Source organism: Stegostoma tigrinum, chromosome 11 (genome assembly GCF_030684315.1).
Source record: "Stegostoma tigrinum isolate sSteTig4 chromosome 11, sSteTig4.hap1, whole genome shotgun sequence".
Classification (NCBI taxonomy): Eukaryota; Metazoa; Chordata; class Chondrichthyes; order Orectolobiformes; family Stegostomatidae; genus Stegostoma; species Stegostoma tigrinum.
The window spans coordinates 79,411,478-79,483,566 of NC_081364.1; positions in this window are offsets into that span (position 1 = coordinate 79,411,478).

The following is a 72,089-nucleotide window of genomic DNA, read 5'->3' on the forward strand; positions in this document are numbered from 1 at the left end:
AATGGGATAATCAACTTCCAGTAACAAATATCCTGTATGTAACTAGTCGTCAGAAATTCACCAAATCATTGAGTCATAAAGTTGTGAAGAATGGAAACAGACCCTTCAGTTCACCTCGTCCATGCCAACTGCATATCTCAAATAAATCTTGCACCATTTGCCAGTATTTGACTCATATCCCTCTACACCCTTCGTAAACACAGACCCATCCTTTCATATATTGTAATTGTACCAAACTCTATCACTTACCCATGCAGCTCATTCCACACACACACCACCATCTGGGTGAAAAGGCTACCCCGGCGTCCCTTCTAAATCTTTTGCAGCTCACCTTAAACCCACACCATCTAATTTTGGGGTCCCCCACCCTGATGAAAACACCTTTTCTAGTTACTCCATCTATTTCCCTCCTGGCTTTATAACCCTCGGTAAGGTGATCCCTCAGCCTCCAAATCTCCAGGCAAAAGCCGAATCAGTTTCTCCCTAAAGCTCAAACCTTCCAACCCTGGCAGCATTCTTATAAATCTTTTCTGAAGCCTCTCAATAGCAGAGAGATGAGAATTGCCTACAATATTCCTAAAGTGGCTTAACCTGTGTACAGCCACAACAGGACCTCCCAACTATTATATACAATGCACTGACCAATAAAAACAAGTGTACCAAACGCTTTCTTTACTGTCCTATCTGTCTGTGACTCCACTTTCAAGGAACTATACAACTGCATGCTAGGACTCATTGTTCAGCAATAATCCCCAGAGCCTTACCATTTAGAGTATAAGACCTGCCCTAATTTGATTTCCAAAATGCAGCACACCACATTTATTCAAATTAAACTCTGTCTACCATTCCTTGGCCCACTGGCCCATCTGATCAAGATCCCATTGTACTCTGAAGTACTGTCCACTACATTTCCAATTTGGTGAACTTCTAGCTGGACGTTTCCAAGGTCAATTAATGCTGGTCTAGCAACATTAAAATCCCATATGAATTAAAATGTATGTCTGATTTTCTATTGATCTATTAACCTAATCACTGCCTTTGATATTGTGGGATATATTTGCAAACCTGTTCATACATAGATTGAAAGAAAAAGCCAAATCACAATGCAGGTCATAGATAATAAAAGATAATGCAACATTTAAGAAGCAACTGGAGGAGCACTCAAAATTGCCAGGGCCTATTGGCTGTAGACTTCAAGGTAACTGTGATTAATGTAGTTTTGTTTTTTGACTGGAATACACACGTTGAGCTGAAGGTCCTGTTTTCATGCTGAATGACTCGCTGACCTTAATTTTTGAAAACAGAAAATGCAGTCTCACAATTTTCACTGAATGTGAGCATTAAGTGTTGAGGATTACAATCTCCAAGACCACACAACATCCTGACTTGGATATACATCATTTTCCATTGGCTATCAATTGCTCAGAATCCTGAACCACCCCACAAAACGTATCTGTTAGTGTCCCTGGGTTTCACCATCATATTCTGAATGGAAATTAGACAGGGGCAATAAATGCTGGTCTTGCCAACGAAACTCATGGCACTAGAACAAATAAAAGTAATCGGTCCGATTAAAGACATATATTCAGCCCAATCTGTTTACTTAAATTTTTTGAATGAGATTTTAACTTTGTTCTATATCTCTGTCCTTTCTGCAAAATAATGAATCTTTCCTGAGTATTTTCATAGTCCCGTTTAAAAATTGTATTTGGAAGTTGTACCCATCATTATGAAAGAGAGAGCCTTCATGGCCATGTGAATTTTCTCACCATTTTCCAGTATCTAAAGACAAGAGAAATGTAGAAACTTCGAGCAGGAGGAAGTGATTAATAAAGTCAAACCAAATCCTCCGTGTGATGTGCTCTTGAATGATCTGGTTATGGCCTCAAATAAACATTCCTCTCCACCCCTTATAACATTAGTGTGCCATTCTTAGTCAAGAATCTGTGTGCCTCTCCCTTAAGAATATTCAAAGTTTTCCATCTCCCTCTGGAAAGACTTCTGTAAACACACAATCCTTTGAAACAGTCAAGAAAATAAATCACCAATGTCTGAGATATTCTCCAGTTTTACAGTCCATCCACTGGTAGTAATCTCTTGCACAAATTGAAATATTGTTTCAGCATTTAACTTGAAAAGACTGCTCGGAATATTTTGGGATTAAACAACACCATATGTCATTTGTCTAAAGTCCAACAAATCCAGAGCCAGTCTGGTCATGATTTCCTCCGAAGACAAATACTTCTCACAGGAATCAGTTCAATCAATCATCTCTGTGTGGCTTCTGATTTCATCATACCCACAACTGTCTCAATGCAGTCTCACCATTACTCCGGAAAACTTTCCAAAAACTGCCCTATTTCTGAAAGCATTCTGTTTTGGAATGTTTCAGCATTTGCATTGCCTCCCTAAAAACCCGATGTACACGCAAAGTTTTATTTTCTAACAGAGGTTTCTTGTTCCTCGCTACCTCATGTTTGCAACCTCTCATTTGAAATAATACACAGATTTTCCATTCAAACCTTCAACATGCTCGAACACAGACACATTTTCCCTACTGTGCTTCATACACCATTTTTTTGTTCACTTGACACAGCAACATCATTTTTTCGACTCATGTGTTCTTGTTATTTCCCCCTTCTAAGATTTTCAATGTTTACCTTCTTCCATAATACAATCAGAATATATAAATTGCCTGCTTTCGGGGGTGACAATGGCCTCTTGGTATTATCACTGGATTGTTAGTGCAGGGACCTAGGTAATGTTCTGGAGATCTGTTTAAGAATCCCACTATGGCAGGTGGTTGCATTTGAATACAACAAATATCTGCAATTAAGAGTCTAATGATGACCACAAATCCATTACCGATTGCTGGGAAAGCCCATTTTTTCACTCATCCACTTTTGGGTAAGAAACTGCCCTTCTTACTTGTTCTGGCTGACATGTGACTCCAGACCGACTCTCAACCGCCCCCTGGGCAATTAGGAATGCACAATAAATCATGGCCTAACAAGTAACACTGTCATCCTTTGAATGAACAAAAATAAAACAAAATTCCATTGGAATTGACAATATACTACTTTTACTCCATATCCAAACTGCCAATTAGTGACAATGTTGATGTGTTGTGCAGTCCCATCACCCAATTCCCTCTCTGCGGCGCAGAAAATAATTCTTAAACTCAAAACAATGGTCCCCTCTCTTTACTTCTGATGTAAATGGTCATTTGCCTTTTTGTTATGAAATTGACATATTAATTAAGGACTGTCTGTCTGACTGTGACATTTCGATTTTGTTTGCTCAAGGCAGTTTAACATCAGGAATTAGGAACGAGAATAGGCCGCCTCATTCACAGAGCTGCTCTGGCAATCAGCAAGACCTGATTCGTTCTTGTATCCACATTACTGTCTTGCTCCACACACACCAACAAGCCTGCATTAACTGAACCCCTCGACTCCCGCCACCCCAACCTTCACTGAAGTCTGAATGCCAAAGAACTTCAGATGGAACAACATTGGAACACAGGAGTTAAGAGCAGAAGGAACAATTCAACTCTTCGAATCCATTGTGATTCTGAACATGATCATAGCTAATCTTATCCTGCCTCAATTCAACTTTCCCGCCTGTTCCCCACAGCCCTTTGTCCAACTTTTCATTAGAAGCCCGTTTCTTTATTTGTTGAAACTGTTGATTGACTTTGCCTCCACTACACTCTGGGACAGTAAGTTCCACATTCACAACATGCTGAGAGAAGTAGTTTCATCTTATGTCAATTTTGAACCTGCCTCTTCTCATTCTGTATCTCTGACAACTTGTTCAAGACAAGTTGGTCCCAGAAAAGGACATGTTGCCAATCTCCATATTATCAGCATCCTTCAGCATTTCATATACCTGAATCAGATCCTCCCTTATTCTTTTGTACTCCAGCGATGTATAAGCCCAAGCTATTCAACCTCTCCTCATTTGACAATCCTTTCATCCCTGGAATCAAACCGCTTAACCTCTTCTGAACAGACCCCAGTGCCAACCACATCCTTCATAAGGAAGGAGACCAAAACAGGACACAATAGTCCAGGCGTGGCCTCAACAAAGCCTGATTGTAACAACCATTTTTTGTTTTATAATGCAGTTCTTTTGCAATAAATGCAAGGGATTCATTTGCCTTTCTTATTGTATACTGCATCTGCACACCTCCTTTGACAGCCGTACACAGAGACACCTAAATTCTTCATCATTCACACACTTTGAATCTGCTTCCACTTTAAGAAGAATTTATCCTTTAATTTTCTGTCCGAAATAGAACACCTTACACTTATCCACATTAAACCCCATCTGCCAAATTCTGGCCCATTCTCCTAAACTCTCAACATCCAACTGTAACAAAAACAAAGCTGCTGGAAAAGCTCAGCAGGTCTGGCAGCATCAGTAGAGGAGAAAACACAGTTAACATTTCATGTCTGCTGACACTTCCTCCGAACCATTCTGAGGAAGAGTCACCAGAACCGAAACGTTAACTCTGTTTTCTCCTCCATAGGTGCTGCCAGGCCTGCTGAGTTTTTCCAGCAACTTTGTTGTCTTCTGATTTACAGCATCCACAGTTCTTTTGTTTCTTTTCACTTAATATTCATCTGTAATCTCTTTATCTCCCCATCACAGCCTGCATTACCAACTTTTTAAGTGTCATTTGGGAATTTTGCTATCTTACATTCTGTTTCTGTGTCCCAAGAACTGAAAATTGCCGCATCTTGCTCGCTTCATTACACCACGCAGAGAAGATCCCATTTATCCTGGTGCTCTGGAACATAGATCATACAACACTACAGTGCAGCACAGGCCCTTTGGCCCTCGATGTTGCGCCGACCTGTAAAACCACACTGAGGCCCATCTAACCTATACTATTGCATTATCATCCATATGTTTATCCAATTATCATTTTAATGCCCTTAAACTTGGCAAGTCTACATATGTCACAGGCAGGACGTTCCACACCCTTACTACTCCTGAGTAAAGAACCTACCTCTGACATCTGTCCTATATCTATCACCCCTCATCTTAAAACTATGTCTCCTCGTGCTAACCATCTCCATGCGAGGAAAAAGGATCTCACTGTCCACCCTATCTAATCCCCTGATTATCTTGTATATCTCTATTAGGTCACCTCTTAACCTTCTTCTCTCCAATGCAAACAGCCTCAAGTCCCTCAGCCTTTCGTTGTAAGGCCTTCCCTCCATACCAGGCAACACCCCGGTAAATCTCCTCTGCACACTTTCCAATGCTTCCACATCCTTCCTATAATGTGGCGACCAGAATTGTGTGCAATACTCCAAGTGCGGCCGCACCAGAGTTTTGTACAGTTGCAGCATGTCCTCATGGCTCCAAAACTCAATCTACTACCAATGAAACGTATCACCCTGTTCTTCACAACCCTAACAACCTGGGTGGCAACTTCCTGAGATCTATTCATTTGGACACCGAGATCTCTCAGCTCATTAACACTACCAAGAGGCATAGATAGAGTTGATAGCCAGAGACTATTTCCCAGGGCAGAAATGGCTAGCATGAGGGGTCATAGTTTTAAGCTGGTTGGTGGAAAGTATAGAGGGGATGTCAGAGGCGGGTTCTTTACACAGAGAGTTGTGAGAGCATGGAATGCTATGCCAGCAGCAGTTGTGGAAGCAAGGTCATTGGGGTCATTTAAGAGACTGCTGGACATGCATATGGTCACAGAAATTTGAGGGTGCATACATGGATCAATGGTCGGCACAACATTGTGGGCTGAAGGGCCTGTTCTGTTCTGTACTGTTCTATGTTCTATGTTATACCAAGAATCTTACCATTAGCCCAGTACTCTGTATTCCTGTTACTCCTTCCAAAGTGAATCATGTCACACTTATCTGCATTAAACTCGATTTGCCACCTCTCAGCCCATCTCTACAGCTGATCTATGTCCCTCTGTAACCTGCAACATCCTTCTGCACTATCCACAACTCCACCAACTTTAGTGTTAACTGCAAATTTACCCCATCTTCTATGCCCTCATGCAGCTCATTTATAAAAATGACAAACAGCATTGGCCCTAAAACAGCTGCTCGCAGCACACCACTCGTAGCTGAACTCCAGGATGTACATTTCCCATCAACCACCACTGTCTTCTTAAAGCTATCCAATTTTTGATCCAAAACGGTAAATCACCCTCAATCCCGTGTCTCAGTATTTTCTGCAATAGCCTACCATGGGGAACCTTGTCAAATGCTTCACTCAAATTCATATATGCCATATCAACTGCTTTATCCTGATCCACCTGTCTGGTCACCTTCTCAAGGAACTCAATAAGGTTTTGAGGCACGACCTACCTTTCACACAACCGTGTTGACTACCCCAATCAAATTATTCCTTTCAGGATGATTATAAATCCTATCTCTTATTATCCTTTCCAACACTTTGCCCACAACCAAAGTAAGGCTCACTGGTCTATAATTACCAGGGTTGTCTCTACTTCCCTTCTTGAACAACATTTGCTATCCTCCAGTCTTCTGGCACTGTTTCTGAAGATAATTACGACATTAAAATCAAAGTCAAAGGCTCTGCAATCTCCTCCCTAGCTTCCCAGAGAATCCTAGGATACACCCCAAATGGCCCAGGGGAATTATCTATTTTCACACTTTCCAGGGTTGCTAACATCTCCTCCTTGTGAACCTCAATGCTGTCTCGTCTCTTAGCCTGTATCTCAGTATTCTCCCGACAAAATTGTCCTTTTCCTGTGTGAATACTGATGAAAAATATTTATTTAGCCCCTCTCCTTTCTCTTTGCACTCCACGCACAACTTCCCACTGCTGTCCTTGACTGCCCCTAATCTTACGCCAGTCATCCTTTTATTCCTGACATACCGATAGAAAGCTTTAGGGTTGTCCTTGATCCTACCTGCCAAAGACTTCACATGTCGCCTCCTGGCTCTTCTTAGCTCTCTCTTCAGGCCGTTCCTGGATAACTTGTAATTCTCAAGCACCCTAACTGAGCCTTCATGCCTCACCTTTACATAAACCTCCCTCTTCCACTTGACAAGAGATTCAACTTCCTTAGTAAACCACGGTTCCCTTGCTAGACAACTTCCTCCCTGCCTGAAAGGTACATGCTGATCAAGGACACGCAGTAGCTGTTTCTTGAACAAGCTCCACATTTCAATTGTGCCCAATCTCTGTGGTTTCCTTCTCCATCCTGTGCATACTAAATCTTGCCTCATCACCTCATAATTCCCTTTCCCCAGCTATAACTCTTGCCCTGCGGTATATACCTATTCCTTTCCATCGCTAAAGTAAACGTAACCAAACTGTGGTCACCATCACCGAAGTGCTCAACTATCTCCAAATCTACCACCTGGCCTTTTTCATTAACCCAGAAGCAAATCCAAAGTGGCCTCACCTCTTGTTGGCGTATCCGTCCTGCACACATTGGGCAAAAACGGACTCATCTAATGTATTTGACCTGTTTTGTTTCCAGGAAATATTTGGAAAGTTAAAGTCCCCTTATCAACTAACATGTCACCTTCGGTCCTATCCAGACTTATCTTGGCAATCCTTTCCTCTCCATCTCAAGAACTTCTGAAGCCTCTCTAAAACTCCCAACAGGGTGACCGCTCCTTCCCTGTTTCTAACCTCAGCCCATACAACATCAGTAGACGAGTCCTCACAAACGTCCTTCCTGCCACCGTAATACTGCCCTTGACTAACAATGCCACACCTCCCCCTCATTTCCCAACTTGCCTGATCTGACTGAAACATCTAAACACCGGACCTGCAACAACCATTCCCGTCCTTGCTCGATCCAAGTCTCCGAAATGGCCACAATATCAAAGTCCCAGGTACCAACCCATGTTGCACGATCACCCACCTTATTCCGGGTGCTCCTGGTGTTGAAGTAGACACACTTCAAGCCACCTTTCTGCCTGCCAGCACACTCCAGTGACCTTGAAACCTTATTTATGACTTTGCTACTCCCAACCTCCTGTACACTGGGGCTATAATTCAGGTTCCCACTCCCCTGTTGGATTAGTTTAAACCCTCCTGAAGAGCAATAGTAAATTTTCTCCCCAGGATATTGGTACCCCTCTGGTTCAGGTGTAGACCATCCTGTTTGTAGCAGGCCTGCCTACCCCAGAATGAGCCCCAATTATCCTGGCATCTTAATCCCTCCCTCCTGCACCATTCCTGCAGCCACGGGTTCAACTGCTTTTGCTCCTTATTCCTCACCTCGCTAGCATGTGGCATGGATATCAACTCAGAGATAACTGCTCTGTTTGTTCTAGCTCTAAGTTTCCACTCTAACTCCCTGAATTTCTGCCTCACATCCCCATCCCTTTTCCTACCCATGTCATAGGTACTTCTGTGGACCACGACTTGGGGATTCTTCCCCCCTGCCCCTTACGGATCCCGAAAATAGAATCCGAGACATCATGGACCCTGGCGCCTGGGAGGCAACACACCAAACGCGAGTCCGTCTCGTCCCCACAGCATCTCCTGTCTTCTCCCCTAACTATGGAGTACCCAATGACTATTGCTCTCCTCTTCTCCCTCCTTCCATTCTGAGCACCGGGGCAGACTCTGCACCAGAGACCTGTACCCTATGGCTTACTCCAAGTCAGTCATCCCCCGAATAGTATCCAAAACGGTATACTTGTTATTGAGACGGATGGCCACGGGGGATCCCTGCACTGTCTGCCTGTTCTCTTTCTGTCCCCTTACTGTAACCCATCTACCTTTGTCCTGTACCTGCGGTGTAACTACCTCCCTGTAACTCTCATTTACCCCTTCAGCCTCCCAAACGCTTCGAAGTTCATCCAGCTCCAGCTCCAGTTCCCTAAAGCAGTTCCTGAGGACGGGAGTTGGATGCACTGCCTGCAGATGAAGTCAGTGGGGTCACTAGTACTGACTCTTACCTCTCCCATCTTACAGGAGGAGCATGCAACTGCCCTGGCACCCGTTCCTCTGTTCCAAATTCAGACACAGATGATTGAAAAAGAAAAAAAAAACAATCCTACCAGATCAGTGCTCAGGTTCTTTTGTTTGATGTGAGGCGGAGGATGGGTGGGAGACACTACTGAAGTAGTGTTTTGGGTAAAGCAACCACCCAAATATATTACCTCACTTACCTTCCAGTTGGCGCTCTGGCTCGTGCTGCTGCTGCTGAAAACAAGAGGGTTGCTGCTGCATGAGGTGAGTTTTTTAGAGCGCACCCCCCCCCCCCACCGGCCACCAAAAAATGACCTTACCTTCCCGTCGGTGCCCTGGCTCACGTTGCTGCCGCTGAAACCAAGGTTTGCTTCCTGATTAGCTTATCCCCGCCAGCTGACAATATTTTCCCAAAATCTCTTACACCATGTTCAGAGATGAGGAATTCCCGTTTGGGGGACAGAATCCCAAGGCCGAGAATGTTCTCTTTGGAGCAAAACAGGAGATTTCCTGGAGCTGTATGTAATGAGGTGGTTGGGTGGGTGTGGGGATGGGCCGTTTGATCATCGGGAGAAACTGTGCCAATGACAAGATTTAGTTGCCAGACGAGTGGGATTGAAGCTATTTCATGAAAATAGCAGTTATTCAGAATAATCGCACAGAATACTGCAGAAACTCAACAAGCCCAGCTGTATCGGTGGGAAGAGAAACAGAGCTAAGGTTTTGAGTACAGTAAGATTCTTGTTCAGAATACGTCTTTCCTGAATGTCAACACACTGGCAGACCTGAGAAAACGTGAGTTTGTTGGCATCAAGAAGTCATTTAAAATGAGTTGCAGAAATGCACTTGGCAGGATTCAAAACTACACGGGGAAACCCCAATGAATTTCGAATCTATTGCTTTAACAAATCAACCACAACTGCAGGCAACACCCCAAGCTTTAACATGCCTTATGGAATGTTCTGACAGGAAAGGCGAGTACTCGATTTGAGATGTCTGTGCTACTGCCCGAATATTTAACATCACGCTGCACTTGATCAGAACAGAACGGGCTGTTGGGGGATTGAATTGAACTAAACACATTGTAAGAGAGTGTGAATGGAAATTACTAACTTCCATGAGCAGAAAGTTTAATTATCAGAGCGGCAGGTTGAGAAAGAATTATGTACTTGTATTTTTCTCGCGCCTTTCACCACCTAAATCTAAGCCAATGCCGTATACTTGGATAAGATTCCTCTTTGGCAAATCTAACGTGCAAACCAGGACAGTCGGTTCAACTAGAGGTCTCAAAACAAAATGTTTTCAGCACTTACAGCTGACACTGGAGACGTCGGTGAGTTCGCACCAAACTTTGGAGGCTTGTTGTGCTCTGATTTATACCAGGTGTATTATCTCAGGGAAACGAGTTGCCCATTTAAATTAGAGATAAAGTGGATGTTCTCACGTTCAGGGAGAAGCAAATCTGTGGAGTTCATGAAAACAGAGGCAGTCAATGCCAGGTATATTCAAGGCTGAGTCAGACAGGCATTTAGTCATTTCAGGAGTCAAGTCGATTGTGGGGAAAAACCTGCCTGGTTCACTCATATTTTTGAGAGAAGGAAACAGCCATCCATAGCTTATATGTGACTCCAGACCCACAGCAATGTGTTTGACTCTTTACTGCCCTCTCTGGCAATTTGCAATGGGTGAAAATTGCTGTTCTCGCCAAACATTGCCCTCATCCTGTGTACGAATAAAGGATCTGCAGTTCATGCTATCTCCTGTTAACAGCAACTTTTCTGCAATACATCTCCTGAACAACATCAGATTATCATAGCCCCGCATTCTCCACTTTGAAACCCAGGGCGATAATATGAATCATTTTGAAACTTGGAGAGAGACACTTCACTGGTGAAGGTGCTACTGGTGTAAGATCAGGTGTCGGAGTGTGTACAAGTCAGGTCGCACGGATTAGTGTCAGCAAACTGGTTGGCTTTCAGGGTTTGCATCACTCAGGCGTGGGTACAATTCCCAGTCGGGAAATGAAGATTTATATCTCTTCCTGTTAACTCTAGGAATAAAAATGAATTCCTGGCTATGCAGAGAACACACACCCTGAATCTACCAGAGTCAATCCAATGAGAATTTGCCCTCATGTTGAAGGATAATGGCAGCAGATGCACGGAAATACGGCCACCACAAACTCCCCTCCAAGTTTCTCACCATTCTGAGTTTGAAATATGCTGCTGTTCCTTCAGTGTCGCTGCTTCTAAATCCTGGAACTCCCTTCCTAATAGCATCAAAGCTGTACCTGCGTGCCAATGAGTTCGAGTGTTCAAGAAAGTAACTCGTCACCTCCATCTGTGGGGAAATTAGAGATGGGCAATTAATCCAATCCCATTGAATGAAGTCCTATCCCAGGCACCCGTGTTCCAATTGCAGTTTCTAACTGAGCACCTATAATCAGTCTGGAAAGCCGTTCAGAAGCAAAGTGTGGGAGTGAAGCAAAAGTGAAAGGCAGTGATGGCTGGGGGTGCGGGGGCATGAGGCAGGAAGTGAGTGTGGAGCTATTGGTACAAGGCTCAATGTTGGCTCCAATGGGTCAGGCTTGACAGCTGCTCAATTAACCAAAATGTACCTCTTCCTCTTGTTAGGTTCCCTCAGTGTGTGTTACTGTTGTTAATGAGCCCCGAGAGGATGAGCCCATGCTCTTTATCCAGTCAGCTTAAACAGGTCAAATTGTCAGTTTTAAACCAAAGCAGGAGGAGATTGTTTCTTTCCGTGTATTTTCACAGGAGAATATTCAGCTGTGAACCATCCATGTTTGAAAAGTGGGTTAGATTGAAATTCTCACTGAGTAACACTGATACAGGAAAGTTCCCCAAGTTATTGTGATTGCCTGGTTAAGGAAATGCCGTAATCGATGGGTAAAAACAAGTGTGTAGAAAACAGGCGAACTTGAGTTAAATTCCCAGTGGTGCCTGAGCTTTACACTGAAGATTTCTCGTTTCAACTTCTCTGAAATGCCATACTGTTCATCTAAACCGTAAAGTTATTTTTGCCCCTTTATTCGTTCATGGAATAAAGGTGGCACTGGCGCAGGCATTTAGCCAATCAACCATTGCTAATTACCCACCATGACTTCTGTGGGTCTGGAGTCAGATGTAGGCACGATCAGGTAAGGATAAAAGATGCCAAAAGGACATAAGGGAACCAAATGGGTTTTGGTTCCCCTGACGATGGATTTATGATCATCATTATATTCTTAATTCCAGATATTTGTTGAAATCAAATGCCAACCTCTTCTCGGGGTGATATTTATACCTAGGTCTCCAGACACTACCTGGCTTTCTGAATAAACAGTCCAGCGATAATACTGGGCCGTTAGTTGCCATGTTGGAGGAGAGAACTGAGCATGGTTCCTCTGCATGAATGCAGACAGTTGGCATTCGGTGCTGGTATTCCTGTCGCCTATTTTCTCCCCACCAGGGAATGGTTTCCTGCTAACAAATAATTCATCCTGAGGTTTGGTAGGAATAACAAGGTAAGGCAGAATAATCTAGAGACTTACTGTGGAATATTTTGGTAGTGAGACAGACACCAGGAACTGATCACCCTCATTCTCTGCTGTCACCATTCATTCATTTTACACCAACAGTAAAAACATCACTGTCATCGTATAATTGTGGCATTTTGTTTCTTTATGGTGGATTAGGAATTCTGTTTCAAAGTCGAAACACTCATCATGTTTTGGGGGAATAAATGTCTCGTTGCCTCAGTCCCTAAGTAACAGAAACACTATTTGGAGAATGTGAGCCCAGTTCCAGGCTTTACACTCGGCGTGGGAGTGGTGCTTGTGGTGAGGAAGCCTCTCAGCAGCTCCACTCTCAAACACTCCCCAATTTTCAGACTTTTCAAAGAGCAGAAATGGGAAATGAGGGATATAGACGGACAGAGAGTAGGAGAAAATAAAAGGGGGTGAGGTGAATACCCAGACACAAAGAGAGACAAATAGAGACACGTATTGAGGTAGAGCCTAAAAGGGCCAATTCTCCATTCGACACCGCTGCGAACTAACTGAAAGGAAAAGGCAAAAAGAACCACTTAAGCAGAGCCTTTTACCACCTGAGGGTGAAGGAAGCAGCATTACAGCCGGTTAAAGTCTGTTAAAGTTGTAAAGTTGACGGCAGGAAACGAATGCGAAATTTTGATAAATATGCTGATTCGACAAATAAAAGTGGTAATTGCCCTGCATTATAATGTGGAAGGGCATAACTGACTTGGTTCTGACGTACATTCAATGGATCTGAAACGTTAACCCTGTGTCTCTCCACAGATGCTGCCAGGCCTGCTGGGTTTCTCTGGCAATTCCTGTTTTTGTCAATTCCCAGCATCTGCAGTTCCTTGTTTCACGTTAGCTTGAATATCGTTTGGGACACAGTTAGTTACCTCACAGCCCCTTTCCTTCTCCTCATAGGGGAGGTGATACAATCCATGCAATCGATTTTCGGAAGAACCCATCTGGTTAATTAATGTCCTTTTGGGAAGAAAGCTACCACCCTTACCTGGTCTGGCTGACATGTGACTCCAGACCCACAGCAATGTGGCTGATTGAATTAATGCTGTTGAGCCAGTGGTGCCAGTTAATGAATAAAATTACAATTAGTCAGCAAAGGTGTCATCAATAAAAGCTAGGAGGGAGGATCTTCCACTCAACAGTTCAAACCAGGGCCGTGGTTCCAAAAGCACTTTATCCGAACCACGAGACAACCAGAGAATACATTGGAGGTGCTTGCATCATTTCTCAACGACAGTTTTTGCCTTTCCATTTTTGATCCTTTTGGTGACAGGTCAGTTTCTCCCTGTTTTCGAGTTTTTATCACGTGGAAAGAGACTATCTGGGCCATTGTATTGGTGCGTGTCATCAGGCATCTATCTATTCTAATCTCAGTTTCCAACACTTGGCCCATGTACCTCTGACGGATCAGGGACAAATATCAATGAGATTAATGCTGTGATCTACAAATGGGACTGAGGCTTTGTGACAGTAAAACTGTCTTACAGCCGACTTATGGAACTCATATTCGTGATTAGCCACAGAGGGAGATACACAGACACATCACTCAGGATGACACTGACTCCAAGTGCTTCACGGTCACTCTCTGACCCCACACATGTTTCGACGACAACAGGCAGATTTACATGGAACAGAAGCAAGTTCTCCAGGCAATGAAGCCTGTTGTTGTGAGCTTGGAATTGAAACTAACAGACAGCTGAACAATTTTGCCAACTCTGCTCATGCTCAACTTTCAATTTCATACTTTAGCTTCTGGGAATCTGACTGCAAAATCACCTCCTGTATGTTCCAACTTCAGGTGAAGGTGTCACCTTGCTAGTGTTGAAAATGTACCAACTGTTCTCGAGCCAGGCAGGAGTCAAACCTACAACCTGATCCGAAGTCAGATGCGTTATCCAAAATGCCACTGGCCCACAGTGGGCACCTGGCTTCTTGTTGAGTTGAGATGTTTACAGGGATAAAGGTGGAAATGTGATACACAAGTTGAGCACCAGCAAAGGGAATCTCTGCCACTGCTTCACTTCAATGGCCCCCACTTTGGGAAACGGTAAATCTCACTTGCAAAAGAAACAAATTTATCCTCAGATGCCTGCTTCACTGTCACCTCTTTCTCCACTGAGACTTGCTATCATTTTATTCAGTTACTGTGCTAGTTTACAAATCAATCCAATGAAGTGTAATTTACGACCATTATTAACCCTAAACCTTCATCAGTGAAGTGGATGCATATGATATATTTGCAGGAAACACATTTTGGGAACATAGACTGAAATTGATTTCATAAAGAACCACCCCCTGGCTCTCCCGAACATTAAAAAAAAATCAGAGGCAACAATGGCTGATGTAGGATTCAAGCCAGCAGCTTCTCACATTTCTAACAGCCAGCCGATGTCAGAAGCAGACCAGAAGACCAATGATGCTGTCTGCTGCCGGGCAACTTAATAAATGAGGTGTCAATCATGCAGTGACAGTGTCACTACCTCGGATGTAGGAGATAGAGTTCAGGTTTTATCTGCTCCAGAGGTATGTAATAACATGTCTGAACAAGTTGCTGAAAAAAATCTATTCCCCATTGCTTCAATGAACATCTTCTCATTCTGTCACCATTCTGCTGGGATAGAGCTCTCTCCATTGGCAAATGCATTCAACCATTTGGCCACAGGCAGGCATTGCTGGGGTGGGTGGTATACACTTTGTCGCTGTCTCTCCAACACTGGAAGAAGGAAGGAGCAGAAGGGGTGGAATCAGACTTGTCCAGCAAATTGGAAAGGTGATTTGGAACTTTCATCAAATGACATTTATCAGAGGCAGACAGAAAGAAGGAGAGCTGCTGGGAAAGATAGAAGTCAAAACTCGAGATTAATCTCTACAGCAACTTAAAATGCGATCTTTCTGTGCAACCTGTCTGATGTTCAGAATTTGTCTGCACACGGGGCGTCTGTTCATTTGAGACCTCCACAGCAGGAGTTAATGACTGACACCAACAGTCCCACGTTAAGTGAATCTGAGTGAAACACTCACTCGTTGAGAGACACCTCCAACGGCCCTGAGTTGCGGGGCTGCAGACAGTACAAAGTGGAAGGGAGGGTTAATAATGAGCCATTGTTTCTCCCCCACCCGCTCCCTCACAGAGACAGGGAGAGTTATGTCATAAACCCATGGTGTCATTCCCGTGCGCGAAGAAGCTGTTCAGCCCATCGAGTACACAGCGACTCTCTGCCTCTTGTATTTCCCTGTCGTTATTCACAATCGGTGATGTCTGTCCCTAATAATGGTGAACTCTGTCTGTGTCATGATGCAGTCTCTGACATCCTCATTCTTTTGTCATTCATGTCTGAAACAGCATTGGGAATTACGGCCAGGCATGACAAAAATATTGCAAGCGATGTGTTTCTACTTCATCGGTTTATTCCCATCTCAGAGAGGAAGCTTTACATTCCGTACGGAGCAGACCGACTGAGAACAGGAGAAGAACATTCAGACCTTCACATGTGTATCAGCTCTCCTGTGTGGCCTTGGCCAGTGCACCAACGTGAGGTATTTATTTCAGATACATGAAGCTGAGGGAAGTAGACAGCTGATGAAAATGCACAGTGCAGTTCACCTCAAGCCACAGCACTGACCAATAGAAAATAGCAGAGGATGGTTTTGATCCATCAACTGCTGGGTTATGGGCCTAGCACACTTCCGCTAAGCCACTCTGCTACCATGAACTACCTGCGTCTCAGGCAAGTATTCAGCTTTCCATCTGGAATGCAGCATTTCCATTCGATGACGATGTTCAAAGCTTTTCACTGTCGTGCACAGACGTGTCACAGCTGTGTAAGTATAACCTTTGTCTAATTTCCCATATTCTGTTGGTCGATTTATGATTTCACTCAGAATCACAAAACTTGTCACAGCTCAGATGGAGGCTATACACCCTGCCTTAGTTATGCCACATCTCCCCAATAAGCAACTAATTATCACTTTCAGTATCAATCTTTTGCCTTCTAATTGTAACATCTGCACAGGTACTTTTAACATAGCTGTCCAATTGCATTTTTGTTGATTGAATCTGCCTCTGTCACGATCAGATCGTGATTTACCGACCCTAACCACTCCTTGTGTGGGAATGTTCTTCCTCAAGTGACTTTCACTTCGTTTTCCTCATGCCGTCAAATATCTGCCTAATCATTCTCAATCCCTTCAGGCTTGGTGTGGTAGAACTTTCACGCGTTTATTTCCACTGTCTCGACCCCTCGTGACTTGGAAAGCTTCGTTCGGATCACTTTACAGCCTTCTATTCCCCAAGGAGAACTGTCTCAACTTTCCAACCCATCTTCATTTCTGACATACAGATACATTTCAAACCTTCAATATTTGGACCTATCTTCAATGCTCCTTACTCACAACACCTTTAATGCCTCCAGAAACAATTCTTTTGATGTGGCCTGGCCTGTTTTGTTCTTCCAGTCTCGTCTTTGTCTACGATTCACATGAGCCTGTTCAGCACTATCCACAATCACTTCATTTTCCCACTTTCTGAGGTTTCATGTTCATGATTGAGCAATGCTTCAGCCTAAGAATTCATTCACGGTCGGATTGCCTGTGTTAACATTCTAAAATTCTTGTTCTTCCTTTGAACAAGTGTATCCCTTGGCCATGTTCGCTGCAATGGAACATCTACACCATCCCAAAGTAAGGCAGTGCAACTTCATTTCACGAAGTTGCTTTTTGAGATAATTAATTGGGTACTTTGGCAAAACACGTGTGGTTGTTTAGATGTAAAACTGGAACTTCTGGCGTTTATAAATGCTGTAAGACCCAAAACAAGAATCATACCCCTGGACCAACGAGCCATCTGTAGACCACAGGGGCCAATCCTCAACCAGCTGGGACTCGCTTTGTGTGACGTACATCCCACAATGCTTCATGAATTCCAAGGATCAAACAGTTTCCCGAACATCATCCCTTGACCTTGATTATTCTTGGAACAAAACCAAAATTGCTGGAAAAGTTCAATACGTCTGGCAGTAATTGTGAAGGAAAATCAGGGATACTGTTTTGGGTTGGGTGAATCTTTCTCAGAACTGACTGTTTCGACTTATTTCGCAGGACATGGCTCACAGCCTCACCTGTTGGCCAGGCAAGTGGATATCTGAAAGCTCTTTAACTTTTATGAAGGTTTGTGTTGGTTCTGCCATGACAGGCAGTGAGTTACCTTTTGCCACTGTTGGTAGCCTGAATGAAATGTTTTTTTCCTGCTGTTTTGATTCCTGTCACAAGCAAAATGGAGGAAGCAAACAGACCTCGCATTCATTCCCAGCTTTTGCCCACATTCAGCACGATATGAATCCGTGCAAAAACATCACAATGGATTTGAAATCCATTGCCTTAAGCATTAACCAAGAGATGCTTGTTAATATTAACAGCAGAGTTCATAAAGGGAGCACGTAGATAAAGTCTGCTTGAATTTTCCACAGCACTCAAAAAGGGGTCAAAAATGTCATAGCACAAGGTCAGAGTTCATGGTGTTGTCTAATAATTGAGCATGGACTTCCTATTGTTTAATTAACAGAACACACAGAATCAGGATTAAAGGTTATATTTCATGTTGAAATACCCACACCCCACAACTCACCCACCGTACTCTCATGTACACTATTTGATGGGCACTGTTCTCTCAGAAATCTTTTAACTTGATGTAATTCATTCAACCTGCCACATTGCACATTACCAGATCTAAATTAGCCACATCCCACATTCCACCCCAAATGCATCTTCTGCATCTTTGAAGAGTTATGGAAACATTTTTCTCTGAAATTTATCACCTTCATAAAAAAGGGGCTTGAGAGTGAAGCAAAAATCAGAAGCCATTCTTTTCTTGGCACAGATTATTTGCAGAGTTCAGCATTATGGGTGTGTAGTTCCTTACTCCACTCTGTGTCTGTAAGCGTCTTGTTATTAGTTCTGCAGTCACCAAAGAATGTGTACACAATATTTGATAAAAATGAACAACTACAGTCAAGGCCACTAAAACATTTGTCATCTGTGTGGCGACCAAGGTGTCTCAGTAAGTGGGATGACTGATTGAATCCTTTCCCACTCTCAGAACAAATGCATGGTTTCTCTCCCGTGTGAATTCGCTGGTGTGAGACCTGATGGAAAGACTGGCTAGATCTCTTCCAACACTTGGAGCATTTATTGACATCTGCTAAGTGCAATCTCATTGGTGTGTAGCAGGTAGGATGTTTGAGTGAACCGTTTTAACCTTAAAGCAATTATCGAGTCCGAGAGATATTCAGCACAGAAACAGAGTCTTTGGTCCTTCTCGTCCATGCCGACCAGATTTCCAAAATTTTTCTCATCCTGTTTGCCAACATTTGGCCCATATCCCGCTAAACCTTTCCTGTACATGTATCCATGCCGATGCCTTTTATATGTTGTGATTATACCAGCCTACACCATTTCCTGTGTGAGTTCATTCCTTACACACAGCATCCTGCGTGTCAAAACATTACACCCTATGTCCCTTTAAACACTTTACCCTCAAACCTTAAACCTATAACCTCAAGTTTGGACTCCACTACCCTGGGAAAAAGACCTGATCACTACCCCTCATGGTTTTATTAACTTCGATAAAGTCACCCCTCAGCCTCCATTCCCAGTGTAAAGAGCCCAATTTTATTCAGCCTCTCCTTCCGGATCATCTGCTCCAACACTGGCAACTTCACTGTAAACCCTTTCATCTTTCCTTGAGCAGGGAGAAGAGGATTGAATGCAGTTTGCGAGGTTTCGTCTGTGTGTATTAACGTGATTAATGGGTACAGAGAGGATGAACACATCCCCTTTATCCCACCAGTTTAAATTGTGAAAATATCGGTTTTAAAGCAGTGTAAGAGGAGATTGTATCTTTCTGTGCATGTTTACTGGAAATGTTCAGCTGTGAACTGTCTGTCCTTAAAAAAAAAGGTGTTTGAGTTAAATGTTCACTGATTAACATTGAGGTAGAAAAAAAAAGTTTCTGTGTTTGTGAGTTGAAATTCATGAACATATGGATTGGAGCTGAATCAGCTTGTGTGGTGCTGAAGCAGCTTGTGTGGTGCCGTGGCTTATTTGGCTAATGTGCCTTTCTAACAATCAGCATAGCTGTGTTTTGAGTCCTACAGGTGCCTATGGCTTAGATTGACAGTATCTCGTCCAAACCTCTTGTAAATAGTGCCAGTTGCTTGGTTCCTGAAAGCTGAAATGACTGGCTTCTTGTAATTAAACTCAATGCATTATTATTCCTCTGCTCCCACTCCAGTTACCTGAGCCTAACCCAACTGGCTGTTTTGTTTATTGCTGTTTTGTGAACTGTAACAATTAACAATTGTCAGCCACTCAGAGAGAGAAATTTTGATAAATATCCCGATTTGACAGATAAACCTGATCACTTTGCCGAAGATGACATGATTGAAATGCACAACTAATCTAGTTCCAACTAACGATCTGTCGACCTGAAACGTTACCTCTCTTCTGCTCCACAGATGCTGCCAGGCCTGCTGAGTTTCTCGGTCAATTCCTGTTTCTCTTTCAGACTTTCAGCATCTGCAGTTCTTTGACTTCTGTTAACTTGAATAATTTCTGGGACAAAACAGTCCATCTATCAGCTCCAGAGCTTCTTTCCTGCTCCTGAAAATCAGTCATCACAATAAACGAGCCGAATAGAACTCCCATTCCCTGACCGAAACCGTAACCCAGCCTGCAGCAGTGAAAACGCCAAATCCTAACTGCTGCACCACCAGGAAGGGCACTTCAGACTCTTGTATCTTTTCTCACCGACACTGCTTCTGACTTTTTATTTTGTACCACTTTGGCTGCAGATCAGTTTCTCCCTTTCACCAAAATTCCCTTTGCCTTTTTAATTACCTGCTGCACCTGCAATCCCACTTTTAGCGATTCATGCACAAGGGCACCAAAGTCCCTCTGCACAGCAGCATGTGCAATTTTTTTACCATTTAAAACATAGTCCATTTTGCATTATTCCTCCCAAAATAAATGTCCTTACTCTCATCAACATTGTACTCCATCTGCCAGGCCTTTGCTCACTCACCTAGACTATCTACATGCCTCTGCAGACGTTTAGTGTCTTCTGCACACTTTGCTCTATACACGTCTTAGTGTCTGCACATTTTGATACACCGCACTTAGTCCTCAATTCCAAATCATCCGTGTTAATTGTAAACAATTGTGGTCCTAACACTGATCCCTGAGGCACACCACTAGCCACTGAACGCCAATGAGATTAAAAAAAAAACACCCATTTTACCCTACTCTTTGTTTTCTAGTGGTCAACCAATCCTCTATCCATGCCAATACATTGTCTGTAATATGGTGCAACTTTATCTGATGTAGCAGCCTTTGTTGTGTCACTTGCCTTCTGGAAATCCAGATACACCACATCCACAGGTACCCCATTGTCCACATTGCAAGTAATGTCCTCAAAGAATTCCACCAAATTAGTTAAACAAGACCTACCCTTCATGAACTCATGAACCCCAGTGGGACAATTTATATCCAGATGTCTTGCTATTTCCTCCTTTAATATAGATTCAAGCATTTTCCCCACTGCCGAAGTTAAGCTAACTGGACCAAAGTTACCGGCTTTTTGCCTAATTCCTTTTTTAAACAGTGATGTCACATTGGCTGATTTTCAAGCTGGGGATCCACCCCAGAGTCCAGTGAATTTTGGTAAATAGTTGCTCGTGCATTTGCTCTGTCCCCAGTCACCTCTTTTAGTATCCTGGGATACAGTTCATCAGGGCCAAGAGACCCCCATGTCTACTGTTTGCCACATTACCTTGCCCAGAACAGCCTCCTTAGTGATAATGATAATCTCTATCACAATCAGTGAGAGTTTCACATCAGAGGTGAATTAAATGGAAGACCCATTGAAATACATTTCTTTCATTAGCTCAGAAACAGTACTACAGAAATGCTCTTTATTGAAACATACAAGTGTTATTGGCGACGTAACCGATTGAATGCAGAAAGGTCCGTTCCCTTCTGGGGCCGCCTGGGAACGGAGTGTCTAATATCAGAATGGAGGGCGCACATTTAACGCAGAGTCGAGGTGAAGTTTATTCTCTGAGATGGTTGTGAATCAGTGGATTCCTTTACAGAAGAAGATTGTGGAAGCTGGGCCACAAAGTAGATTTAAGGCTGAGTTTGAAAGATTTTTAGCAGCAAGGGTACCAGAGGATTAAGAGAAATCTAAGAAAATGCAGTCCAGGATCATCAGGTCAGGATTGTTGGCCGAAGAGCCTGTTTCCACAAAGTAGGAATTCCCTGATTATCTGCTCATTTAATAGCAGAGCAGACTTGATGGGCTGAGTTGTCTCCTTCTCCTCCAAAACTGCCTCATGTTAATATAAAGCTGCAAAACTGACTGGAGCAAATTTTGCTTAAAAACAGGTAGATCCCATCGGGACACTGAACCTCAGTGATATTTGCAAAGAACAACAAACAAAAGGGCAGTCATTGTCAGAAGTGGGATTCAAACGCACAACACCAGTCATTGACCAGAACACCCAGCTTTACAGTGGAAGGAGTCTATTTCTTGAGGCTGGCGCCTTTGGCCACTCGGCCATCCCAACACACCCTGGCTGCTCCAGAGTGATCTGTATGCCAGGGTAAACAGGAAAAGCCAGAACAGCACCCACACTGAGCCTGGTTCCATTAGGCCCACAGTCACCTCTCACAAACCACCGTTGCCCTTCACTTTTCCCAACCTCCCTCTTGTTCTTGTCTTAAACAATTGCACGTCAGGAAATTGTAGCTGACATTGCTGATGCAGATCTGTAATATAGATTGAACTGATGCCGCCTGGTCTATGGCATAATTCTACATCTAAAGAACAGTCAATATTTCATAGTTACTATTGCAAATAATAACCATGAACACGGCGCGGCAGTGAAGGCACTGAATCCTTATCAGCAGACTGTGAGGGAAGACGTATACCTCTACCACCCTGGTCACTGCCTGATTCAGCATCCCATCTCTCATCCTTCTGCACATGATCCTTTCAGCTCCATCTTGTTGTTGTTGCATTGTCTTGGTTAATAATGCACAGACTATCCTGCCATCTCTTACATTGCAGTTTCTAATGCATGAAACCCTACCTTACAGGGCACAGCCTTCGCTCTGCAGCGCAGTATTGAAAGCAATGGCCTTGTAAAGCACCAGTCATGAGTTTACTTCTAACTGGAGGAGATGAGAATGTTTGTACAACTGCCGCATCCGATACCCGAAGGAGGGTTTTCAATCTTGCGTGAAATTATGCCAATGTCATTTCACCCACAGGCCAGCAGTGTGGTGAGGTGAGGTATTATAAACTGTAGGTTGACAAGGAAACAATGGGGGACCAACACGGAGAGGGGAGCGGCCGAATGCTTTATTTCTTTGCTGTAGTCAGATTCTGGTTTTGAAGTGTGAAATGGGACTATAGAACCCAAATGGATGAAATCCTACTTTCTCGGGGTTGGTCTCTGCTGAGGCCTCTGTCACCTTCTGGGAAATGTGTCTGTGTGTGACCTTCTGAGGGTGAAATGGTGGCCCAGTTCCCCAAGGGAACGTGAACGTCTCAAACAGCCAGTCCATCACCCTGTCGCACACAAGGCTATGGGCCAAGGCTGGAAACTGGGATGTTGAGCCTCTTTCTCTGCTGTAAAAACACAATGATTCAATCATTTTGGAGGAGAAACAACTGTCGCAGAATGTCAAAAAAGCCAGGAGTTGTGCCATTAAGAAACGATGCACGCCAGTTTTTCGCTAGCCGTGGTGGTCTAGTGGTTAAGATTCGGCGCTTTCACTGCCCCAGCCCGGGTTCGATTCCTGGTCTGGGAATCAAGTTTTGTTTTTCCTTCTGGTGACAACGCAAAGGCAGTGCAGCTCTGTCTGCAATCCTTTCTTTGTCAGTTCCTGTCCCCGAGAACATCAGGGTCCATGTTCCAGCCGCTTGATGAGGGGAAAGGTGCCTTAGCCGTCATTGCTCAGTCAGGCTACTCACCTTTGTGTTGTGTTGTTAGCAGGGACATCAGCAGGAAGGGGAACATTCACAAGATAAACAACCAGCAAAGATAATCACAGTCGCCACTTCAATTCAATTGTCTCCCCTTTGTGACGCATTGAGTTTCACTGCCATTTGTCGTCAGGAAGCTACAATTCACCCGATCGAGTCTGCTCAGCCAGTCAATGAGATCGCTGCTGATCTGACAAATGTCAACTCTGCTTTCCTGCTTTTCCTCCATAACCTGAGGTAAACTCGAGCCTAATCACAACATCATATATTACGGATATTTTTCGGAAGTTTAGTTGACTTCAGTGACCTGTGCATGTTTGCATGAAATTGAATAATATGAAATAGTGAAAGAAAAGCCCTTCCCACAGTTCAAACCAGTGCAGGGTCAGCCATATGACAAAAGTAAGAGAGCAAAAATGTTACCTCAATTTCTCCCAGCACAGATTTCTGTCTTGATGAGTTGAATATTTGCAGCATTTTTCATTATAATTGTGACATTTTCATGGACAGATCCTCACTCAATCCACAAATAACTGTGCTTCCAAAAACTATTTTCCCTCAGATTAAAATTTCTGTGTATCTTTTCATACAGCTTGAGGTCCCAATAATCCCTGCTCCATGTCAATAGAAGCTGCTCCAGGTGAGGTTGGAGCTCACAGACTCGGTATTTCATGCGCCACTAAAACGTCATAGAAGGACTGCGCGCTCACCGACTGTGTCACTTCTATCTGTATCCCCCGGTCACTGTCTGATTCACCATTTTATCTCTCATTCTTCTGCACATCATCCCCGTGGCTCTATCTCGATTTTGTCACATTGTCTTGGCTCATATTGCACAGACTATCCCGTCATCTATTATCAAAGCACATGTCTGCACGCTCATTGCCATCCCCATTTCCGGCTATATCTTCGTGGCTGGGTCACTGAGTTTCCCTGGTTCTGGGCCCAGGAACTGGGATTATATGGTTTAACGCAGCAATGGTTGCTTCCATGTGTGAGGGAGCTGATGAAGTATCCAATATTAAACTAGATTACTATTGAAAGGTACATTTCAACAAGAGCCAGCACTATACACTGAGTCGTTGCTATTTCCTAGAAATCTATCAATCTCAGTCTCCAATATAATCATTGATGGAATCTCCACAGTCCCTGGTAGCATTGTAATTACAGATTCCAGCCCTCTGTGAATCCCCACATTACAGTGCACTGCTTGGAAAGTATTCCTGTTGTGGATCTGCGACTGTAGTTATTACTCTTTGCATGCAAGCTCATTCATGAGGTGCCGTGATCGTATAGTGGTTAGTACTCTGTGTTGTGGCCACAGCAACCTCGGTTCGAATCCGAGTCATGGCAGTGGGTGCTTGCTGTATTTTTTGTTTAATACCTTGTGCCATGTGCTACAGAAATGCGGCAATTATCAAACATTTTTACGTGAAAATATTCTTTGAGGTGGTGACAATCATCTGTCATCCCCGGCTCTCTCACATATCTGCATTTGATGTGTCAAAATTCAAACCCACCACTTGGAGAATTCTCTGCCACCCACAATCACTAACTCTACTTCCACTTCACTGAGGCACTTCACGATCTAACATCCATTTTCACATTGACATTGTTCATTCTGTCTTGTTTCAGTCAGTGTTGTTGAGTGAACGTGGCCTGTCTCACCACCGGGAACTTTAAGCCAGGCAAAATATTTCGATACTGGGACGGTAAGATCAAGACTCATGGAGCAGCTTTTACTAACATGGACCAGTGATTATTGGAACATCAGGCTTACAGAAACGACCCATGGCATTAATGAGCTAAATGGACTGCATCAGAAAAGACCAGTTTCTGTGGCTTTCTGCATCATTTCTGGTATTTGTTCATTTGGCTATAGCGAGAGTATTGTGCGCAGTTCTTTCATTCACGCTCTGTTGGATGTGATTGCACCAGAAACTGTGCCGAAGAGATTTACCAGGATATTATTTCAGCTCAAGAGTTTCCATTATGAAGAGAGATCGAACAGATTGTGGTCGTTTTCCTTGGAGCAGAGGAGATGTGCAAAATAATGAGGGTAGAATACGTAAATGCTTCCCTTGATGGAGGGATCGATCACCAGGGGCCATAGATTTAATGTAAGAGGAAGGACGTTTTGAGTAAATTCGCAGAAAAACGCTTTCAGCCAGTGGGTGTTTGGAATCTGGAAGCCACTGCCTGCAAGTGTCCTTGAGACAGATATCCTGATGACATTAACAAGCATTCAGATGCGAATTTGTGATGCTTTGGCATTGACGATTATGGGCGAAGCAATAGAAACAAAATTTGGATACATAAGCGATTGTATTTTATTGGTGCACACGTAAAGGGCTGAAGGGGCATTTGCACCTGATGCCCTCATTAGCATTTTGGTTAGTATCCCCACCTTTCACGAGGGAGACCAGGGTTCAATTTCTTACTGGGCCCAACCCAAGCACTTTTGGGGCCTTTCAGCAAAAAGGACCCAGCTTCGATTTCAGCTTCAGCTGATGTCAGCATGGAGTTTGAACATTCTCACCATGTCTGCGTCTGAGTGCCTCAATTTCTTCCCACGGTCGAAACGTATGCAGGTTAGGTTAATTGAACACATAGAACACAGAAAAGTACAGCACAGGCCCTTCGGCCAACAATGTTGTGCCGAAATATTATCCTGCTCTAAGATCAAACCTACCCTGCATACTCTATATTTTATGATCGTCCATGTGCCTGCCCAAGACTCGCTTAAATGTCCTGGATGCACCTAACTCGAATGTCGCCGCTGACAGTGCATTCCCCGCACCCACCACTCTCTGTGTAAAGAACCTACCTCTGACATCTCCACAATACCTTCCTCCAATCACCTTAAAAGTATGCACCCCACCCCCAGCCAATAATAGTCACTTCCGCTCTGGGTAAAGGTCTCTGGGTATCTATGCTTTCTGTGTCTCTCATCATCTTATTTACCTCTATCAAGTCACAGCTCATCCTTTTTCGCTCGAAAGAGAAAGGTCTGAGCTCCCTCAACCTTTCCTCATAAGACCGCCCCTCCAGTCCAGGCAGCATCCTGGTCAATCTCCTCTGCACCCCGACTAATGGTTTCAGATCTTTCCTATAATGAAGCGATCAGAACTGAACACAATATTCCAAGTGTGATCGAACCAGGGTTTTAAGCAACTGAAGTATAACCTTGCAGCTTTTAAACTCAATTCCCTGGCCACTGAAAGCCAACACACCATACTCCTTCTTAACTACCCTGTTAACTTGTGTAGCAACTTTGAGGGGTCAATCGATGTGGACCCCAAGGTCCCGCTGTTCCTCCACATTGCCAAGAATCCTGCAATTAACCCTATATTCTGCATTTAAAGTCAACCTTTCAAAATGAATGACTTCACACTTTTCCAGGTTGAATTCCATCTGCCAGTCCTTGGCCCAGCTTTGCATCTTGTCAATGTGCCATTGCAACATCCTACAGCCCTCCACACTACCACCATGCCACCACTCTTCTGTCATCATCAAACTGATTAACCCACCCTTCCGCTTCCTCATCCAAGTCATTGATATAGACCACAAAGTGTGGGGTTCCCAGAACAGATTCTTTCAAAACACCACTGATCGGTAAGCTTCAGGCTGAATAATTTCCATCCGTTGCAACCCTCTGGCTTCTATTGCACAGCGAATTCTGTATCCAGACAGCCAAAGTTCCATGAATCCCATGTCTCCCAGCTTTCTAAATGAGCCTACCTTGGAGAACTAAATCAAATGCTTCTCTAAAATCCATGCGCACCACATCGATTGCTTGATCTTCATTGATGGCATTTGCCACATCCTCAAAGAATTCAGTAAGTCTTCTGAGGTATGACCTGCCCGTCAGAAAGCCACACTGACAATCAAAGTGTGCTTGTCCAAATAATTATAAATACTGTCTCTCAGAATCCTCTCCAATAATTTGTCCACCACAGAATGACTGATTGTTCTGTAATTCCCAGGATTATCCATATTCCCCTTCTTGAACAGGAGAATAACACTTGCCTCCCTCCAATCATCTGGTATTATTCCAGTAGGCAGTGAGGACGCAAAAGTCATCACCAAAGGCAAAGCATTCTTTTCCTCGCGTCCCATAGCAACTGTTGGCTTATCCCTTCTGGCCCACGGGACTTATCTATCCTCATGTTTTTCAAAATCTGTAACACATTCTCCTCCTAACATCAACCTGTTTGAGTATATCTGCCTTTTTCATGCTTTCCTCACAATCTTTTAGGTCCCACTCACTGGTAAATACTGAAGCAAAATATTCATCAAGGCCCTCCCCTACCATGTCTGACTCTGACCACAAGTTCCCTCCCACTACCCCTGGTAGGCACCACCGTTACTCTGACCATCCTTTTATTCCTCACATAAATGTAGAATGCCTTGGGATTTTCCTTCATCCAACTGCAGATCCGTGGGGACTGTGGGAGGAGTTACAATTCCCCATCCAAGCTGCAAACACATCGGCGCAATCATATCAGGAAGAAACTGTTTACCTGCTTCATGTGTGAGAAGGTATTCACAGCGGTTTCACACTGGAAAGGGGCTCTTTCCCTCCTGTGGGAGCGGCAAGGAATTCATTCAGACTTCCCATCTGCTGACACACCAAAGGGTCCACACTGGGGAGAGACCATTCCACTGCTCCAGGTCACCCAGACTGTGGAAACACCAACAGATTAACTCTGAACAGAGACACTTTAAATGTGCAGATTGTGGGAAGTGCTATAAAAGCTCAAGGAAACCGATGTACTGCCAACATGCTCACACTGAAGGGAGACTGTTCATGTGCTCTCACTGTCGGGCTGGGTTCAGGGCATCATCAACCCTCACTGTACACCAGCAAATACACACTGGCGAGAGGTCATTCACCTACTCTGTGTGTGGGAGAAAATTCACTCAGTCATTTCGCTTAATGAAACACCAGTGGGTTCACAAGTAACTGCAGTAATTGGATTTTTCTTTTGCTTGCGAATGGGATCATGGCATCAGAAGCTCAGCAAACTTTTATCATCCGTTCTAACTGCCCGGAGGATGGTTCAGAATCAAACTAATTATTATAGCATGGATTCACATGGAGGTCAGAATGACAATGGTTCCCAGAACCAGTGGCACTGAGTTGATTTTCTGGTCTCTTGTCCTATTTCTGAAGCAATAGTGTATAAATTGTTGCAGGTGATTTAAAAGTGAAAGACTAAAATGAGTTTTATTGTGATTCAGCATGCCCTGCTGTTTTCTCAGTTGTTATTGACAACCTCATGGCCCTCACACCATCACCTGTTCCGGAGGGTGTTACAGGAAAGGGGGGATGGTCAAATGTATCTGGTCACTCAAAGGGTCACTGGACCTGAAAGGGTAACTCTGATTTATTTCAGAGATGCTGCCGGGCCTGCTGAATTTTCCCAGCAATTTCTGTTTTTGTTTCTGATTTCCCTGCATTTGCAGCTTTTCCGTTGCTTTTCAATATTCACTTTATCTGTTTCAGAGGAGCCTCATTGATAGGTTTGGTCATTTTGGAAATTGAAAGTTAAGGCACAGATCAGGCAATGATTTCATTGAATGACAGAACAGGCTTGAGGGGCCGAATATTCTACTCCTGTTCCAACAAAAGTTTTCCATCTGCAGCTTGTGGCAATACTTTCCCTCCGTACTCACTTCACATCCGTGACTGTTACACTACAAGCTATTACTGGCTGAACAAATCTCTTGTGTTTGAACTAAGTCTGTTACGATTCCGTGTTCCATCTTCGCCTGCCCGGGTTTGACTCTCATCAGAGAATTTTGTCTCTACTGCAGAAATTCACCAAAGATCCTCAGGCAGCACCTTCCAAACCCATGACCACTTCCATCTGGAAGAACAAGGGTTGTTGTTGATGTATGGGAAGATTACCACATCCACGTTCCCCTCCAATTCACTCACCATCCTGACTTGGATATATATCACTGTTCCTTCACTGTTGCTGGATCAAAACCCTGGAATTCCCTCCCTATTAGCATTGTGGGTCACCACACATCAGGAGGACTGCAGCGGTTCAGGAAGGCAGCTCACCACCACTTTCCCAAGGGCTACTACTGATGGGCAAGAAATGCTGGCCCAGCCAGGGACACCTACATCCCACAAATTAATTTTTAAAAATACTGTGTGGAGGACCCTGGAGTCTCATTCCCCTGGAACAAAAGCAATGTTGCTGGAAAATCTCAGCAGTTCTGGAAGCATGTGTGACCTTTCCTCACTCCCCTGGGATCTACCAAACCTGCTTATTATTTCCACTTCCTCTTTCTTTCTGTGAGAAACAGTCTCCGTTCACAAATTCAGCCTGAGGCAAAGCCTTGGGGAAACAGGACAATTTTATTCTATACGATCTTGCAAGAAAGGGTGTCTGCTAGACAGGCACACACACAAAGAAAGTTAAAAACGCTTGTACAATTTACGAGTTGCAGAATCACGCCTCCCTGCTCCCATTGGTCTTATTCTATGATCCCCCGTCCTGCCTGACAGCCCTCGTTTATTGTTCCCTTTACTGCCGGCCGAAGGCCCTATTCCCTTTTGTTTAACTGCAATCCTTATTTGGCTATTTTAAAGAGCACTAGACATGCTGTACGTGAGAATCTTCAGGTTTGCAGAAATAAGCCTCTGCTAAAACACCCTTATCTCTACCATGTCCTTGTCTGCAGAAAGAATATTTCTGGTCATGCTAACTGTCATCTTTGCAGAACCTAATCTCTGGTTAATGATGTACTTCTGCGACAAAAGTTTGTGAATTCCTGCGTCTGCAAGATCCCACAATTCATCCTACTTCTGCAGAAACAACATGTTTCATTTATCACACCCTCACCATTCCCACTGACAAACAGACATAGAAAAATATCCCATGCATACTGAGACCAATGGATACACTGGGAACATCAGGGACCAGACTGTCAGGAAAATGGAGCAACACTTCCAATGCCTGAGTGAGTCAGAGTGAACCCTTAGTTACACACTTTATCACTAAGCCCGGAAATCTCTCTCCATTACCAATGTTATGATGAAAATGTTTCCTTTATTATTGGGAACGGAATATCCAGGAAATATTACATTCAGAAATGTTATACAAAATGAAAAAGAGGTGCGGGAGATCTCTGAGTGAGGGAGGATATTTGTATGATCAATACAGAAGGTTGTACATCAAATTATCAACGTATTGTTTTAATCTCATTGTTTTCTTGTGCAAAGTGACAGGTGAGTTGAGTTTGGGGAGATATTTCCACCGCGAAGCTGAGTGACTCTGACCAAAACTGATAGAAGGAGCTTTGTGATGTTTGTCTTTGTGACTACATCACATTGTATAACCGACATTCCCTGGAACAGAGAGAATGGGAACAGCAGATGCTGGGGAATCTGAGATAAAGAAGTGTGGAGCTGGATGAACGCAACAGGCCAAGCAGCATCACAGGAGCACAAAAGCTGACGTTTTGGGCATAGACCTTTCATCAGAAAACGGGGATGGGGAGAGTGTTCTTAAATAAATAGGGAGAGAGGGGGAGGCGGATCGAAGATGGAGAAAGGAGAAGACAGGTGGAGAGGCGACAGACAAGTTAAAGGGGCAAGGATGGAGCCTGTAGAGGTGACTATATGTGGGGAGGTAGGGAGGTGATAGGTCAGTCTGGGGAGGATGGACAGGTCAAGAGGGTGGGATGAGGTCTTAGGTAGGAAATGGAGGTGCGGCTTGAGGTGGGAGGAGGGGATCGATGGGAGGAACAACAGGTTAGGGAGGCAGGGAGGAGCTGGGCTGGTTTTGTGACACAGTGGCGGGAAGGGAGATTTTGAAGCTTGTGCAATCCACATTGATACATTTGGGCTGCAGGGTTCCCAAGCGGAATATGAGTTGCTGTTCCTGCAACCTTCAGGTGGCATCGTTGTTGTACTGCAGGGGCCCAGGATGGACATGTCTTCTCAGGAATGTGAGGGGGAATTGAAAATTCCACGGAACATTCTGCAACCAACATTCCCCAGAACATTTTGGAAGCGACGTTCCCCGGAATATTCTGAATCTGATTTCTTTGTGAACGTTGGATGTCAGTTAATTGAGGAAAGGATCAGATCTCGAGGGAACGAAGCCTGTTCCAAGGAGAAGGAAACACTGTTTAGAAGATCCCTCAGGCAGTTTAAGGGGTGAATTGTTTTCCCTGTATCTACATTTCTTCACAACAGAGGATCAAACATAATTTAGCCGATAAGACAGAAATTTCCAACCTCCATTTGTCTTCAAGGAACTGGCAGGAAATCCTTCAGGACGGCCATGTCTTCACGTTCCTTATTAGGAACTGTAAAGAACTGACCTCTGTTCGCTGTCGAGTGATCAAGTGTCTGGGAGTGTTCTGGAAACCATCTGTTCTTATGGATGCATGCCTCTGTGTTTGAGCAGGGAGAGATTCTTGTGTTTTACGTTAGATTTTATAGTAATTCAGACCTTGCTATTTGCGACTTCAGCTCCAATTATTTCAGTGAATCTCTGAGTACAGTGATGCGTTTGAAAATCTCACTCTGTCCACAAATAAATTGGTAACTCTGTCTCCAAGCTGATGTATGCTTTATTTATTTTCCTTCCTCACAGTTAACGTAGTGGCGACCTATGTCCTGCTTTATAAAGATTGTGGATTGTCTCCATGTGCAAGACGTTACCTGGAGGCCATGGCAGTGGCCGATCTACTGGTCATTATCCTCGACCTGACATTGAGACACATTCCCATTGTTTATCCGGAGCAGTTTTATTTCCTGCGGTACATCCCCGTGTGTAATATCCACGCCGCCCTGCTTTATGCAGCCACTGACTGTTCTGTCTGGTTCGCCATCACTTTCACCTTTGATCGATTTGTGGCCATTTGTTGCCAGAAGCTGAAAAGTAAATATTGCAGTGAGAAAACGGCGGCTGTGGTTCTGGGAACAGTGACTGTGCTGAACTGTTTAAAGAACATATTGTGGTATTTTATGCTCCCAGCTCGCGATTCGCTTGTGAGCAGTCCCTGGTTTTGTTATGCAACTCTCGGTGTTTATTCCTCTCGTGCCTGGACCACAATCGAGTTCCTCCACCACATTCTAACCCCGAATCTCCTGTTTTTCCTGATTCTGCTGCTGAATGTTTTCACCGTCAGACACAGTTTAGTGACCAGCAGAGCCCGCAGGAGACTCCGGGCTCACACCAAAGCGGACTGTCACTGTGACACAGACATGCAAAATCGAAAAAAAATCCATCATTTGACTGTTTGTGATTTCGGCCAATTTCATCCTGTTATGGTCAATGTTAATGGTGTTTCCTATGTGGATCAGCATGTCTATTGGGGTCTAATTCTATGTATCTACTTGGCTTTGTGCTGGAACTGGGCCTCATGCTGCAGCTCCTCAGTTGCTGCACAAACACCGCGATTTATGCCGTGACCCAGACTAAGTTCAGGCAGCAGCTGAAGAATGTGCTGAAATATCCCTTTACCCAAATTCATCAATCAATCAAATTCACTCATTAATCAATCCATCCAGGATTTTCTCATTTCAGTTCAATGTTTCAGCAATGAAGCAGACTGTCGCTATGGTAACAGACTGGGTGTAGTGCTGGTTTATCCAACCTTATCCTACAGGGGGTTACAGGGAAACATGTCAATGTTTCGCTCAACTCACAGGCCAAAGAGAAAAGGCACCATTCCACTGACTGCATCCATAACTTCAATATGTAATGAACGTTCATTAAAAAGTGCCAAGCAGCACAGCAAACTATATTGTTGTCTGTCTTTGTGTGGAAGAATCTCAGCTGGAGTAGACAGGCTCCCTCCTTGTCCGTCCAACCCTGTCTACCTCCCTGACCCTCCCTGCCCCTCTCCCTGATCCTCCATATCTCTTGCTCCCTCCCTGTCACTCGCTCTATGTCCCTCGATCTCTCCATGTCCCTTACTCCCTCTCTTGCTCCCTCTATATCCCTCGCTACCTTCCTAGCTCCCTAGCCCGAAGATGGAGAGAGGAGAAGACAGGTAGAGAGGAGACAGACAAGTTAAAGGGGCAGGGATGGAGCCTGTAGAGGTGACTATATGTGGGGAGGTAGGGAGGTGATAGGTCAGTCTGGGGAGGATGGACAGGTCAAGAGGGTGGGATGAGGTCGTAGGTAGGAAATGGAGGTGCGGCTTGAGGTGGGAGGAGGGGATCGATGGGAGGAACAACAGGTTAGGGAGGCAGGTAGGAGCTGGGCTGGTTTTGTGACACAGTGGCGGGAAGGGAGATTCTGAAGCTTGTGCAATCCACATTGATACCTTTGGGCTGCAGGGTTCCCAAGCGGAATGTGAGTTGCTGTTCCTGCAACCTTCAGGTGGCATCGTTTTGTACTGCAGGGGCCCAGGATGGACATGTCTTCTCAGGAATGTGAGGGGGAATTGAAAATTCCACGGAACATTCTGTAACCAACATTCCCCAGAACATTTTGAATAGCGACGTTCCCCGAAACATTCTGTATCTGATTTCTTTGTGAACAGTTGGATGTCAGTTAATTGAGCAAAAGATTAAATCCCGAGGGAACGATGCCTATTCCAAGGAGAAGGAAACACTGTTTAGAAGATCCCTAAGGCATTTTAAGGGGTGAGTATGTTTTCCCTGTATGTACATTTCGTCACAACAGAGGATCAAACATAATTTAGACGATAAGACAGAAATTTCCAACCTCTATTTGTCTTCAAGGAACTGGCAGGAAATCCTTCAGGACGGCCATGTCTTCACGTTCCTTATTAGGAACTGTAAAGAACTGACCTATGTTCGCTGTCGAGTGATCAAGTGTTTGAGAATGTTCTGGAAACTATCTGTCCTTGTGGATGCATGCCTCTGTGTTTGAGCAGGGAGAGATTCTTGTGTTTTACGTTAGATTTTATAGTAATTCAGACCTTGCTATTTGCGACATCAGCTACAATTATTTCAGTGAATCTCTGAGTACAATGATGCGTTTGAAAATCTCACTCTGTCCACAAATAAATTGGTAACTCTGTCTCCAGGCTGATGTATGCTTTATTTATTTTCCTTCCTCACAGATAACGTAGTGGCGATCTATGTCCTGCTTTATAAAGATTGTGGATTGTCTCCATGTGTCAGACGTTACCTGGGGGCCATGGCAGTGGCGGATCTACTGGTCATTATCCTCGACCTGACATTGAGACTCATTCCCATTGTTTATGAGGAACAGTTTTATTTCCTGCGGTCCATCCCCGTGTGTAATATCCACGCCGTCCTGCTTTTTGCAGCCACTGACTGTTCTGTCTGGTTCACCATCACTTTCACCTTTGATCGATTTGTGGCCATTTGTTGCCAGAAGCTGTAAAGTAAATATTGCAGTGAGAAAACGGCGGCTGTGGTTCTGGGAACAGTGACTGTGCTGAGCTGTTAAAAGAACATATTGTGGTATTTTATGCTCCCAGCTCGCTATCCGCTTGTGAACAGTCCCCGGTTTTGTTCTGCAACTCTCCGTGTTTATTTTTCTCGTGTCTGGATCCTAATCGAGTTCCTCCACAACATTCTAACCCCGAATCTCCTATTTTTCCTGATTCCGCTGCTCAATGTTTTCACCGTCAGACACATTTTAGTGACCAGCAGAGCCCGCAGGAGACTCCGGGCTCACACCAATGGGGACGGTCAGTGTGACACAGAGATGCAAAATCGGAAAAAAATCCATCACTTTACTCTTTGTGATTTCGGCCAATTTCATGCTGTTATGGTCAATCTTAATGGTGTTTTCTATGTGGATCAGCATGTTTAATTTGGGGTCTAATTCTATGTATCTACTTGGCTTTGTGCAGGAATTGGGCTTCATGCTGCAGCTCCTCAGTTGCTGCACAAACACCGCGATTTATGCCGTGACCCAGACTAAGTTCAGGCAGCAGCTGAAGAATGTGCTGAAATATCCCTTTACCCAAATTCATCAATTAATCAAATTCACTCATTAATCAATCCATCCAGGATTTTCTCATTTCAGTTCAATGTTTCAGCAATGAAGCAGCCTGTTGCTATGGTAACAGACTGAGGGTAGTGTTGGTTTATCCAACCTTATCCCACAGGGGGTTACAGGGAAACATGTCAATGTTTCTCTCAACTCACAGGCCAAAGAGAAAAGGCACCATTCCACTGTCTGCATCCATAACTTCAATATGTAATTAACGTTCATTAAAAAGTGCCAAGCATCACAGCAAACTATATTGTTGTCTGTCTTTGTGTGGAAGAAGCTCAGCTGGAGATATTCAGGCTCCCTCCCTGTCCGTCCAACCCTGTCTACCTCCCTGACCCTCCCTGTCCCCCTCCATATCCCTCGCTCCCTCCCTGTCACTCGCTCTATGTCCCTCGATCTCTCCCTGTCCATTGCTCCCTCTCTTGCTCCCTTTATTTCCCTCGCTACCTCCCTAGGTCCCACCCCATCCATCCCTCTCTCTGCCTCTCGCTCCCTGCCTCCTCATCCCTTGCCCCTTCTCCCCCTCCCTCCCTTGCCCCCATCCCTTGCTCCCTCCCTACCCCTGTCACTTGCTCCCCGTCCCTCACTCCCTTGTTCACTGTCCTCCCTCCCTGTCCCTTCCTCCCGCCCTTGCTCCCAGTCCGCCCTCAACTCCCTCACAAACCACATCCCTTGCTCCCTCACTCCTCTCCCTCCCTTGCTCCCTCCCCATCCCCTTAGCTTTCTCCCTACCATCAGCCTGTCCGTCCCTCACTCTTCCCCCCTCCCTGAGACTCGCTCCCTCGCTTCCTCCCTGTCACTCTCTTCCTTATTCCTCACTCCCTGATACCCATCCCTTCTTCCCACTCTCCCTCCCTCCCCCATCCCTCAGTCTCTCCGTCCCCTATGTCCCTCACTTGATCCCCAATCCCTGTCTCTCGCTCACTCCCCATCCCTCGCTCCCTCCCTGCCATTTCCCTTGTTCCCTTCCTCCCCATCCCTCACTCCCTTGCTTCCTGTCCCTGCCTCCCTTGCTTGCTGCCTCCCTCCCAGTCCCTCTCTCCAACTACCCCTCCCTTGCTTCCTCCAACTCCCCTTCTTTCCCACCCTACCTGCTCCCCGACTCTTTCTTGCACGCTCAGCCCAATCCTTCCCTCGCTCCTTCTCCATCCCCCGTCCCTCCCTCGCAACCTCCCTCTCTCCCTGGCTTCATCACCCGCTCCCCCTCCCCATGTCTCCGTCGATCCCACCCCATCACTCGCTTCCTCCCAACCCCTGTCCCTTGCTCTCTTCCTCCCCATCCCTCATCCCCTCATTCACTCCTTCCCACTTCCTGTCCCTCGCTCCCTCCCTCCCTGCCCCTTGCGCACTCCCCATCACTCTGTCCCTCCCTATCATCCCTCGTTCCCTACCTACCCCGTCCCTTCCTCCCTATCACTCACTCCCTGTCCCTCATTCCCTCGCTTGCTGCCTCCCTCCCAGTCCCTCTGTCCCACCCCGTCCCCATCAATCTCTCCCCGTCCCTCGCTCCCATGCTCCCTCCCTCCTCCATCCCTCGATCCACATCCCTTGCTCCCTCACTCCCTGTTCTTCCCTTCCCCCGTCCCTTGCTGCCTTCCTCCCCATCCCTCACTCACTCACCCACTCGCTCACTCCCACACTGCACCTGTCCTTCGCTCCCTCCCTCCATGCCCCTCCCTTTATCCCCGTCCCTCTCTCCCCCCGCCTCCCCGCTCATCCCTCGCTCACTCCCCGTCCCTTGCTCCCCCTCTCCGTCCCTGTCCATCCATGTCCCTTGCTCCCTCTCCCTAACCTATCTCCCTGTCCCTATCCCTTGCTCCCTCCCCGTCCCTTGCTCCCTCTCCTTGTCCCAGCCCCTCGCCTCTTCCCTGTCTGTCCCAAAGTGTCCCTCTCCTTGACTCAACCTGCACCCCTCCTTGTCCCTCCCTCTCCCAAGCATCCTCCCTGTCCCACACTCCCTGTTCCTGTCCTTTGCTCCCTCCATCTCCTTTCCCCTCTTTGTCCATCCTTATCCCTGTCCCTGTCCCTAGCTCCCTCCCTGACCTTCCCTGTCCCCCTCCCTGTCCCTGCTCCTTGCTCCCTCTCTGTCCCTCACTCCCTGTCCCTTTCCTTGCTCCCTCCCTGTCGCTCCATCCCTGTCCCTCCCTGTCCCTGTCCCGTGCTCCCGACCACTGTCCCTCGATCCCTCCCTGTCAGTCCCTGTCCCTACCCCACCTCTACTCACTTCATCTTCACCTCCTTGAACTGTCTGTCTTCCATCCCACATACCCACACTTAAATCCTCACTGATCAAACCCCATCCAACTCCTTACCCACACACACCTTTCCGGGCTACATCCCCGCCTCCATGACCTTCCCATCTTCTCTCCAGCTATATGGTCCACCATCCACCGTCTCTTACTGCCTTCCCCTCTCTCGATTTATTTCAGAGCGCCCTTCGCCTCCTCATTTAAGACGGCGGGTCCAGATATGAAATGTCAGTTTTCCTGCTCCTTCGATGCTGCCCAGCCTGCTGTGTTCATCCAGCTCCACAACCTGTTATCCCACACCCTGTTATCCCACACCCTGTTATCCCTCACCCTGTTATCCCACACCCTGTTATCCCACACCCTGTTATCCTACACCCTGTTATCCCACACCCTGCTATCCCACACACTGTTATCCCACACCCTGTTATCCCACACATTGATATCCCACACCCTGTTATCCCACACCCTGTTATCCCACACCCTGTTATCCCCCACCTGGTTATCCCACACCCTGTTATCCCACACCCTGTTATTCCACACCTTGTTATCCCACACCCTGTTATCCCACACCTTGTTATCCCACACCCTGTTATCCCACACCCTGTTATCCCACACCCTGTTATCCCACACCCTTTTATCCCACACCTTGTTATCTCACACGCTGTTATCCCCCACCTTGTTATCCCACACCCTGTTATCCCACACCCTGTTATCCCACACCTTGTTATCCCACACTTTGTTATCCCACACTTTGTTATCCCACACCCTGTTATCCCCCACCCTGTTATCCCACACCCTGTTATCCCACACCCTGTTATCCCCCACGTTGTTATCCCACACCCTGTTATCCCACACCCTGTTATCCCACACCCTGTTATCCCACACCTTGTTATCCCACACCTTGTTTTCCCACACCCTGTTATCCCACACCCTGTTATCCCACACCTTGTTATCCCACACCCTGTTATCCCACACCCTGTTATCCCACACCTTCTAATCCCACACCCTGTTAACCCACACCTTGTTATCCCACACCCTGTTATCACACACCCTGTTATCCCACACCCTGTTATCCCACACTTTGTTATCCCAAACCGTGTTATCCCACACCTTGTTATCCCACACCTTGTTATCCCACACCTTGTTATCCCGGACCCTGTTATCCCGCACCCTGTTATCCCACACCCTGTTATCCCACACCCTGTAATCACACACATGTTATCCCACACCTTGTTATCTCACACCCTGTTATCCCACACACTGTTATACCACACCTTGTTATCCCACAACCTGTTATCCCACACCCTGTTATCCCACACCCTGTAATCCCACACCCTGTTATCCCACACCCTGTTATGCCACACCCTGTTATCCCACACCCTGTTATCCAACACCCTGTTATCCCACACCTTGTCATCCCACACTTTGTTATCCCACACCCTGTTAACCCACACCTTGTTATCCCACACCCTGTTATCCCACACCCTGTTATCCCACACTTTGTTATCCCACACCCTGTTATCCCACACCTTGTTATCCCACACCTTGTTATCCCACAACCTGTTATCCCACACCCTGTTATCCCACACCCTGTTATCCCACACCTTCTTATCCCACACCCTGTTATCCCACACCCTGTTATCCCACACCCTGTTATCCCACACCTTGTTATCCCACACCCTGTTATCCCACACTTTGTTATCCCACACCCTGTTAACCCACACCTTGTTATCCCACACCCTGTTATCCCACACCCTGTTATCCCACACCCTGTTATCCCACACTTTGTTATCCCACACCCTGTTATCCCACACCTTGTTATCCCACACCTTGTTATCCCACACCTTGTTATCCCGCACCCTGTTATCCCGCACCTTGTTACCCCACACACTGTTATCCCACACCCTGTTATCCCACACCCTGTTATCCCACACCTTGTTATCCCACACCCTGTTATCCCACACTTTGTTATCCTACACCCTGTTATCCCACACCTTGTTTTCCCACACCCTGTTATCCCGCACCCTGTTATCCTGCACCCTGTTATCCCACACCTTGTTATCCCACACCCTGTTATCCCACACCCTGTTATCCCACACCTAGTTATCCCACACCCTGTTATCCCACACCCTGTTTTCCCACAACCTGTTATCTCACACCTTGTTATCCCACACCCTGTTATCCCACACCCTGTTATCCCACACCCTGTTATCCCACACCTTGTTATCCCACACCCTGTTATCCCACACCCTGTTATCCCACACCTTGTTATCCCACACCCTGTTATCCCACACCCTGTTATCCCACACCTTGTTATCCCACACCCTGTTATCCCACACCCTGTTATCCCACACCCTGTTATCCCACACCTTGTTATCCCACACCCTGCTATCCCACTCCCTGTTATGCCACACCGTGTTATCCCACACCCTGTTATCCCACACCCTGTTATCCCACACCCTGTTATCCCACACCTTGTTATCCCACACCCTGTTATCCCACACCTTGTTATCCCACACCTTGTTATCCCACACCCTGTTATCCCACACCTTGTTATCCCACACCCTGTTATGCCACACCCTGTTATCCCACACCCTGTTATCCCACACCTTGTTGTCTCAGACCCCAGCATCGGCAGTTCCTACTAGCCCCAAAGGGTACCATCTCTCTTTTGTGACCTCTCTCTGTGGACCGCGAGCTTGTTGAGCCCACCACTGGGCTTGGTACTTCCCATCACAAGATGGTACCTCAGGGTATACAATGCCTCATAGACACTGTGAACAACAGCCTGATTTATTCAGAAATGTTGTTTTTGCTTTAAACACTGATTTTCACGTCTTTTATTGTGGGTCATGAGTTTTGGGGTGGGAGCAATAAAGGAAGACTGTCCCTCAGGAATTGAATTTGTTTGTTCTGAGATTTTACCCTGTACAGACAGTGATGATGTTTGTAATATTGTTAGAAAGAAAGACATTGAAGCTGGAATAACAGAGTTATTCAGTTTATCAGGACCAGAAGGGAAGATGTTTATCTGGTAATTCTGTGGGAAAAGATTTCAAACATCAATGTGAGTGGGAAAGTGCCAACACCCGCACACTGACACACCTGATTCTGAATGTTCCAGTGAGCTAACTGCAGAAATTATTCAACATCATCCAGTTAGCATTCTGGGAAATAAAAATCCACAGAGCGGAGAAACTGTACACACATTGTGTTTATGGACAAGGATTCAACAGGTCATCCAATCTGGAGAGATGCCAGGAGATCAGCATCATGGAATAACCGTGGAAATGTGTGGATTGTGTGGCAAGGGATTTGCTCAGTCACCCAGCCTCGTGTCACACCAGTGGGTTCACACTGACAAGAGACCTTTTAAATGCTCTGGCTGTGGGAAAAGCTTTAGGAGCGCTAAAGGTCTAATTCAGTATCGACCAGTTCACACGGGGGAGAATTCATTCAGCTGTTCCACATGTGGGAAGGAATTCACTTGGAGATCCAGCCCAATGTCACACAAAAGTCTTCACAGGAAAGGAAGCTTCATCTGCTCTGTGTCTGGGAAGTGATAGAATTCATGATACAGTCCAATGTCACACAACCGAGTTCAGACTGGAGAGAGACTGATACCTGCTGTGTGTGTCGGAGGGGATTCACGTCTTCATCCATTCTAATGTCACACAATCAGATCACATGGTAGAGAGATATTTTACCTGCCCTGCGTGTGGGAAGGGACTTATTAAAACAGCACAATTTCTGATACACCAGCATGGCCACATTAGAGAGAGACTGTACACCTGCACTGAGTGTGGGAAGGGATTCACTCGGACATCTGATACTGAGTGTGCACCAGTCATTCACACTGGGGAGAAACATTTTACTTGCTGAGACATTCGGAACTGCAGACACTGGAGAATCTGAGACAACAAGGTGTTGAGCTGGATGAATACAGCAGGCCAAGCAGCATCAGAGCAGGTAGGCTGACGTTTTGAGTCTTCTTCAGAAGGGTCTGCTGTGTTCATCCAGCTCTACACCTTGTTATCTAACATTCCATTTGCTCTGTATTTGGGAAGGGATTCACTCAGCCCTCCAATTACAGCGGACATGGGCTTATTCACACTGATGAGAGATCATTTAAATGCTCTGATTGCGAGAAGATCTTTCGAAGCATCAATGCTTTGATGAAACAGCAGCAAACACATTCTCGGGAGATCCATCAGAATTCAGTAATGTGGCCAATGGGAAGACCTGGAGAACCGGAAGGACTCTGGACCTCTAGCCTATCAGAGCCCCCCATGTTGTCGAAACATGAATGTGGTACAATCAACTTCTTCAGCTGCTCAGAGCTGCCCAGCAACGCTGCTGTTTCTCTCTCTCTTAATGAAGATTGAGCTTCACCCAGACTGAAACTTCTTCCTGTCTCCAATATCTTTGGGGAAACAATTTATCCCGATTTGTTTTGATTTTATTTAAATTCTAGTGTGAAATTACTTAGTTGCAACAGTGAAAGGAAAGCAAGTGAACCCAGGGAGGGAGCTGAATCTGTTCAGACGAGATTGGATTGTTTTGAATTTTTAACCTAATTTCTAATCCAATAATAATAATAATAATAATAATAATAATAATAACAATAATAATAATAATAATAATCCTTTTGCTGGATGTTAGAAAGGGAAGATTTTCGGACTGAAATCTCAAAACAACCATAGCGTAAAGATCCAATGGAGTCTCTAAAATAAGCCGCACTTGACTATCACTGGTTTGAAAGTATAGATCAGAAAATGTCTATCTGTTTCAAAAGATTTGTATCAACAGTTAGTCTGGAAAATTCTGATGCACATACACCCAAGTGACAGTCTTCCAGTGAACTAATATACCTTCACCTAGTCTGAAAGAAACATCACACCATTCACAGTAGGAAGTTACAGAGACACAAGACCTCCTATAATATGCAGAAACCATGGAAATGTGAGGGCTGTGTGAAAGGATTCCATTCCGTGTCAGTGCTGGAGTTTCCTCAACGCAGTCACACGAAGCAGAGAGCTTTCATCTGCTCTGCATGTTGGAAGGGATTCCCTGATTCATCTGCTCTACGGAAACACCAATGTGCTGACATTGGAGAGAGGCCATTCACCTGTTCTGAATTTTTTTGTTATCCATTGATAGGATGAGGGCATCGCTGGCTAGGCAGCATTTATTGTCCATCTCTAATTGCCCAGAAGGCACTTCAAAGTCAACCACATTGCTGCAGGTCTGGAGTCACATGTGGTATTCACCTGGAAAGGATGGCAGTTTCCTTCCCTCAAGGACATTAGTGAACCAGACAGGTTTTTCAAACAATCGACAATGGATTCACAGTCATCATTAGATTCTATATTCCAGATATTTATCGAATTCAAATTCCACCATCTGCCATGGTGGAATTTGAACCTGGGTCCCCAAAGTGTTTAGCTGGGTCTCTGGATGAACACTCTCATACCACAGTCCATCATGTCCCCAAATGGCACTATATTCCGAGAATTTTTCAACCTGATGAAACACCAGTGAGTTTCCATAGGGAAGAGGCCACCAACTTGTTTGGAGAATAGTAAAGTATTCACTCAGTTATCCAGCCTGTACATGCAACAACGAGTTCACACCTGGGAGAGGCCATTTACATACTCGGGTTGTGGAAAATAACTCAGTCAGCCATCTGACCTAGTAAGATACGAGCGCATCCGCACAGGGGAGAGGCCATTATAATGCTCCAAGTGTGGGAAGTGGTTCAGAGATTCATCTGGCCTACAGGATTAGGGTTATGGTTAGGATTAGGTTTAGGTTTAGCCAGATCATCCTGTGGAGAAGTTATTCATATGTTCTGAGTGAGGGAAAGGATTCATAAAACATAGAACATAGAACAATACAGCACAAAACAGGCCCTTCGGCCCTCGATGTTGTGCCGACCTGTGAACTAATCTAAGCCCATCCCCCTACACTATCCAATCATCATCCATATGCTTATCCAAGGACTGCTCGAATGCCCCTAATGTAGCTGAGTTCACTACATTGGCAGGCAGGGCGTTCCACGCCCTTGCCACTCTCTGAGTGAAGAAGCTGCCTCTGACATCTGTCTTAAATCTATCACCCTTCAGTTTGTAGCTATGCCCCCTAGTACAAGCTGAAGTCATCATCCTCGGAAAATGCTGTCACTGTCCAACCTATCTAATCCTCTGATCATCTTGTTTGTCTGTATTAAATTCCCTCTTAGCCCCCTTCTCTCCAATGAGAACAGAACAAGTCCCTCAGCCTTTCTTCATAGAGCCTGCGCTCCAGACCCGGCAACATCCTGGAAAATCTCCTCTACACCTTTTTCCAATGCTTCCACATCCTTCCTATCATGGGCCAAACAGAGCTGCACACAATATTCCAAATGATGCCGCAACAGCATTTTGTACAGTTCCAGCATGACATCATGTTTCTGGAACTCAATCCCTCTGCCAATAAAACCTAACACACTGTGAGCCTTCTTAACAGCACTATCAACCTGGGCGGCAACTTTCAGAGATCTATGTACATGGACACCAAGATCTCTCTGCACATCCACCTTACCAAGAATCTTTCCATAGACTCAGTATTCTGCCTTCCTGTTATTATTCCCAAAGTGATTCACTTCACATTATCCGCATTGAACTCCATTTGCCACCTTTCAGCCCAATTCTGCAGTTTATCCAAGTCTCCCTGCAACCTGCAACATTCTTCCACACTGTTGACCACTCCATCGACTTTAGTGTCATCTGCAAACTTACTAACCCATCCACCTGTGCCTGTGTCAGTCATTTATAAACATGACAAACAGCAGTGGTCCCAAAACGGATCCTTCAGGAACACCACTAGTGGCCTGACTCCAGGATGAATATTTTCCATCAACCACCACTTGTTGCCTTCTTACAAAAAGCCAGTTTCTAATCCAAACTGCTAAATCTCCCTCAATCCCGTGCCTCTGTATTTTCTCAGTCAGTCATCCAGTCTGTCGAAATGTCAAAGTTAACAAGAGAACATAAGAGTTGGACCTGCTGTTAATCTGCATTATGCATGCTGCTGGACAGCACATTTCAAACACACAACATCTACTGTCTAGAGAAAAAGAACAAGTGAAGCTGTGACATGGAACAGTGAGCACCTGCATGCTCTTCTCCATACTGCACACCATTCTCATTAACAGGATGGAGAAAGGGAAGATTTGCGGACAGAAAGCTCAAAATGAGCATTGCATGAAGATATAATGAAGTCACTGAAATAATTAGGACTCGAAAATCATAATCTTCCATATTGGCTGTTCCTTTACTCTCAGTGATTTTAAATCCTGGAAATTCTCCCAAACAACCTTGTGGGTGACCCTACACCTCAAAGGCTGCAGTCCCAGAAAACACCATCTTCTCAAGGAGGACAACTGGGATGGGCAATAAGTGCTGACCTAGACAGGGATACTATATCCCATGAATTGAATTGAAAATGTGGGAAAATCACATCCAAGACTGAGCCATGTTCATTCTGACAGTGAGTAAAGTGGGAGGGACAGAGGGTTTCTTTCTGCTTGACTGGCCGCTCGCAGCACTTTGCTTCCAGTGAGGCTGGTGATATTTGAGCCTGGGACTGCACATTCCCAAGGAAATGATCCACAATGATGATTTCAGCTGGTACAAGGCGGCATAGCTACAAATTGAGGGGTGATAGATTTAAGACATATGTCAGAGGCAAGTTCTTTACTCAGAGTGGTAAGGGCGTGGAATGCCCTGCCTGCCAATGTAGTTAACTCAGCCACATTAGGGGCATTTAAACAGTCCTTGGATAAGTAGATGGATAATGATGGGATAGTGTAGGGGGATGGGCTTAGATTAGTTCACAGGTCAGCGCAACATCGAGGGTCAAAGGGCCTGTTCTGCGCTATATTGTTCTATGTTCGATGTAAAAGCCGATGAAGTAAATTTATTCTGTCCTGGATAGGAAATAATGTTTTCCTCACCACTCCAATTACATCAGAAGTAAAGATGTTTGTCTTTGTTTCATTGAGTCTCTTGCCCAATCAATTCAATTAGTCTCCATCAGTATTTTTGCTCCAAATCCTCCCCTTTCATCTTCCCCCATCAGCAGATCCTTCTATTCCTTTCTCCCTCATGTATGCATCAACTTCTTAATTATATTCCTCTGTTCACCTCCATCTCGAGTGAGTTGCACATTCTGACCTGGCGCAGGGCGAAAAGGTTTCTCATGAAATCACTATTGGGTTTTCAAAGCCCTTCATCATTTTGAAGGGTTTCATCAGATCATCCTTTACCCTTGTCTTTTCTGGAGAAAAGCTGCCATGTTTGACACATTTCCAGTGCCTCTGTTTCCTTTGACCAAATGGCAATGACAAATGTTGACAGTGCTCCCAGTGGAGTCAAACTTTGGTTACAAATAAGTGAAATATCATTTTCCTCCTTTTCAATTCTATCTCTGTCGAAAGGAGTCCAAATATGGGCTGTGCCTTTGCAGAAAGATGTTAACTTCCGAGAGACGTTTGATACTGGAATTACAGCAATGCTATCAGGGATTCAGGACTTCAGTTGTTTGGAGAGAATGGAAAAACTGATCCTGTTCTCCTTGTATCCTTGAGTCATTGTGGTAGAACTGAGAGACCATTCAGCCCTCTTAGATCATGATGGCTCTGTTAGAACAAATGTTAGTCATTGTTCAATCCCAAAAACCCGGCAAGTTTGCATGCATCACAGAACCTCCAATTTTAAAACAGAAAGTCATGAATATATTGTTCAGGATGACAAATGAACTGGAATAATTAATTTCAGATGTAGTTCAGGAGAAACTTGCAATCGAGGATTCAGCGATGTTGCAGTTAAAACCCGGAATGTTGAGATGATTCGATAAAATTGATATCTTTCCTTGGCAATACTTTATTTAGTTTTGTTGTTGTTTTGTTTTAGGAAATCACATTTGACAATCTGGTCACTACCTGACAGATCAGCGTGCCATGGGAAGATGTTGAGGCAGACGCCCATTTTGATAAATGCACTTGAATGTTAATATGTGGCATGATGTTGGACTATCAGTGGATGTGCAGGTATAATATGCTATACTTGAAAGAAATGGTTTGTAAATTCACAGTGAACCTGCACTGCAGAGAGGGCACCAACACATGCAGCTCCTTGAGAAACAGCCGGACATGAAATGGTTAATGTGGCCGGGGGTAACAAGACAGCATTGTGACATCATCAAGACAGTGACACGTTCTCCAGAGAGAAACTGACCCGAAACAGTCCAGAGAGAATTCAATCCACAGGGAATGGTCAAGAAGTCAGTGAGGTTCATTAGGAAGGGGTTATACACTTAGATTTGGATCATTGAGAACTGTCCACGTTTAGGACACAGGCGAATAAAAAGATTGGAGAAACTTTACGCCCATATTTGATCTGTTGCTTGAAGCTCATGTATCTGTGTACTGAGTAATTTCTGATGTCATGGCACTCCTCAGGAGAAGAACAGGTCAAATGGATGTGACCCCAGCAGGGGTCAGAACAGAACTGGAAAATAACAAAGTGCAAATGGTAGAGGGATGACAAAGAGAACTACAGCATTTCAACGTGTGGTCTGCAGATATCGTGTTCTGGTCTTAGAACATAGAACATAGAACAGTACAGCACAGAACAGGCCCTTCAGCCCACAATGTTGTGCCGACCATTGATCCTCATGTATGCACCCTCAAATTTCTGTGACCATATACATGTCCAGCAGTCTCTTAAATGACCCCAATGACCTTGCTTCCACAACTGCTGCTGGCAACGCATTCCATGCTCTCACAACTCTCTGCGTAAAGAACCTGCCTCTGACATCCCCTCTATACTTTCCACCAACCAGCTTAAAACTATGACCCCTCGTGCTAGCCATTTCTGCCCTGGGAAATAGTCTCTGGCTATCAACTCTATCTATGCCTCTCATTATCTTGTATACCTCAATTAGGTCCCCTCTCCTCCTCCTTTTCTCCAATGAAAAGAGACCGAGCTCAGTCAACCTCTCTTCATAAGATAAGCCCTCCAGTCCAGGCAGCATCCTGGTAATTAGCATATATTAATTTAAATTTGATAACTATTTTGTTTGCTAATGAATCATTGGCATCTCTGGGTCGGGCCAGATTTATTACCCATTACTAATCACTCTGGATTAGTCCATATACTGTTGACAGATCCACAGTGCCATTCAGGGAGACTTCCAGGAACTTGACCAAGCAACGTAGAAGGAAAATGATATATTTCCAGGTCAAAGTCAGAAGTCACACAACACCAGGTTAAAGTCCAACAGGCTGATTTGAAATTATAAGCCATCGGGGTGTTCCTCCTTCGTTAGGTTAAGCCCTACTTTATTACTTTGTTACACATCGTATTAAAGTGATAAAGTCAGATGCAGTGTTTAGAAAGCTTGTGTTTTCAAATAAACCTATTGGGCTATAACTTGGTGTTGTGTGATTTTTGACTTCGTCCGCTCCAGTCCAGCATCGGCACCTCTAATTTCGGGGATTTTGCGCAGTTTGTTGAAGCCCGTTTCGGTGGCTTAACAGATCAGCATCAGGATGTAAATTGGAAAAGATGTTGGCTCGAGACCATGTGCTTCAGCTACTTTGGGCAAACAATTTGGGCTCCAAGCCCTTCCATGTAATCCATGCAAAATCCATGACAAGATTGAATTCAAAACACACCCATCAAAGGCCCTCTCTTCCCCTGCTCCACACAGACTATGACAGAGACAAGGAGAGGGATTTGACCCCTCTCTCCAATTTCCGGCTGCCAGCAGAAAGCGGCCACTGTAGCTTCGATCAGCAGCTTCCTGCCCATCCCTGGGACACAATTTACAGAAACTCGTTTCTCATGAATGGTTCTTGTCGTGTGAAAGGGTCGAAAAAGCTTTTGTTCAATTTGACAACGGCTGCAACAGATTGTCTCTGTCTTCAGAACCTTTTTAACCAATCTTCTTTGTCCAAACTAGAAGCAGCAAGATTTTGTGATGAGAACAGCAATATAAAAACAAACTCTGCTCATATTTATCGAAAAATGAGGAAAAAAACACAACTTGTTTGGATAATGAGGGAGCAGCGTTGTGAGGTGAATGTAATAACCACAACACCGCAGTAACACAGTGGGCCCACTGACATTTTTTACACTGTCCTGCTCTATTATGCACAGGCTATCCAGTAATCTATTGCAATGTAGTTTCTAATGCATGAGGCCCTCTCTCAGAGGACACCTATGCCGGCAGTCTTGGGTCTGTAGTTTGGCGATTCGCCAAGTGGCCGTGAATTCATTACTTTCTGGGGTCTGCAAGAATTGTCGCCGCCTGCTGCATCCAACATCCAAAGGAGCTCTTTAAATGTCATTTGAAATTATTTCTGATGCAACACTGTTCACACCAACATGTCATTTCCTGCACCAGCCAGAAATGCGTTTGAAATACTACATTCCTGTTTGTCCTTCCAGGTTTTTGAGAATGATCTTTCAGAAGCAGTTGATGTGAGGAATGTTCCAGTTTAGCAGGAAGAATGAGGTGGAGCAGTATAAAGTGCAGAGTGATGAGGAAACAATGAGGCAGTAACACAGACAGGGAAGAGGCCGTGTGATTCCTTTCTTTGCTGTGAACAGAGTCTGATTTTGAAATCTGAAATTGAACAATTTCAGCCAAGTGGATGAAATCCTAGCTCTCTGGGGATTGGTCTGTCCTGAATCCTCTGCCACTGTACGGAGAATGTATTTGATTGATTTTATTTGTGTTTGAAAATGAGGTTCAGTTCCCTGAGGGGGGCATGAACACAGTTTTACTATTTCAAACTCCAGTCCCATTATTGAGTCTTTCAAGATTAAAATGTCACATGGAATATATTATTGAGATGAAAACTTGTAACGTCAGAGCATACAAGGCTGCAGGCCTAGTGCTGGGAATGGGGATTGATGGGCTGATAAAAGCTCGACAATACAATCTTTTTGTAAGAGAAAAGAAATCAAAAGCTGCATCATCGGGAAACAATTCACGTGCTGCTGCCCTCATTGCTGGTGGCCTAGTGGTTAGGATTTGGCACATTCACCCCCGCGGTGTGGGTGTGATTCCTGGTCAGAGAATTAGGATTGATTGTTCCTGACAGGGACGATAGCAAAGGTAAAGCAGTTCTGAACGGAATTTTTTCAAAGTCTCGGATTAGCTCATGTCCCCGAGAACATCAGAATCAAAGCCGCAGCCTCTTAAAGATGGGAATGGTACCTGGACTTTCTCTGTTCAGTCAGACAGCTCACCCTTCATTCTCCTCTGACTCCACTTCCCAAGGAGATTCTGAAGTCCATTGAAGCTGAGACCGGGTGATTTGGTTTGTTTCCTTGCTATTCCCAGTAGCTGCAGTGATTGGGTCAGTGGGTTTGGGAAAGCAAAAGGCAGGCATAAGCAGCTTTTGGGAGAATTTCAGCTTTCCCTTCTCTGAAGAGGCTGCAATATTTGAGATATTCACTGACAGGAGACAGCGAAAAGGTTCCTCTTTCTGCTGAAAGTTTCTTTCTGCAGACATTCTAACAACACTTCGGGTTCATAGCAGGGAGAAAACTAGTTGGAAGGAATAACAACTTTTTGTTCTTCTCAAGAGCCAGTTAGTAGCCAAACCTACAATCTCCTGATCTGTAGTCAGGTGCGTTATCCATTGTGCCACTGACCCACTCTACATTAGAGCTTTGCATACTGCGGTTATGGTGTTAACGCGGACATGAGTAGCAATGGTAACATTCACAACATGAACAGCGACCAAAGTTCATCACCGTCATTGCTTCAGTTCACTGGCACAGGCTTTGCGATGCAGCAAGTTACACCAGCAAAGAAAACACATTTGACCTCAGGGAACTGCCATTCACCCTATCCGGTCTGCTCAGCTATTCAATGAGATCACTGCTGTTCTAATAAATCACAACTCCACTACCGCGCTTGTTCTCCATCACGTGAGGAAAACTCGAGCCCAATCACAGCATTGTATTTTTCTGAAGAAGGGTGTCGACCCAGAACGTCAATTTCGTGCTCCTCTGATGCTGCTTATCCTGCTGAGTTCATCCAGCTCTACACTGTGTTATCTCAGATTCTCCAACATTGGCAGATCCTACTGTCATTGTATATTCGTATTATTTTTTGCAAGTTTAGATTCCTTTCCTGGCTTGTTTGTGCTTGCAGAAAATTGAATAATATGAACCGAGTGAAAAAGCCCTTCCCGTAATTTAACCCAGTGCAGAGACCACCATATGTGAAAGTTCAGAAAGTGAAAATATTACCTCCATTTATCCCTGCACAGATATCTCTCTTTACCAGTTGAATATTTGCAGCATTTTTCTTTATAATTGAGACATTCTCACGTGCACATCCTCCCTCAGTCCATGAACATCAATGCTACCAAAAACTATTTGCTTTAGATTAAAATTGCTCTCCCATTCCTGATGTCCCAGTATCTTTTGGGCCATGTCAATTAAAAATGCTCCATGTGCTCATTGCCATCCCTATTTCTGGTTGAATCTTTGTGGCTGGGCCACTGAGTTTATCTGGTTCTGGGCGTGGGAACGGGGATTATATGGTCATTTCCAGCAGTGGTTACTTCCTTGTGTGAGGGAACTGGTGAATTAACCAATGTTAAACTGCATTTCTTTTTGAAAAATAAATTTTCAACATTTTCCTGCACTATCCCCTAAACGTGTGATGTTTTGAAATTTTGGTCTTGAACAGAGTCAGTGACTGACCATCCCACAACCTCCGGGCCACAAAATTTTAAAGTTTCATCCCACTCTGACCTTCCCCCATCTCCATCTGTTATTTGGTAAGTATTCCTGTCATGGAAAATTCATTGTGTAAATTCTAAATGATGAACATAATGTGGAAAACATGTGACCAGTGGCGCAATCGGTCAGTGCGTGATAGTTATATGACAGTGCAGAGGCCTGTGCAATACCCGGTATGAGTTCGAGCTTCACGTGGATTAGCTTTTACTGACATGGGGACAGTACGCTAAGAATAAGGGCCACGTTGAGCGAATTGGACTTTATTGGAAAGTGTCGGTTTCTGTGGATTGAGAAACAAAGCTTTCAGTGGGGACTATCTCAAATATCAACAAATACCCGGCACATATTCACCGTGTGTGGGAACATCTGTGGCAAGAAAACCGAATGTGCTGTTTCAGCGCAATAACCTTTCTCATGTGGCTGACCCTGCAGAGGCTACTCTCTGGGAAAAACAAAACATTTTTTACCCTGTTTCATATTCCTCAGTTTGCTGCTAACTGGCAGGATCTATGACAATAATTTTAAAAAAAAACACGGTATTAGGTTCATCTTATTCTACAATTTCACTGGTGCATTCAACTTTGGTCAGAATTCATTTAATTCAAGTGCTGCTGAGAAGAGCAGAAGCTTGAAAATACAAAAAAGGCAGAGTCTAGGTGGTGGATTTCTTCGGCAGGGATCAGTAAGTTTGTAATGGGCACAAAATCATGGTAAATGTGATTATATCTTTAAGATGCAAGATAAAATCAAGAATTCTGTCTCTGAGAAATGGTTCGCTTCCTGATTATGATGGTATAACGTTATTTAGCAATTAATAAAAGAGTTCTGTTTCATTTCTAGAGCTTCACAGGAAATTATATGCCACACATTTCAAAACCATGAGAATTTTTATAGTCGATGCTATTCAACTGTACATGTTCACGAAATTTATTGATATCTAAATTTCCTTTCTGTAATTTTTAAAATCCTGCTCAGTTGTTTAAAAAAATTAGAATGCTTCACATTAAATGATATGCCATGCCTTATAACACTATTAATATTTTTATAATCACTTTTAATCAGGCGTTCATGAAATTTCGTCACATCTGAAGTCATTCAATGTCAAATAGATCCCCCACCCAAACAACTCGCCATCCCACCATTTCTCTCACCCAGCCCCGGCTACAGACTCTCCCCCCTTGTTAAACACACTCCTTGTGTGCTTGCTCATATGCCCTTTAAAACGAACTGGAATCACTCACTGCCTTTGTTTCTGGAATATTTTTTGTAGATTTTAATACCTCTCTGATGGAATGAAACTCTGCTCCAATGTTTCCTTTGTTATTCACTGGCACTTTTGAATTTCTGACCTCTCTGAATTTTATTCATTCGAAAGATGGATTTTTCATCTTATTTATAAACTCCAAACCTCGCATCATCTGGCAAATCTCCATTTGTTTCCTTCCCAATGTTCTCTGATCAGTTACAGCATTTCTGATTTTCCCATCATCTCGTGAATATAACCTGAAACTTTTCCACCACCCTGTTAAAACCCGTCTGTGTCCGTTCTAATGAATTTTTATCCCTGTGGGCCCCATCTGCATCTTTTCTAATCTGTTTACATATTTGTGGTGAAGAGTGTGGATAAGGATTACACACAATGCTCCAAGTGAGGCTCAACTACAGATGTTATGGATGCACTGTGATATCAAGCACCTCACTGTGGGGCTACAGTCACTTCCAGGGCTGACTGGTTAAGGACAGTAAATGTCTTCACCAACGCTAATCATAGACCCGAGATCTAAAAGTTTCAAAAACAACTTCCCTACTTATTGCGTATCATCTCTCCATATTTGTGCCCCCTTAGTTCATCACTTTGTGCATCCCTGTATTGAATTCGACCTAATGGTTAATATATTAATTAAGACATTTCCCGCAACTCTCATTATTCTGAAATCGATGTTTGCACAAACTGATATTACGTGTATAGCCCTGGTATACAGACCTCTCATCCCTGAGATGAATCGAATGGACATTGCTGATGTGACCTCGAAGGCAAGTAATTCCTTCTCTGGTTTGGGGAGATCATTACTGCGACAACCTGCATTTGTGTCTTCATTCCACCCAAGGCAATTACAGCAAGAGCTTCAGATTGAGCTTTTACAATCTGTTTGCAGCCAGGGTAAAGCTGAAAGCTGCATTTCTCCATGTCTAATGTCTGTGCTTGGTGGCCTGCACTTTGCCGTGTAGAATGACACTGAAATTTGTCTAAACACACAGTTCCAAATATTTCAGACAATCTGACTTGTGTGTATCAAACTGATAGAATGCAGTAGTTGAGCAGCAGCTGGGCACTACAAGGATGCGGTGGCTTGTGGATAGACACAGGTCTCACAAAGGGGAAATAATGATTTCAATCCCCAATTCTACCCAGCATTGGTTGTCAATCGCTGAGCCAAAGTGTATGCCGTTTCCAACAGTTGGACTCTGGACTCTTGTTGTTCCACTGCTGCCCCATTTAAAGCACCTTTCTCTTTTAAGCCACGGTACAGCAATAATCTTTGGTGATTCTGATGATGATATAAATTGGTCACGCCAGATTGCCGAATGTAGTTTGAATGGTGAGTTGATGAGGTGTTATTGGCGCCATTTCTAAGAACAAGACTATCCAGAAGCAACTAGAGAGCATGATAACTGTTAATATGCAATGGCACAGGATTCATTATTGACCTCATATTGAAGACGCCCCTTGGTGGCAGTGATCGCAGTGTGACTGAGTTTTATATTTACTTTGAGGAAGGGAAGGTTGGTTCTAAAATTCGGACTTAAAACCAAATTGAGGCAAATGGTAACAGAACGAAGTTAGGCCTGGCTGAAATCAAGTGGAAAACTAGGTTAAGCGTGGGGTCAGTAGGCTTTTAACGGCAGATATTTATGGAGGCATTTCAGAACATTCTAAAAAAGCTACATTCCAGTCAGGAAAAGTCGAAGAGAATGAAGGACCAACCACGTTCAAGGAAGGAATGTAAAGATAAGATGAAGTTGAAATAAAAGTTCCACAAAAAATGTTCATATTCAGACGTATGCACACAGGCCACATTGTTTAGGTGAGCACGTTTTCTATACCACCTTGTGATCAGTACTATCAGTTCTGAAGGAGAGTCGCTGGACTTGAAACATTAATTCTGCTTTCAGGATGGCGCTGACAACGTGTGGCTCGTTATGGCATCCTCAGAGCGTATCTAACCCTCGCATTTCTCCTTACTGTCCTACACTTTTAAACTTATATGAAGTCTGAAAGAATAATGTTCTTTCAAATCTAGTTACAGGTTGAAGGATGTTGTAGTCGTACGGATCCAAGTACTGACCATGTTAGACTCACAGACCCAGGACAGCAAATAATGCTGATCTTGCTGACTTTGATTATGCTTAGTGCGTGCCCCTCACAATGTAACCAGTATGCCTCTGTCTAAATCTTTTTACAACTTCTGATCACTACATCATTTCATACAATGATCTGCTTATCCTCCTTGTAAACAAAGCTTTACACTGTTCTCTGGTACACTTGGCAACCAAACAATCATTTTCACAGATGATGCCAGTCGTGCTGCATTTCTCCAGAAATTGCTGCTGTTGTTCGGAGAACTTTGTTCGGTCTGATCGTTGGGCTGCAGGAAAGGTGCAAGTGTCCGAGAGGGCGTACAGAGCACATTCACCAGGGTATTGCCTGGGCTGGACCATTTCCTCTGTGAAAGTAGACAATCGAGGCTGATGTTGTTTCTCTGAGAACAGAGCAAGTTGAGAAGAACTTATTAACGTGCTCAAAATTATAATGGAATAGATGTAGGAGATTGTAATAAAGTTCATCTAATTTAAAAGGATGATTAACCATCGATTTCGAATCAAAGCAAGGGACAGAGGACTTAGATGAAATTTAGGGACGACGTGTTTCTCCCCCAGAGAGTTCTGGGTTTCTGGAATTCGCTGCCTGGACGTATGGTTAAGATAAGAATCATCAGATCATTTTAGGAATGTTTAGATGATTACTTGAAATGCCAGAACACATAAAGATCGGACCCAGGTACTGTAAAGCAGGGACAAACTCATACAAAAAGCTGGAAAGCTCAGCAGGTCGGCAGCATCTGTGAAGAAAAGCCAGAGTTTGGGTCTGCTGACCCTTCCTTCCGAGGGATAAAACAGATACTTGATGAAAGACACAAGGATAATGTGCCAAAGTTAACTTTCTGTACTGTTAGACTTCAGCAGCTGTGAAGCAATGGAGAGCATGTTGGGCTTCAAAAGGCTTATTAACCGTGTTATTCAAACATTGGGGGCTTAAGTCTCACCAGAGTCAAGTTTTAGTCCACATTACATAGGAGTCAATGGTGTGTAGAAGCCGATTCATTGAAATTTCCTGTTGTCTCAGTCCATACCGGTGAAGAGAGGAAGTTTCTCAGATTGTCAGGGCAAGCTTTCTGGAAATAAAACCGCAAGTTACTGGTAAAGCTCAGCAGACCTGGCAGCATCTTTGGGCAGAGAATCACGGGTCACATTTCAGAACTTCTTCAGAACTGTTTTCTCCAACAGGCAGTGCCAAAACTGTTGGGTTTTTCCAGCAGTTTCTGTTTTAGTTTCAGACTCCCAGCATCCACAGGTCTTTACGTAAGCCATCATAACGACATCGAAACGCCTTTGAGATGACTCACTGGATAAGATTTCCATTTGGGGAGATTTTCCTGAAAGCATTAAAAACCCGGAACTGAACTGCAGAAACAGAACTGAAAGAGTGAGAACAGCATTGGCTCCAGCCTTTGTGGCTTCGAACCACCAAATTCACGTCTACGAGGTGTAAGCACTGACCCATTTTGCCATGGAAGCGTGTAATCAACTGACTTGCAAGATCCCTTAAAGCTGTCTCTTAGTAAATTGCTCTGAACAAAACAGCAAGGAAGGAACACCTTCAGGTAGCTATACAGTGGTTCAAGCCTCTCCCTCTGAAAGCACGGACTGTTCTTAAACTGAGCCCAGTGCTCTTTCTTCGCATTGACGTCAGAGTCTGGATGACAGGTTCCCATCCCTGATGAATATATGTTAATTAGTTGGTGATTTAATGATGAGACGGCAGCTTTTATAGTCACTATTTCCCTGTGCCAGCCCCAGAAATTACCAGATCATTCATCTTGATTTCACAAGCTAACTTTCTTTTTTGTGTTATCTTACGCTCCTTTCCTTTGTTCCGGTCAATTCCACATTGTCTTGGAATTTGAGGATGTGCAGTTGGGAGAGACGATCTGACAGCATTGCTTCATTTTAATAGAAGATGAATATCATCAGATTTTGAATATGGAAGGTGGATGCACCATTCACAGGGAAGAGAACCTGTGCACAGGTTCAGTCTGTGGACGAGGCTTCAGGGGATCAACTGACCTTCTGAAATGAAATCAATGCCACACTCACCAGGAAATTATCGATCTGTGGGGGCTGTAGGAAGAGTTACAATTACCCATCCAAGCTGCAAACACATCGGTGCAATCACACCAGGAAGAAACTGTTCAGTTGCTTGGTGCGTGAGAAGGCATTTACAGCGGTTTCAGACCAGAAAGGGGCTGTTTCCCTGCTGCCGGAGTGGCAAGGAATTAATTCAGCCGTCCCATCTGCTGACACAACAGGGAGTCCACGCTGGGGAGAGACCATTCACCTTCTCCTAGTGTGGGAAGGATTTCTCCCAGTCATCCAGGTTGTTGAAACACCAACAGGTTCACTCTGAAGAGAGACCCATCAAATGTGCAGATTGTGGGAAGTGCTATAAACGCGCATGGGGACTGATATACTATCAACGTGTTCACACTGAAGGAAGGACCGTTCATCTGCTCTCACTGTGAGGCTGGGTTCAGGAAATCATCAACCCTAACTGTACACCAGAAAATACACTCTGGGGAGAGGCCATTCACCTACTCTGTGTATGGGAGAAAATTCACTCAGACATTCCGCTTGAAGAAACACCAGTGGGTTCAGAAGAATCTTCAGTAATTGGATATTTATTTTGCTTGTTCATGGGATCATGGCATCACAAGCTCAGCAAACTTTTATCGTCCGTTCTAACTGCCCAGAGGATGGTTCAGAATCAAACTAATTGTTATAGCATGGTTTCATATGGAGGTCAGAATAACAATTGTTCCCAGGCCTAATGACGCTGAGTTGATTTTCTGGTCTCTTGTCCTGTTTCTGAAGCAATAGTGAACGAATTGTAACAGTTGATTTAAAAGTGAAAGGCCAAAATGGGTTTTATTCTGATTCAGCATGCCCTGCTGTTTTCTCAGCTGTTATTGACAATCTCATGGCCCTCACTCCATCACCTATTCCAGAGAGTGTGGCAGGAATGTGGGAGGGGTAGTCAACTGTAACTCGTCACTCACAGGGTCACTGGACCCGAAAGGTTAGTTCTGATTTCTTTCATAGATGCTGACAGGCCTGCTGAACTTTTGCAGCAATTTCTGTTTTTGTCAGTGCTCCATCTTCGCCTGCTCGGGTTTGACTCTCGTCAAAGAATGTTGTTTCTACTGCAGAAATTCACCAAAGATCCTCAGGTAGCATCATCCCAACCCACGACCACTTCCATCTGGAAGAGCGAGGGCAGCAGATATTTGGGAAGATCACCACCCCCACGTTCCCCTCCAAGTCACTCACCATCCTGACTTGGAAAGAGATCACTGTTCCTTCACTGTCGCTGGGTCAAAATCCTAGAATTCCCTCCCTAATAGCATTGTGGGTCACAACACAGCAGGAGGACTGGAGCAGTTCAAGAAGGCAGCTCACCACCACATTCCCAAGGCCAAGTGCTGATGGGCAAGAAATGCTGGCCAGCTAGGGACACCCACATTCCACACATTAGTAAAAAAAAATCCGTGTGAGCAGTCACATCAGAAAGATCCTGGAGTCTCATTCCTCTGGAACAAAAACAAAGTTGCTGGAATAGCTCAGCAGGTCTGGAAGCATCTGTGACCCTTCCTCATTCCCCTGGGATCTACCAAACCTGTTTATTATTTCCACTTCTTCTTTCATTCTGACTCTTTAATTTCTCAATTTCCGTCCACTCGCCTTTTGAGCTCTTCAACAACCCGATTTGGGAAAATGAGAGAAAGCTGGAATTAACACAGGGAACTGGGAAGTGGGCGGAAGTATGAGGAGAGACCACATCAAAGAAAGCTCCCGTTCCAACAACAGAGCTTCTCTAAACACAAAGGCAGCATAAAAGCTTGTGCTAAATGAACATGGTGATGTGTGGGCTGTCATGAGGAAAATGTGACCATGATCAGAAATGGTTAAGATCACAGGATCCCGACAGTGCAGTAAGAGGTCAGTCAGTGCATCTCGTCTGCACTAGCTCTCTATCCCACCCTACTCCCCAAAACCCCACATTTACCGCAGCTAACCCAAGCACCGAACCTGCACACTCGGGGACAATTTAGTGTGGCCAATCCAACTAACTTGCATTTTTGGACTGTGGGAGCATCACAGTTTAGCTCTAAAGAGGCGAGATTGTGGACTAAGGCTAAAAAAAAATCAACTCTGAAACAATTTCATGGTTTTTGTTTCCAAAATTAAAATCTGGGGAAAGCTACACCCACAACGATTTCAGTTTCTCTCTAGAGGAAGAGAATTCAAAACTCTGACATGGAGGCGCAGTGAGTTGACCTAGGCCTGGGACCAGAAATGTAACAGATTTTGAGCAAGGTAGGGGTGAGACAGGGGGAAAAGGCACATGTCACAGGGGGAAGGCAGGAGAGATTAAATTGCAGAAATGTCATTAGTCCCTGAAGGCGGCAGGGAATGGAGTTAGGGCTGGAAAAGAAACAAATAAACAGAAGATGTGCCTGGAGCACATGGATGTACATGGAATTATGTAGGTTAGATGGGCTTGAGATCGGTATGACAGGTCGGCACAACATCGAGGGCCGAAGGGCCTGTACTGTGCTGTAATGTTCTATGTTCTATGTTCTCTGAGCCAGGTTTGCAGTGGATCCAGAAACAAATTGAAACAAGAAATGTAAACAAATTGGGGCAGATTTCGCAGTCTGAAATTGTTGGTCTCAATGATTTGTTCAGAAAGCTGTAAAGCCTGGCTCGTTCTATTCCACCCAACACAAACATGATGGGCCAAGGGTGAATACTGCTGGCCAGCTAACAATGGGCACATCACACAAATGAATAACAAAAAAAAACCTTGATCTGCACTGTAATTTTCTGATACTTTTGTTCTGAAATAGGCAGTTTGTTTCTGATGATGGTTATAACCCTAAAATTGAACTAGAGTTTAGTATACGAGAGAAATGTAAAACAAGTCCGCTTTGCCTCAAACACATCACTGTAGATTGTTGTATTTGTCGTGAGGGTTGAACAGCACCTGGAGCTCAGAAAGGACAATCGCAGGGTGGGGTTGGGGATTGTCCGCAGCAACAGAACTGCAGCCGGGACACATCCTTCAGGGTCGCACTGTGGGGGGTCAGGTGGCACTTTACTCTTTCACATCTCTATTCACTGACAGCGAAGCCACGGTGTGGGTTAATCCTGCTGTGAGGGAAACGTACAACACTGAGACTCAGAGCAGTGGGAGCAGGGATATGAGCAGCCTGTCCCTGCTTCTGCTGTAACCACACAGAATGCACCAGGGTGACGTGAGAGATGGGTCTGGGTTAGAAATTATACTTCACCAACTGTGATGACACAGGGAGTGTTGATAAAATGTTAACTTTCATGTTCAATAACCACACATAACATTGGTATATTGGTGAGGAAAGGGTGTAATAGGGGTCAGTGCTGGCAATGGGAAGAAGATTTTTTTTCTGAAGGAGTCTTGTCTGAGACTTTATCACTTGTTTATGTTGTCTCCAGGACATGTCTTTTTTCCCACTTCGATATCATTTCCCAACTTGACTACCTTCCTTTCACTTGTCTGACCCAGAGGTAACTGTCAAAAGCCAATGTTTCACTTTGCAGACAGTTTCATGACAATGCTTGTTGATTTTTTTTTAATTTCAAAAGACTTACATTAGGTTTAATACAACCAAACACAAAACAGCCCCCTTGGTTTGCACCCAAATTATATCCCTGTACAACCTTCGCCACTGATGCACAATGGCAGCAGTCTGTACCAGCTACAAGATGCACTGCAGTGACTCAGCAAGGCTCCTCCAACAGCGCCTTCTGAACCTGCAGTCTTTACCATCCAGAAGGACAGGGGCAGCAGTCACATGGGAACGCTACCACCTGCTAGATCCCCTCTCCGTGCTGACCTGGAAGTATGAAGTGGTGTTGGATTGGGGTGGACAAAGTCAGAAGTCAGATGACACCAGGTTCTCGATCAACCGGTTTATTTGAAATCACAAGCTTTCTGAGCGCTGCACCTGACTTTATCAGCTTCTTATGATGTGCACCAAAGTAATAAAGTAGCGCTTCACCTGACGAAGGAGGAACACCGTGAAAGGTTATGATTCCAAATAAACCTGTTGGGCTTTAACATGGTGATGTGTGACTTCTGACTTTGACCTGAAATATATCATGTTTCTTCTGTGTCGCTTGGTCAAACTCCTGGCAGTCTCCCTTCATGGCACGGTGGATCTGCCAACAGTATATGGACTATAGCTGGCCCCATCCTCTCCAGGGCAGTTAGTGATGGGCAATAAATCTGGTCTTAACCAGTGATGCCAATGACTCATAAGCAAATAAAATAGTTATCATATTTAAATTAATATGAGCTAATTAGCAAGAAAACCAGAACAGGATATTTACAGATCACACATTGAAGGGGTGAGGTTCTCTTTATCAACCCTCTATCATTTGCATTTTGTTATTTTCCAGTTCTGTTCTGGCCGCTGCTGGAGTCACATCGACTTGACCAGTTCTTCTCCTGAGGAGTGCCATGAGTTTATAAGTTACTCGTACACAGATACACGAGCTTCAAGCAACAGATCAAATATGGGCGTAACGATTCTCCAATCTTTCTATTTGCCTGTGTGCAACCTATGACCTGTTCTTACTTATCCCGATTTAAGTTTTTAACCCCTTCCTAATGAACCTCACTGACTTCCTGACCATTCCATGTGGATTGAATTCTCTCCGGATTGTTTCAGGTCAGTTTATCTTGGGAGAACGTGTCACTGTCTTGATGATGTCACAATGCTGTCTCGTCACCCACGGACACATTAACCATTTCATGTCCGACTGTTTCTCAAGGAGCTGCATGTTTTTGGGACCCTCTCTGCAGTGCGGGTTCACCGTGAATTTACATGCCATTTCTTTCATGTGCAGCATATTATATATACACATCCACTGGTAGGCCAACATCATGGCACATATTAACATTCAGTTGCATTAATCAAAATGGATGTCTGTCTCAACATCTTCCCATGGAGCGCTGATCTGTCAGTCAGTTACCAGATTGTCAAATGTGCTTTCATAAAACAAAATTAAAAGAAAAACAAACTGTAAGTATTGCCAAAGAACGATCTCAACTTATTCAAATCATCTCACATTCCAGGTTTAATCTGCAATGTAGGTGGATACTCGATTCCAAGGTTCTCCTGAATTACATCTTAAATAAATTTTTCCAGTTCGTTTATCATCCTGAACAATCCATTCATTACTTTCCATTTAAAATTGGAGGTTCCTTGATGCATTAAATTTGGAGGGTTACTGGGTTTGAACAATGCTGAACATTTGTTCAAAACTGAGCCAGCATGACCTCAGAGTGCTGAATGGTCTCTCTCTCTCTCTCTGTTCTATCACAATGACACTACGATCCAAAGTGAACAGGATCAGGTGCTACAGTCTCTCCAACCAACTGAAGTCTTGAATCCCTGATAACATTCTTGTAATTCCAGTCTCAAACTTCAGGGAAATAACATCTTTCAGTAAGGTACAACCTATATTTGGGATCCTTTCCAAAGAGAGAGAATTGAAAAGGAGGAAAATGATGTTTCACTTATTCGAAACCAAAGCTTGACTTCACTGGGAGTACTGTCAACATTTGTACAAAGGAAATAGTGTCAGTAGGAATGTGTCACACAGATTCAAAAGAAACATTATCAGAACTGAAAACGTATAACCTTCAGGCAAGTCTAGGGAGCTTTTCTCTAGAAAGGAGAAGGTAAAAGGATGATCTGATGGAAGCCTTTAAAATGATGAACGACTTCAAAAATCCAACAGTGATTTCATGAGAAACGACTTTACCCAGCGACAGGTCAGAATGTGTAATTCATTCCAAGAGTGTGAGATGGAGGTAAACAGAGGAATATATTTAAGAAGTTGGATGCATATATGAGGGAGAAAGGAATAGAAGGATATGCTGATGAGGGAGATGGAAGGGGAGGATGTGGAGCGTAAATACTGATGGAGACTAATTGAGTTGATTGGACGGGAGGTGCAATGGAACAAAGACAAACATATTCTCTTCTGATCTAATTGGAGTGGTGAGGACAACATTATTTCCTATGCAGAACAAAATAGATTTACTCCATCAGCTTTAGGAGATTATTGCCTTGGCAATGTGCAGTCCCAGGCTCAAACATCAGCCTCACTGGTAGCAAAGTGGTGAGAGTGGCCAGTCCAGCAGAAAGAAACCCTCTGACCCTCCCACTTTACTCACTGTCAGATTGAACATGGCTCAGTCTTGGATGTGACTTTCCCTCATTTTCAAATCAATTAATTGGATATAGTATCAATGTCTAGGTCGGCACTTATTGGTCATGCCAGTGATCCTCCTTGAGAAGACTACGTTTTCTGGGACTGCAGTCTTTGAGGTGTGGGGTCACCCACAATGCTGTTTGGGAGAGGTTCCAGGGTTTACAATCACTGAGAATAAAAGAACAGCCAACATGGAAGATAATGATGTTCAAGTCCCAATTATTTCAGTGACTCCATTATATCTTCATGTAATGGTCATTTTCAGATTTCTGTCTGCAAATCTTCCCTTTTTAAAATCCTATTAATGAGAAAGGTGTGCAGTATGGAGAAGAGCATGCAGGTGCTAACTGTCCCATGTAGCAGCTTCACGAGTTTTTCTAGACAGTAGATACTGTCTGTTTGAAATGTGCTGTCTAGCAGCATACATCATGCTGATTAACAGCCGATCCAACTCTTGTGACCATTTGTGAACTTTCTTATACTTCGACAGACTGGATGAATGCTTTCCCACACTCAGAACATATGAATGTCTTCTCCACACTATGACCTCGCTGGTGTACCTGTAGGCCAGATGAATCTCTGAACCACTTCCCACACTTGGAGCATTTGAATGGCCTCTCCCCATGTGGATGTACTGGTGTCTTACTGGGGTAGATGGCTGAGTGAATTCTTTTCCACAATCCGAGCATGTAAATGGCCTCTCCCCAGTGTGAACTTGTTGATGCGTGCACAGCCTGGATTAGTGAATGAATACTTTAATATAATCCAAATAAGCAGATGGTGTCTTCTCTGTGGGACCTCATTGGTGATTCATCATGGTGAAATATTCACGGAATTTATTGCTATTTGGGGTAGTGATGGCCTGTGGTATTCGAATGTTAATCCGGAGACCCAGATAAGCACTTCGGGGACCCCTGTTCAAATCCCAGCACGACACATGGTGGAATTTGAATACAATAAATATCTGGAATTAAGAATCTAATGATGACTGGGAATTCATTGTTGATTGTTGGAAAAACCCACCTGGTTCACTGATACCCTTTCGGGAAGGAAACTGCCGTCGTTACCTGGTTAGCATCACACGTGACTCTAGACCTACAACAATGTGGTTGAACTGCCTTCTGGGCAATTAGAAATGGACAATAGATGCTGCCTAGCCAGCGATGCCCTCGTCCTATGAATGAATAAAAACAAATTCAGAGCTGGTGAATGGCCTCTCTTCCGTGTCAGCACATCGGTGTTTCCACAGAGCAGATGAATCAGGGAATCCCTTCCCACAATTAGAGCAGGCGAATGCGTTCTGCCTCGTGTAACTGCATTGATGAAACTCCAGCACTGACAAGGAATGGAATCCTTTCTCACAGCCCTCACATTTCCATTGTTTCTCCATATTATACGAGGTCTTGTGCATCTGTCACTATAGGTTCCTACTGTGAATGGTGTGATGTTTCCTTCAGACTAGGTAAAGGTATATCAATTCACTGGATGACTCTCATTTGTGTATGTGTCTCAGTACATTTCCAGACAAACTGTTGTTTCAAATCTTTTGAAACAGATTGACATTTCTTGATCTACAGTTTCAAGCCAATGATATTCAAGTGCGGCTTATTTCAGTGACTCCATTGGAACTTTACGTGATGGTTGTTTTGAGATTTCTGTCTGAAAATCTTCCATTTCTATTATTATTATTATGATATTATTATTATTAATATTATTATTATTGTTATTATTATTATTACTACTACTACTACTACTATTACTATTATTATTGCCGGATTAGAAATTATATTAAATATTCAAAACAAACAAATCTAATTGTCCATCACTTCTTGTCTGGAAAGATTCTGCTCCCCCCATCCTCCCCGGGTTCATTTCCTTTCCTTTCAGCTGCTGCAAATAAATAATTCTGCACCAGAATTTCAACTAAAAAGAAATCAGGGTAAATTGTTTTCCCAAAGGTATTGGAGAGAAGAAGAATTTTCAGTCTGGGTGACGCTCAGTTTTCATTCAGAGAGAGAGGAGCAACAGCGTTGCTTGGTAGCTCTGAGGAGCTTCACAACTTAATTGTCCCATATTTGCGTTTCGAGAACACAGGGGGCTCTGATTGGCTGGAGGTCCAGAGTGTTTCTGGTCCTCCAGCTCTTCCCATTGGTCACATTACTGAATTAGGACGGATCTGCCCGGAATGGGTTTGCTGGTGTTTGACAAATCATTGTTGCTTCTAAAGATCTTCTCCCAGTCAGAGAATTAAAATGGTCTCTCATCAGTGTCAATAAGCCCATGTCCTCTGTAATTGGAGGGCTGAGTGAATCCCTTCCCAAATACACAGCGAGTAAAATGGTTCTCCCCAGTGTGAACAGCTGCAGGTGTACGGTCTCTCTCTCCAATGTGGCCATGCTGGTGTATCAGAAGCTGAGCTGATTTAATAAGTTTAATAAGTCCCTTCCCACACGCTGAGCAGATGAATGGTCTCTCTGCAGTGTGACAGGCCTGTCATAGCGAGGTGGGAAGAACAGGTGAATCCCTTCCCACACATAGAGCAGGTGAATGGCTTCTCCCCACTGTGAACACATCGATGTTTAGTGAAGCTGGGTAACTGACTAAACTGACTGAAGCTCTTCCCACGCTGAGAGCAGATGAACGGTCTCTCTCCAGTGTGAAACGGCTTATGTGATCTGAGGCTGGATGATGATGTGAATCCCGTCCCACACACATGACAGGTAAAAGATCTCTGACCAGTGTGACCTGACTGTGTGACATAAGAATCGATGAAGACGTGAATCCGCTCCTACACACACAGCAGGTATTAGTCTCTCTTCAGTGTGAACTCGGATGTGTGACATTGGGCTGGATCTCCAAGTGAATTCCTTCCCACAAATGGAACAGCTGAACGAGTTCATCCCCATGTGAACAGGTAAATATTGAATTAGACCTTTACAGTTCCTAAAGTTTTCCCCACAGTCAGAGCATTTAAAAGGTCTCTTGTCAGTGTGAACCCACTGGTGTGACACAAGTCTGGGTGAGTGAGCAAATCCCTTCCCACACATTTAGCAGGTGAATGGTCTCTCCCTGGAGTGACTGTGACGGTGAGCTTCCAGCTGCCCTGGGTATCTGCATCCCTTCGCACAATCCACACATTTCCACGGTGATTCCATGATGCTGATCTCCGGGCATCTCTCCAGATTGGATGATCTGTTGAAACCTTGTCCATAACCACAATGTGTGTACAGTTTCTCTGCTCTGTGGATTTTTATTTCCCAGAATGTTAACTGGATGATGTTGAATAATGTCTGCAGTTAGCTCACTGGAACATTCAGAATCAGGTGTGTCAGTGTGTGGGTGTAGGCGCTTTCCCACTCACACTGACGTTTGAAATCTTTTCCCACAGACTTACCAGATAAACATATTCCTTTCCGGCTTTGATGAATAGAATAACTCGATTGGATCTCTACATATTGTTTGATTTGACTCTCCCATCTTCACTGGCTTTCCTTCTCTCTGAAATATTTACAAACATCATCACTGTCTGTACAGGGTAAAATCTCAGAACAAACACATTCATATTTCTGAGAGATATAGTCGGAACTGCAGATGCTGGAGAATCTCAGATAACAACGTGTAGAGCTGAATGAACACAGCAGGCAAAGCAACATCAGAGGGGCAGGAAAGCTGATGTCTCGGTTTGAGACCCTTCTGCAGAAATCTGGTAGGGATTGGGAGGGAGGGAGCGAGCAAGGGATGGAACAAGTGAATGAGAAATGGAGTGAGGGAGTGGGCGACAGAGCGAGGAAAGGAGCAAGGGACAATGAGGAGGGAGGGATTGAGGGGCTGAAAATGAGGAAGTGAAGGAGGGGGAGAGAGGGAGCGCAGGATGGTGAGGGGGCAAGTGATTGCGATGGAGCAAGAGAGGGACAAAGATGCAGTGAGGTAAGGAGTGAGCAAGGGACTCGGCGAACAAGCGAGGGATGGAGTGACGGAGTGAGGGACGAAGCAAGGGACGGAAGGATGGGGAAAGAGCGAGTGTGTTAGGGATGTGGAGTATGGTTAGGGATTGGGAGGGAAGGAATAAGGGACAGAGATGGAGGGAACGAAGGATAGAGGGGGAGTTAGGGAGGGAATGAGGGACAGGAAGGGAGGTAGTGAGGGATGGAGAGGGATCAAGGGACAGGGAGGGAATGAGGAACGGAGTGAGAGAGCGAGGTTCGGAGCAAGAGAGAGAGGGACGAAAAGGAAGTGAGGTAACGAGGGACGGGGAGGGTGGGCGCAAGGCACGGGGAGGGAGCGAGGGATGGCGAGGCAGCGAGGAAGCAAGAGACAGGGTGGGAGAGAGTGAGGGATGATGAGGGAGAAAGGGACAGGGAGGGAGCGAGTGAGGTCACAAGTCATGGTGAACGAGATATGGGGAGGGAGTGTGCGAGAGACAGGGTAGGGATGGAGCGAGTTACAGGGAGGGAGGGACAGAGGGGTGGAGCAAGGGATGGTCAGGGAGCAAGGATGGGATGGAGAGGAACAGGATGAAGGGAGCAAGGGACAGAGAAGGAGGGAGCGAGGAACGGGGAGGGTGAGAGCAAGGGGTGGTGAGGCAGTGAGGGATGGCGAGGCAGTGAGGAAGCGAGGGAGGGGGTGGGAGCGAGGGACGGGGAGGGAGCGACTGAGGTCACAAGTCACGGTGAATGAGAGATGGGCAGGGACTGAGCGAGAGACAGGGTAGAGATGGACCAAGGTACCGGGAGGGAGGGAGAGGGGATGGAGCAAGGAATGGTGAGGAAGCAAGGGTGGGATGGAGAGGGACAGGGAGGAAGGGAGTGAGGGTGGGCGTGAGGGATGGGGAGGGAGGGAGGGAGCGAGGGACCAGAGGTAGGCACAGGAGTGAGAGAGAGAGAGGGATGGAATAAGGGACAGGGAGGGAGCAAGAGATGGGGACGGAGCGAGGGATGGGGATGGAGTGAGTGAGAGAGTGAGCGAGGGACGGAGCGAATGAGCAAGAGATGGAGCGAGGGAGCAAGGGACGGAATATGGGAGTGAGGGATGTGGAGGGAGCAAGAGACAGGTAGGGAGCGAATGAGCGAAGGCAGGGTGCGGGATATGGAGGAGGGAGGGAGGGAGTGAGGGATGCAGATGGAGGGAGCGAGTGGTGGAGAGGGAGAGAGGGTGGGAACAAGAGAGAGGGAGGGAATGAGGGACAGGGAGGGAGCGAGGACAATGAGGGAGTGAGGGATTGGGCGGGCTAGAGAAGGGACAGGGAGGGTGGGAGCAAGAGACAGAGGGGGGTAGCGAGGGACGTGGATGGAGTGATGGAGCGAGGGACTTGGAGAGAGTGAGGGACGGAGCGAGGGACGTGGAGGGAAGGAGAGAACAAGGGATGGGGAACGATGAAGGGATAGAGGGATGGGGAAATAGCAACTGACGTAAGAGAGTGAGGGATAGGAGGGAGTGATGGTCGGGGCAGAGTGCGAGGGATGGGGAGTCAGCAAAGGACGGGGTGAGTGAGCGAGGGACAGAGTGAGGGACAGAGCGAGGGACGAAGCGAGGGAGCGAGGGATGGGAACATAGTGGTGGAGTGAGGGACTTGGGCAGAGTGAGGGCTGGAATGAGGCATGTAGAGGGAGGGAGGGAACAAGGGACGGTGAGGGAGGGAGCAAGGGATGGGGAGGGAGGGAGTGAGGCATCGAGGGACTTGGCAGGAGTGATGAACGTGGAGAGAGGGAGCGAACAAGGGATGGAGAGGGAGAGAGCAAGAGATGGGGAGGGAGAGAGCAGGGGATGGGGAGGGAGGGAGAGAACAAGGGATGGGGAAGAGGGAGGGAGAGAGAGATGGGGAAGGAGCAATGGCTGTAAGTGAGCGAGGGACGGGGAGGGAGCGAGGGTCCGGGGAGAGTGCGAGGATTGGGCAGTCAACGAAGGATGGAACGAGTGATGGAGTGATGGAGCAAGGGACGGAGTGGGGGATGGAGCGAGGGAGCGAGTAATGGGGAGGGACCAAGGCATGGGGAGGGAACAAGTGAGTAAGGATTTAGCAAGGCAGTGAGGTATGGAGCGAGGGATGGTTAGGGAGGAAGATGGAGGGAGCAGCGATGGAGAATGACTGACTGAGTGGAGGAGAGGGAGAGAAGGTGGGAACAAGGGAGAGGGAGTCTATGAGGGACAAGGAGGTCTTGAGGGATGGGGAGGGACCGAGGGACAGGCAGGAAGCGAGGGACAATGAGGTGGTGAGTGATGGGGAGGCAGCGAGAGACAGGGAGGGTGTAAGCAAGAGAATGAGTGATGGATGGAGCAAGGGAGCGAGGAACAGAATGAGGCCAAGGTTCATAGCGAGGGAGCGAGGGGCGGGGAGGGATGGAGGGAGCGAGGGACAGGAAGGGCGGGAGCAAGGGACAGAGAAGGAGGGGGCAAGGGACAGGGAGAGAGCGAGGCAGCGAGGGATGGGGGTGGAGCGATGGAGCAAGGAAGCGAGGGAGGTGGAGGGAGGGAAGGTACAGGAGATGGAGCCAGTGAGCGAGGGACGTGGAGGAATGGAGGGAGTGAGGGACAGAGAGGGCGGGAGCAAGAATTGGGAGGGAAGGAGGATGGGACAGGGAGAGAGCAAGGGAGCAAGGGACTTTGAGGGAGCACGGGATGGAACGAGGGACGTGGAGGAAGGGAGGGAAGAAGGGATGGTGACGGAGGTAGCAAGGGACGGGAAGGGAGGGAGCAAAGGAGAGAGGGACTAGTAGGGAGCAAGGGACAGAGTGAGGGAGTGAGGGACATGGAGAGATGGAAGGAAAAGGGATGGAGAGGAAGAGAGCAAGGAATGGGGAGGGAGCGAGGGTTGAGAAGGGAGGGTGAAAGGAACCAGAAGGGATGGAGAGAGGGTTTGGAAAGGACCAACGGATGTAAGGGAGTGAGGGATGGGAAGGGAGCAAGGTTGGGGGGAGGCCACAAGGTATTGTGAGTGAACAAGGGGGCGAGGAACAGGAAGGGACGGAGTGTGTGAGAGATGGAGTGAAGGAGCAAAGGACGAGGAGGGAGGGAGCTTGGGAGGAATGGGGAGGGATGTGGAGGATGGGACCGAGGGAGGGAGTGAGGGATGGGCAGTGACCAAGGGGCAGGGAGGGAGAGAACAATAGAGTGAGGGATGGGAAGGGAGTGAGGGATAGACCGAGGGACAGGGAGAGAGAGAGGGAGCAACGGACTGGGACAGATGGACGGGGAAGGAGTAACAGATGGGTGGGGGGAACTGGGAGGGATCAAGTGAGAAGTAGGAGGGACGGGGAGGGAGAGAGGGACGGGTTAGGAGCGGAGGAACAAGGGATAGGGAGGGAGTGAGGGAACAAGAAAGTGTGGGATGGAGAAGGAGTGAGGGACAGGGAGGGAGAGAGGGATGGGTAGCTAGCAACGGGGCGAGAGGGGGCGACAGGGAGTGAGCAAGGGAGAGGGAACAAGAGAGCGACAGGGAGGGAGCGGGGGGTGTTACCAAGGTTTGGGAAGGGAGGGATGAGGAGGAAGTGACGGACGGGGCGGGATCGAGAGATGGGTGGGAGTGAGCAAAGGATGGTTTGGGAGTGAGGGAGTGAGGGAGTGAGTTCGCGAGAGACGGATCAAGGGAGCAAGGAATGAAGCAACAGACCAAGGGTCAGAGTAAGGAAGCGAGGGACAGGGAGGGATGGAGTGAGAGCGAGGGATGGAGTGGGTGGGAATAAGGGACAGGGAAGGAGGGAGGGAGCAAGCGACGGAGAGGGACGGTGCGAGAGACAGGGTGGGAGTGAGGGACGGTGAAGGAGTGAGGGATGGGTAGGGAGCGGTTGAGGTTGTGAGGGACAGGGAGAGAATGCATGACGGGGACAGGGAGCAAGTGAGGTAGCGATGCATGGAGAGGGAACGATCGAGCATGAGAGCGAGGGATGTGGAGTGAGGAAGGGACAGAGCAAAGGATGGAGTGAGTGAGTGAGGTACATGGATGGAGAGAGGGAACAAGGGACGGGATTTGAGGGAGAAAGGGATGGTGAGGGAAGGAGCAAGGGACGGGGAGGGAGCGACAGATGGAAGGGAGTGAGGGATGCAGAGGGAGCGAGGGATGAGGTGGACATGAGGGATGGGGAGTGAGCAAGGGTCCGAGGTGGCCAGGGACAGGGAGGGAACGAGGGATGGGGATGGAGGGAGTGAGGGACAGGGATACAATGAGGGAGGGAGCGAGGGTTGGGGAGGGAGTAAGGGCGGCAGCAAAGATCTGAGTGGGAATGGGGGACGGATGTATTGCGGAGAGCATGAGTTTGAGGGACCGAAGGAAGGAAGTGAGCAAGGGTCTGGGAGCGAGCAAGCGATGTGGTTGGAGCGAAGGGACGGAGAGGGAGTGAATGACAGGGAAGCAGCGAGGGACGGGGAGGGAGAGAGGGATTGGGAGGGAGCGAGAAACAGAGCGGGGGACATGGACTGGGAGGGACAGCGAGCAAGGAATGTGGTGGGAGCAAGAGATGGGGAGGGGCCGAGGGACGTCGAGGGAGCGAGGGACAGGGAGTGACCAAGTTGGAGTGAGGGGTGGGGAAGGACTGACGGGGAGGGAGCAATAGAGTGAGCGAAAGGGAGGGAGGCAGTGAGCGACTGCGAGGAAAGGAGTGAAAGGGAGGACAGGAGGGAGAGAGCAACAAGGAGGGTGCGACAGGGAGGGAGCGACAGGGAGGGCTGGAGGGAGAGACAGAGAGCCACAGTGGCCGGTGTTGGGGAAAAGGGGGACAGGGCCCAGGGAGCCAGATACAGGCCTGGGGGCCAAGGGGACAGGGGACAGAAAGCCGGGGGCTTACAGAGGTAAGTGAGGGACTTGACGGGAGAGAGCAGGACAAGGAGGTGGGGGCGGAGAGAGACAGAGAAAGT